Source organism: Arachis hypogaea, chromosome 8 (genome assembly GCF_003086295.3).
Source record: "Arachis hypogaea cultivar Tifrunner chromosome 8, arahy.Tifrunner.gnm2.J5K5, whole genome shotgun sequence".
Lineage (NCBI taxonomy): Eukaryota > Viridiplantae > Streptophyta > Magnoliopsida > Fabales > Fabaceae > Arachis > Arachis hypogaea.
In genome coordinates this window covers 41,026,171-41,098,259 of record NC_092043.1, presented here as the reverse complement: position 1 = coordinate 41,098,259, position 72,089 = coordinate 41,026,171, and the positions used below count along the sequence as shown (strand labels likewise).

General features: G+C 29.6%; 3 protein-coding genes and 1 long non-coding RNA gene across 6 annotated transcripts in view; 1 reads left to right on the top strand and 3 right to left on the bottom strand.

The window, feature by feature from the left end:
* The window catches only part of LOC112707496 (uncharacterized), a 7,559-nt gene extending 5,853 nt beyond the window's left edge, over positions 1-1,706 (bottom strand). The window contains exons 1-3 of the long non-coding RNA XR_011864858.1: positions 455-1,706; positions 297-351; positions 54-209 (exon numbers count right to left, since the gene is read on the bottom strand). This is a non-coding gene — a long non-coding RNA (uncharacterized lncRNA). The remainder of the gene's footprint in view (positions 1-53; positions 210-296; positions 352-454) is intronic.
* A 2,507-nt stretch (positions 1,707-4,213) lies between these two features.
* Positions 4,214-11,813, top strand: LOC112707495 (cationic amino acid transporter 2, vacuolar). Its single transcript, XM_025759243.2, has 14 exons — positions 4,214-4,741; positions 5,127-5,328; positions 5,975-6,059; positions 6,514-6,654; positions 6,836-6,954; positions 7,043-7,139; positions 7,259-7,431; positions 7,534-7,600; positions 8,898-9,056; positions 9,425-9,692; positions 9,806-9,911; positions 10,091-10,203; positions 10,478-10,553; positions 11,354-11,813. Exons 1-14 carry the CDS (start codon positions 4,582-4,584, stop codon positions 11,511-11,513), a joined length of 1,926 nt encoding a protein of 641 aa, XP_025615028.1. The 5' UTR covers positions 4,214-4,581; the 3' UTR covers positions 11,514-11,813.
* Positions 11,814-14,246: 2,433 nt separating this feature from the next.
* Positions 14,247-28,881, bottom strand: LOC112707493 (protein DETOXIFICATION 43). Of its 3 annotated transcripts, XM_072201314.1 has the most exons (13): positions 28,780-28,865; positions 26,791-27,092; positions 25,947-26,068; positions 24,630-24,896; positions 18,445-18,617; positions 18,229-18,364; positions 17,992-18,088; positions 17,433-17,533; positions 17,161-17,324; positions 16,905-17,093; positions 16,724-16,819; positions 16,403-16,524; positions 14,247-14,721 (listed from the first exon to the last, which is right to left on the bottom strand). In XM_072201314.1, the coding sequence occupies exons 2-13, from the start codon at positions 26,799-26,801 to the stop codon at positions 14,676-14,678; spliced, it is 1,524 nt and encodes a 507-aa protein (XP_072057415.1). In that variant the 5' UTR covers positions 26,802-27,092; positions 28,780-28,865; the 3' UTR covers positions 14,247-14,675. The 3 variants fall into 3 exon arrangements, with proteins under 3 accessions (XP_072057415.1, XP_025615026.1, XP_025615027.1); XM_025759241.3 differs by lacking the exon at positions 26,791-27,092 and having other exon boundaries at positions 28,780-28,881; XM_025759242.3 differs by lacking the exon at positions 26,791-27,092 and having other exon boundaries at positions 18,445-18,614; positions 28,780-28,881.
* A 9,085-nt stretch (positions 28,882-37,966) lies between these two features.
* On the bottom strand, positions 37,967-57,403 carry LOC112707492 (protein DETOXIFICATION 43). Its single transcript, XM_025759240.3, has 13 exons — positions 57,202-57,403; positions 44,304-44,500; positions 44,084-44,205; positions 43,352-43,693; positions 42,674-42,882; positions 40,762-40,897; positions 40,501-40,597; positions 40,304-40,404; positions 39,838-40,001; positions 39,565-39,753; positions 39,388-39,483; positions 39,182-39,303; positions 37,967-38,364 (listed from the first exon to the last, which is right to left on the bottom strand). The coding sequence occupies exons 2-13, from the start codon at positions 44,384-44,386 to the stop codon at positions 38,316-38,318; spliced, it is 1,710 nt and encodes a 569-aa protein (XP_025615025.1). The 5' UTR covers positions 44,387-44,500; positions 57,202-57,403; the 3' UTR covers positions 37,967-38,315.
* Positions 57,404-72,089: the final 14,686 nt, after the last annotated feature.

Sequence of the window (72,089 nt, the reverse complement as noted above, 5' to 3'; positions counted from 1 at the left end):
GCCTAAGATTTCATAAAACATTATATATTATATTCGTGAAACCTAAATCATACCTTGGCCGATTTTCTACTCAACTCGGAACACTTCTAATTTCACTTTTTCTCAAGCTCCTAAGACCTCAACACCTCACCAATATATCTTTCAGCAATAGCTCTACTTCCAAGCTTTCCAAAACCTCAATCAAGCTTCAATATTCATATATACCTTGCCTAACACACATAATATGTACCCATACATACAAACTCAATATCTATTCACAACGACTCAAGTAATTGACTTAGAGTTGAGAATCTTACCATACTCAAGAATAAAAAAGGCAAGACTAAGCTTTTCCTTCAAGCTAATTGGATCCTATAACATCAAAGAACTCAAAATCTCAACACTTTCACCAAATAATTTCGAAATCAAGGATTGGAAAGACAAGCAAGAAAATGTGACTTATCTCTTATACAACCTTGTGGGATTTGTAGAGTTCGACGCCGTGATCACGTGGCCGCAAACGGTGCGACGATCGGAGCTCCGGATAAAAAGTTACAAGGATTTGAAGATTAAGCTTGATTTTTTTTTTGAATAGTGTTCTTCTCTTCCATGGCTGAGCTTCAGCGTGTTTTGCTGAAGGAGAGAGGAGAGATGGTTGTTTTAAGTGTGTTTAGGCTGAGTTGGGTTGGACCGTGGACTCATTTTGGATCCGGTTCAACCAACTTGACCTGTTTGGCCGAATTTTGGGTCAAATTTTTTAAAATTAGTGTCAAAATTCTCGTTTTAATTTTCTCTATTATATTAAATCATAAAATCTCATTTTCTAAATTTCTAGATTAAATCTTAATTTATGAGTTAATTATATATTAATTAACCGGGTTTTACAATAGTAGTCCTGAAGCATTTTTCGTTCATCAGAACCTTGAAACGACGTTGTTTTGAACAAAAAAGAAAAAAGAAAAAAGAAAAAAGAAGGGCCTAGAAAACGTCATCGTTTTATATTTAAAAAAAAAACAACAATCTCTTTCTTCTTCTTCTTCAACTCTGTTTCTTCTTCTTCTTCTTCTTCAATAGATCACAAAAATAAAAACCAACAATACAAAATATCACAAAAAAATAGTATTAATCAGAAAAGATCAATCAACTTAAATAGCAAGTATCAATCAACCTAAACAGCAACGAGCAAAAAAATAACAACAATAAAAAAAGAATAATTAAAGAACAAAAAATAACTAAAATTAACCATTGTTGTTATATTAAAACAGGATCAGCAGCAACAATCACCCAAAACATTAAAGAACAATGATTGAATAACTAAAAAAATTAAAGAAAAAAATCAGCCTGGCTAAGAGAGAACCGTGCCAGAGGAGAGAAGAGGGAGGCCGAGCGGAGATGGAGGCTGGCGAGCGGCGGCGACCACGAAACAGAGGCCGGCGAGAAGCGGCGGCAATGAAGGTTGAGGAGAGAGCTCTATTGAGTGTGAGAGTATGGTTGAAAAGGGGGAAGGCATCATATTAGAAAGGAGAAGGAAAACGAAAATGATTTCAGGTTGAGGAAGCAGAAGAGAAAAAAAAAGGGCTTTAATTTGGGGAAGCATAAAGGGAAGAAAAAGGGTTGAAGGAGAGAAAGAGAGCGGGTTGGGGATGGAGAAGGGAAAGGGAAAGGTTGGGGGAGGGAAAGGGGTTGGGGATGGGAATGGGGAAGGGAACAGATTGGGGGGATGAGGAGGTGTGTATGCTACGCTTTTTTTTTCTTTTTTTTTTTAATTGGGGGATTTTTTTTGTTTTAAAACGACGTCGTTTCAAAGTTTCGATAAACGGAAAATACTTGAAAAACTATTATAAGTTTTGGAGAACAATTTTAGAAATAAATTTGAGTAATTATTAATTTTAGAAATCACTTTAAGACTCGAGTGTAAGTTCAAGAATTATTTTGAGATTTATCTCATTTTTTTATATCTAAGATATAATGTATTTGAGATGTGTGTTTAAGTTGGTTTAGGACACTATTGTTTACATATATGTTAATACACTTCGAATTACATATTCTCGTTAATATTATATTTAAATAAAAAAAATTCTAAATTATTGCATGCTATATTGCTATGTGAAGTGCCTATTATTTGTAGATGTATACTATGATGTTTATATATATTTGCCTAACTTACTAAAAAAATAAAAATTAATATTTAAATTAAAAAATATAAAAATAAATAATTTTTTAATATTTAAAACTTACTAAAAAAACAACTTTTATAATTTCGACACCTCGACAATTTCGATACCAAAATTAAAGGCACGGAAGAATTGGCTTTATTTGTATTGACGTTCATGCTTTCATCAGTATTTTTAAGTGGTCCCGTGGAATCTCGTGCGTAATTGCACTTTTTGGAATTTTGCATGTTCTTGCAATTTTTCACTCCCAACGGGATAGGGAAAATAAAGAATTTAGAAATCTCTCCACCACAAGATTCGGAATACAAGTGTCCCACCGTCTCCTTTTTAATTTCTTGTAAATCACCACTTTGTAGATCCTTTGATTCCTTTCACCCCTCTACGGATCAAGAACTGTTAAATCACCATTATGTTAGTATATATAATATATAATATTATTGTCCTGCAACAAAATTCAAAGATCCTATTCAAGTGCCGTAGCCACCGTTCCAAGCCAAGAATCATATGCTATACTAATCATTATTTATGGGCAGCCTCTGCAAACTGTTCCAAGCTAGATATTTTCTTTTCATTTCCTTTTAAATTTTGTATATATTTAATAGATTGAAAATATTAAAAGCTCATTGTTCAGTAAAAACACTTTTTTTTTTTTAAATAATCTCTTACCAAGTATTTTTAGGGTATAAGGTGTATATGGGAGTTATGACTTATGAGCCAAAGGAAATGAAAGACTTTAGAAAAGAGAAGACAACGTGAAGATATGACTTAAAGAAGGTTGGTTTGATAAAATTTTTTAATTTTTTAAAATAGTATATTAAAATTAGTTTTCTAAAAATAATTTTAAAATTATAATACTTATATTTGATAACTAAATTAAAAATAAATTTTAATAAATAAAATAATAATAATTATATTTAAAAAAATAATTTTCAAAATTTAGATAAATTAAAAGAAATATAAATTTAAAAGTAAATAATTTTTAAAATGGAGTGTTTTTAATTTTTAAAACATAAATACTCTAAAAGATTTTACTAAACTAAATTTTATTTAAAAAAAAGGTGAACATCCAAATTAGTTTATAAAAAATTTTAGATCAAATATATTTCATTCTTGATGAATTTACTAAGATATAATACTCTTTTGTAGTTCTAATTTCATTTTTTAGATAATCTTTACGAATTATAAGTCAATTTCTGCAGAATACGGTAAAATAGACACCTATAAAAAAAATATTTTGACGCTCAAATCAGCATCACAATAATATAAAGAGAATAGTAAATTTAAAAAAAAAAGTAGCATTTTTTTTTTTCTTTCTAGTTTTGACCTTTGTTGTTAACCTATTTTCCCTTATATATTGAACTGAATAATGATACTTTTTTTTTGTAGTAAGTTTGGTTGTCCAATTTACATGACCTAATTTCGCTCCTGATATTTTGCTACTTACTATTCTGTATATTCGTTAAACTTTACCTTAATTTTGAATAAGTCCATTTTTGCATTATTTGTGTTTTAATTGAGTATAGTGCGGTTGATAACTTCATGGTCGAGTTTTAGGGGAGAGTGGCCGAGGTATAATGTCCCGTTCAAGGGCAAAATTTTTGTTCTTGAGTAGTTTTTCGGTCACCTTCACTTAAGATTTTAGTGCATGTTAAACAAATATGTATCTAAATAGTTTTAGAAAAAAATTAGAGCACTAATAAAATTTATTATTTTTTACTAACAGTTAGTCAGTAATATTTAAAAGTATCGACTAAAAATATGTTATTAGATTGTTAGACTAAAAAAATTAGACTAATAACTTAAAATATTGTATAAAATAATAAATTTTATTAGTCTTTAAATATTTTTCAAAATTTTATTATAAAATAATTAGTTCTAAAAAATATTGTTACTAAAAAATATCTGTCTGATCGGAATAATTCTCCAAAACTTATAATGAATAAAAGTTTATTAAGGAACGAAAATGTTTAATTTAAAAATCTTTGTTGATTAATTTGAATCCTTATAAAAATTCTGTGGGATCATTTTATATATATATATAAAAAACTGAAAGGCCACGAGTCGACCGGGACCTATATAACGACATGGCAAATGGGTTTAAGGATGGGAAGAGAGAGAGAGAGAGAGGAGCATACGCGTAAGTGCATAACCATCACCATCCACTAAAGAAGGAAGGGGGGAAGGGAGAATTTCTCGTTCTCTCTCTCTCTCCCTCTCTCTCTCTCTCTCTCTCTCTCAATACATCGTTCTTCCCCTTTTCCTTATAACGCCACATTTTATCTCTCTGTTCAGTTCTCAGTGTACCAGCTTGGCTGCTTCACCCAACAAATAACAATAACAAAACCTTTTTTACCAAAAAAAGAAAAGGAAAGAAAATTCTGCTGCTTGAAAAGAAACCCGAAAAGAAAAAAATAGAGTTGAGTAAGTGATGGGGATTTTGATTGATTCACAAGAGGGTGGTAATAGGAATGGAGGTCAATGTTCAAAGATGTTCTTCAATAGGAAGAAGAAGGTGGATTCTGCACGCAAGAACACCTCTGAGCCTCAACTTGCTAAGGAGCTATCTGTTCCTCAACTCTTGGCAATTGGTAATTCAACATTTCCATTTTTTTCAAAATTTAATTTAATTTAAGTTGTTCCACCCTCCCCCATCCAATTTGAGTGAGGTTCCCCACTTGTTTGATCTTCAATTTTTGAAAGAAACAAAAATGAACCCTTGGAACTGAATTTATGTCTCTAATGAAAACTCAGAAACTTGGCAAAATGAAACTAGAAGTTAGGGTAATTACAATGTAACAAACTATAGACTACAATAGGTATACGTGCAGAATAATTTGGAGGTTTGTTGGAGTCAGTTAAAGGAGGTTTGGACTTAGTTACGGATGGTTATAGTGGTTGCCACGGGTTTTGAACATTAGGATCTATAATTGAACTATACTGTAACATTGTTTTATTTATTTATTTTGGGTTTAGGTGTTGGTGCAACAATTGGTGCTGGTGTATATGTTCTGGTTGGAACAGTTGCTCGTGAGCTTTCCGGTTCTTCTCTGGCAATTTCTTTCCTGGTAGCTGGATTCGCGGCTGCTCTTTCGGCTTTTTGCTATGCGGAGCTAGCTAGTCGTTGTCCTTCTGCTGGGAGTGCCTATCACTACACATACATATGTGTTGGGGAAGGGTAACAACATTTCTTTTGATTCTACATATTTATTTCTCTTGTTATTAGCTTGAAAACCTTTTTAATCTAGTCCTTGCTTTGCTTTCCATGGAACTTCTAGTTATGAAATGATATTGACTCAGCTTATCACAAATAGAGATTGAAGTGCTTCTGTTACTTGATTCTTTATTTTGTTATTCCCTTTTTTTCCCGTTTCCCTTAATAGTTATGATGTCAGGGTGATATTGATTCTGGAGTTTTGGAATAGCGTCTGTCTTTATAATCCTGTGTGAAAGAGAAAAGGTGGGCCGGGGGGAGGGTTTGAAATTTTTGTCTTTTATTAAAACTTCTTTTTGAATTGGAGGTCTATGCCAGTTTACTGTAATAGGTCTTTTATTGAAAAAAAGAAAAAAATTATTTTAACTGAGAGAAAGTTGGAGTAGACGGGGACTTAAGAAGACTCTGAAGGAGCTGATAAGAAGAGATTTAAGCATAAATAGCTTGAGTCTAGACATGATTCATGACAAGGCACAATGGTGTTCGATTCATCATTCATGTAGCCAACTCACCTGACTGGACAAAGCTTGGTTGTTGTTGTTGTTGTATGCAATTGAGACTTGATGTGCTTTGATGAATAATTGAATAGAAAATATTGTATTCTTTGCAGAGTTGCTTGGTTGATTGGCTGGGCCTTGATATTAGAATATACAATTGGTGGAGCTGCTGTTGCTCGGGGCATAACACCCAATTTGGTATGATGTTCGTTAAACTTTTCTATTTTGGTTCTGTTTTCAGAGAAAAGTTAGGGTTGGGGGGAGGGGGTAGCATTTCTTAGGGTTGATTCACCTCTCCTTCAATCTTTCCGCTCTTTCTTTTTCAATATGTTTTTTAGTGGTTTTTCTTGTTCAATCATTTATTACTCATTTTATTTGAAATTAATTTTTTTTATTGTTAGTAATTCAGTGAACAAAACAATTTTGTTGGTGTTTGGCTCTAAAATAATCTTATTTTTCCGTGTCCCATTTTCTTTTCTGAAATTCAGAATTCCGTTGGATCTTGGATGATCTCCTTGTATATGTTATGCATGTGATTATGTAATGTAATAAGTAATGAGAGTAAAAGATTATTTGTTTCAAATGTGAGTAAGATTATATATTTATCTTATGCTACTCAATTATTGATAGAAAATAATATTTCTTTGGTTAGGCTGCTCTTTTTGGAGGTGAAGACAATCTACCCATCTTTTTATCGCGTCAGCATATTGCTGGGATCGATATTGTTGTGGACCCATGTGCAGCAATTATGATATTTGTTATTACTGCACTCCTGTGTGTTGGGATTAAAGAGGTACTTTTCTTTTTGAATCTTCTTCTCTAATAAGTTTTTTGAAATTTCCCGACTTTAGGTTCATGCAACTTGTTGCATGTTTCCCTTGTGCGAATCCGACTGTTATTGTGCTTTATTAAATCCATTCAGACGTCCAAATATGTTTTAAGATCCTTTTTATTTGAATGGTTAAAAAATGCAGAGTATAATGGTTCAAAGTATTGTCACATCAGTGAACATGTGTGCTTTGATGTTTGTCATAATTGCTGGTGGTTACCTAGGATGCAAATCTGGATGGCCTGGATATGAAGTTCCTACAGGGTACTATACATCTTTATTCTGCACTATCATTTGTATGTTTGTTCTGTTCTCGTTACTGAATACTTGTCTCTTGCTCTTTCTTTAATAGATCTTTTCCATTCGGGGTAGATGGAATGCTTGCTGGTTCTGCAACTGTCTTTTTTGCTTATATAGGTTTTGATGCAGTTGCCAGCACTGCCGAAGAGGTATAGATGATGATGTGATGCACCCCTTTTTTTTCTCCTCGCCTATAAATACGATCCTCAACTTTGTACATAATTGAGGAAATTATTACTTGTTAATGATGTCTTGCTTTGATTAACAGGTGAAAAATCCTCAACGTGATCTGCCACTGGGTATTGGTGGTTCATTGTTTCTATGTTGTGGATTGTATATGATGGTCTCGATTGTTATTGTCGGTTTAGTACCTTATTATGCTATTGATCCTGATACCCCAATATCCTCTGCATTTGCTAGCCATGGAATGCAATGGGCAGCGTAAGTGAATAATTAAGTTACCTACAGTGTGTTGGATTCCTCATAAAATTTAGGCAGCCTAATAAATGAAGTGGTTATCTTTTTTCATAATTGTTTTTGCAGTTATATTATAAATGCTGGGGCTTTTACAGCTCTATGTGCATCATTGATGGGTGGGATATTGCCCCAGGTAAATCTACTGGAATCTCTATTTCTCTATTTATTTATGCATTAGAATCTGAAATTCTTTAGTTTATTCTTTCCCCAATGATTGTGCAATTTCGCTTGCTATATTGCATGGTTATAGGGGTTCATGCCTTGGATGCATGTTCCGGGTAAAGTTTATCATTTTCTAAGCGGTTGAAGATGCATATCAACCATTGAATGTGAATATTAAATTATTCATTCACGTCATCTATAACATTGGTCCTTGGGTATTGAATGCAATATAATCTGTGTTGAACAGTTACAAAATTCTACATCTAATGATACATTGTGCAATTATACATTATTATCTTGTAATGAAATGAGTTTTAGAGGGAGAATTAAATGATAGTTGTAAACATGTAATTAGAATGAAGTAGGTGTTAATTTGGGATTCTTGCAAGTTTTATAGGCAAAAAGTGCCATTAAGATGCTAGGACAACTTTTAACACCTTAAGGTTAGAGATATCAAAATGTGCACACCTTAGTAAAGAGTTATGAACTAGTTTGCATAAATTTAATGTTTAAATTAACAACTGCATATAAATAACTAAAGTTAAGAAGAGAAGTAAATTAGGACTATAATTGATAATATGTTGAGGCTAGATGTATGGAAGCCTTGATAACTTCTACCATTTATCTCAAATATTCAGTCCAATAAGAATTTACTCAATTTGTTCAAGTGGTAGAGTTGCATTATGGATTTGCTTTCCTTCCATTTTCTTTGTTTTGGGATGTAGAGTGTTGTTGGTCACTTTGTTTTCCCCGTTTTTACTATTTTAGAGGTAACTGATCGGTGCTTGAGTGCTGTGGCACTTTTTCCCACTGTAAAAACCTAGCTTTTTGATAAGCTAATCTTGTAAAACATAAAAGACTCTCACCCGAAGAACCTCTACTTAATAAAATAAAAATAAAGTCAAAAGATGCTTGCCCCAACCAAGAGGTAGTGCGCCTTAACTCATAACAAGTATTTGGAGGCCTTTCTTAATCCAGCCAATAGCCTACTGCATGCCCTTTGGTGCCTTTAACCTATAATGGATTCTTATAGTCTGGCGGTAATTCCATTACCCTGATATCATCAATCTTCTATGCTTGAATTTATGCAGAAGTGTAGTCTACTGAATTCATTTATATATTAGGTGTATTTATTTTCATGCTAGCTTCGGCTTTATTCTATGATGATTGCTAGATGTAGGTATCAGTCTTTACCCTGCTTTTATCATAGTCTTGTTTCCAGGAAAACTACTTAATTATTTAGATATGCTTTGTTTAATGCTTCTCAGCCAAGAATCTTGATGGCTATGGCAAGGGATGGGCTGCTACCACCATTTTTTTCGGACATAAATAAGCACAGTCAAGTTCCTGTTAAGAGCACAATTGCTACTGGCCTTATTGCTGCAATTTTGGCATTTTCCATGGAAGTCTCTCAATTGGCAGGGATGGTATGTCTACTTTCACAACAGTCATGTCCATTATTGGATCATATGCTAGGAAATTATTAAAAAAAAATCTCAATCTGAAAACTTATGCTGTTGTGGTATACAGAATTGATTTTTTTGTTCCATATATTATTTGATGTCGAACACAATTTGACTAGAAGAATGAAAACCATTCAATGAAGCCATTATCTTCCATTTTAATCCAGACAACCTTTCTTCAATTTGTTCTTTTCTTTAATAAAAAAAAAAATTTGGTGCAGTTTTTATTGCTTGTGTGGAATTGTCTAATACCACCATTAATTATTGTATGTAAAGGGATATTAGTTCTTTGTACGGTTGTACTAAACTATATTTGGCTTGTTTTCTTGCAGGTTAGTGTGGGCACACTTCTTGCATTCACCATGGTGGCAATATCGGTGTTGATACTAAGATATATCCCTCCAGATGAGGTTCCTTTGCGCCCTTTTCTCCAACAACCAATTGATTCAGGGACAGGTGGATACATTTGGAGCTGCTTGGAGACAGGTTGGAAAGATAAGGAGGCAGTTGGTACTTCTGGGAACCGAAAACCTTTACTTGTGAAAGAGGATGTATCAATTGAGTATCCCCTTATTCCTAAGCAACTTGCCATTGGCAACTGTGAGTTATGCTTTTCTTCTCTATTATCAATGTCTCTCTCATACATAATGCAAATTTTGCTGCTCAAGATTTGTAATCAATGTTGTTTTTGCCCTTATTCTTTTTGGGTGCAGATTTACACGAGGGTAATAGACGAAAGGTTGTTGGGTGGGTCATAACATTAACATGCGTAGGTATACTTGTCCTCACATATGCTGCTTCGGACTTAACCCTTCTCAGGTTGGTTTACTGGCAGATTTTTAATTCAAATTTCAAGTTTAGAAATCAAAATAGCTTAGCAGCTAATTTTCTGAAATTTTGATGCTAATTGAAGTTTGTATGCATTTGGATTGTGTGGACTTGTCCTCAATATTTCTTGATGTTCTCACTTCTCAGCATTCTGTGTTTGCTTTTACCAGTTCGGTTCGCTTTGGATTGTGTGGGGTTGGTGGCTCTCTTCTTTTGTCTGGTTTAGTCTTTCTAACCTGCATAGATCAAGATGTTGCAAGACACAACTTTGGACACACTGGAGGTATGGCTCAACATTATAATCTTATGATAATAATGTTATGCAGTTATTGTGAGCATGTGTCTTTATCGAATGTGACTAGTTTTCACGCTATTTACTATAACATTAGAAAATTGCAAATTATGAATAGAATAGATTGTCTGTGGTTACTCTAGTATGGATAACACCATGCTTTATGCCGATATTTTTATATAAAGTTAATTTGTATTGTCCTCCTACTCCCATATCTCCTTTTAGGTTTGGGTATAAAAGATCACTTCTTTTAATCTATTTTCAGGTTTCATTTGCCCACTGGTGCCACTGCTTCCCATAGTTTGCATTCTCATCAATTCTTATCTACTTGTTAATCTTGGGTAAGTATTCGTCAATTCTAATAGGATTTCCCGTTAGCGGCTTTTGAATGACTAGAAATCCAGATTTTCAAGAAAATCTACATTGTTTTCATATTGGTAATGCAGAAAAATCCGACTAGGGGTGTCTGTGGCGATCGTCAACTTTTTCCTCTGATATGCCACTATTTCTAAAAATTTTTACCAAAAGGCCACATTTTTCAAATTATTTACTCATGCAATTGTTTTGCCACCATGGAAGGCACTTGCTATTGGATGCGCTTCCTGTTTAGTGTTCTCTACGGTGGAAGACACGTTCCACTTTGGTGTCTCCTAGTCAGCACAAAAAAAAAAAAGATACAAAGTGTCACTGTGGCAAAATGATGGCTTCTGAATAAATAGTTTGAAAAAAATGTCATTTTTGTAAAAAGTTTTAGAAATAGTGGCATAACTTTAGAGAGTAGCATATTGAAAAAAAAAACCTCACTGTTGTCATCGCTGTTGACTTATTATTTTTATTAGTATTACATTATTGGGTAATCATTTATGTGCTTAAAAAAAGAAATGTAAATTCTTCGATTATTCTGCATGCTGAAAATTTCATTATAGCATGCTAGTAATTTGAAAAGTGGCAATATTTATTAAGTAGGATTTTAATTGCCGCACTCATGTTTAACAATACATCAACTGTGCTCTGTCATTCCTTGTTTTAATAACGAAAGTGTGCTTCTACTGAATCTGAAGTAAAAACTAAGTAGCAGATGGACAAACAAATAAGTCATGGTCCATTATTTTGATTCATGGTCGGTGTTTGTTTCTTCCAGATCTGACACATGGGCACGTGTGTCAATATGGCTCGCAATAGGGCTAGTTGTTTATGTATTCTATGGCAGAACGCACAGCTCCCTCAAAGATGCAGTTTATGTCCCAGCAACGCAAGTGGATGATACTTATCACGATCACACCACCACGTGTCTTGCTTAATAATCCATGTGAAGCTTACTAGAAGCCAAATTGTATAGAAAATGTATAGAAAATGTATCTCAAGATTAATAGATCAGGTCATGGTTTTTTTTGGGTCATATTTTAGGTCATGGTTGGTTTGTTTCTTGTAAAATACCAACATTGGGTTGCTCATTATGATAGGCAAACGTATTTTCATGATTTCATCCCGATATAAAGTTGTTGGGATAGATCCTTAGTAACTACTATTCTAGTAATCTTTTGCCTTGCATGGGGTAATTCCGTAATTTAAATTTCAAAAATGTTATTTGCACACAAAAATCAGGTATTGTGTATTTGTGTATAAATATGTATAGTTTAATTTATTTTTAATGTATATTTTATATTTTAATATATATTCTATTTTGGTGGCCGATTCTAATGTAAATTTAGTATAGTTGTTTAAAGTTTTGGTATTTACTATGGTTGCTTAGCCTAGTAAAAATGTGTAATATGTGTACATTTATAATTGGTTCTTGTGTATATTTTAGAAAGATCAAATTGACTCCTATTTTACTTATATTTATTTCCAAATAAATTCAAACTTGCCCATTTTCCTTGTTCTGTTTTTTGAGTTGTTTCATATAATCGTAATTAGCATCATCAGGCAACTAGAAATCACATGTTGTGACTTAAGTTTTAAAGGGTTAGCTTATTACTTAAAAGGTCTGTAGACTGTAAGTTGGCTATTTTGCTAATACTTTCGTCTAGTTCACATACCAAACGTGTTAAATACTTCCATAAAAAATCTGTATTATAATAAAAGGTGTTTTGTACAGCATGCTAAAATTTTAGGTCATTTCAATACCATTTGTGGTGCAAAAAATTGTTAAAAGATTTGAACTCAATCACTCCAGTGAAGTCCTCAGGGAAATAACAAGACTATTCTCAGTTCTAAATATTGTAAATATTATAGATCACAATGAATAAAAATTTTGTACCACAACTTACAATGTAACGATAAATTGTTAGATCACAATGAATAAATATGGTTAAAAATTATTATGAGGTCTCTAACTGTTTTTAAGATTCCTAACTGTTGAGAGCAGGATTTTAAATTGGCTCAACAGAACCATGGGTTTTTAAACATACATTAATTTTGATACCTTGACAGTGTAAAACGTTACGTATGCATAGATATTAATTTTAATATATCGACAGTGTAACACAATCGTTCAATCAGATTCATTTTTTGGATGATCATTCATACTATCAACATAAAAAAAGTAATTATTTTTTCTAATATAGTGTTAAATAATTAGATGCACGTATAAAACTACTTTACACTAATAGTGCATTAAAATTAAATTTCATATATATATATATATCAAACCTTATATATAATTGTCTGAATAAAAATATAAAGGCTTATATAATATTGTTGAAGTTTGTGAGTATCGATTATGAATCAAGAGATATTGGAGGTTTGATGAATATGGTTCTTGAATGAAGAACATAAGAAGCAGATAATGAACTTGAACACCAAGAGAGATGAGAAAGAATGAGAAGACAAGTGTATTGATTACAAATTATCACATACATTCTCCTATTTACCTACTACCTTCACTGGCTAATAGATTACGTCTCACTAACTACATTCTAACCACTTGAATGGTATACAACAGACTATCTTCTTCCTTCAGATACAAGTCACTGTTGTTCTGCTATGTGCTATCTCTCTTTTCTCTATAACTTCTTCATGCTAACATGCTTCCTTATGAAGTGCAAATCCAGCTCGAAATGTGCTGACCTACTGCGAAGAACTGGATTTTCTGCAAGTAAGCAATCTGGTTGGTTGTCGTAATAGATAGTTGTTGGTGGAGTGCGTAGAGGGAGAAGATTTTGGATCCATACCAACTTTGCGTGAGCTGTTGCAAGTGCCCTATACTTTGCCTATTTCTTATTACTTTTCCATGCTCCCAAATTTGATCCAAGATACACACAATATCCTGTAATATATTGCAATGCCCCTGCAATGGACCTATAGAATTTAGGGTCATCAAATGGTTCAACATCATTTATATGTAGTTTTGTAGAAGAAACCATTGGTGTTGGAACAGGATTTTCCTGCAATATATCCGTTTTAGTTAATAGGTTTGTAACATGTTTTTTCTGGGTTTAATTACTCTATTGGTCCCTATAGTTTTGCAAAATTTTCAATTAGATTCTTATACTTTTTTTTCCTTTTAATTGGTCCCTGCACCAAATATCTTTTTCAATTAGGTCCCTCTTAATAGTAATTGGCTTAATTTTATAGGGATCCAACTAAAAAAAAATTGGTGCAAAGACCTAAATAAAAGGAAAAAAAAGTGTAGGCACCCAATTGAAAAAAAATTGGTGCAAGGACCCAATTAAAAGGAAAAAAAAAGTATAAAGACCTAATTGAAAATTTTGCAAAACTATAGAGACCAACAGAATAATTAAACCTTTTTCCTGTGTAGGCTAATCAAAATGTAATACTCATAGGCTAATAAAAAAATGAATGAGTCAGTTGTTCTTCTTATGATAAGAATAGAATGAGCTAGCTGAGATGGAGAAGTATTCAAATATGCACCATATCATTCTTAGTTGAGGTGGAAAAGTTAGTATTCATCTTATCACCAAACAACAATTTATAAGGAAAATTTCTTTCATAAAATACAACATGCCTCCTTAAATACACTTTTCCATTTGAAGAGAGACACTTATATCCCTTATCCAAGAAAAAAGATACAATTTTTGAGCTCTGTAATCCAGTTTGTGTTTATTAAATGGATTAAGAAAGGGACAGCATGCACATTCAAACACCTTAAAGGTTTTCAGAACACAAGTGTATTGATTTACAAATTATCACATAATACAACTGACTAACGCTTTCTTGAGATACAAGTCATTGCTCTTCTGCTATCTCTCTTTTCTCTGTTTCTGCACTTCCCTTTACAAATATAAACCACCATTATATATATTTTTTGTGATAATTCTTTACTAATCAAATAAAATGACGTTAAACTTGAATGATTCAATATAAATTAAATACACACATAATTAAGATTATCTGAGTAAAGTAATAAGTGATCAAATCTTGAAACAAGAACCAAAATGATCCTGTAAGGTGAAACAGTGATACAGAGCATACACCAAATGAAATTTGCAATGCATATAACATCAGTGGAGTCTAAGAAAACGCCAAGGTCCTGTTCCTGTTCCCATCCTGCATATATGTATTTTAACACTTGTAAACACTGGAAAATAGCATCATAAATTTTTTTTTCTTCAAAATACTCATAAGTATTAATAATTTGAAATTCTTTTCCAAGTTCAACTTTAATTTCAAATTTTTCTTGAGCAATCAAGAAGAGTATTAATAATTTTTACAATATTTTATTAGTTCATCTATTGTTAACGAGTTCATATGTGAGCCAATCTCAATTTATATGAGCGAGCTTGATTGTTAATGAAATTTGTAAATAGATAATAAGTATAAATGTGTAGATAATTGTCTCCAATATAATAATTTATTTGCCTCCACATTTAAAAAAAAATAATGTATAAGAAACATATATGTTATTAGATATTAATACAATAATAAAAATTATTGTATTATATAATTTAAAACAAATAATATTAATAACTAATAATAATATAATTATTTAATTACCTAAAGTCAAGCTTAACTTTTTAAAATAAATGAGATTATTAGTATTTAATATTTTTTTATAATATATATCATTTTTTTATTTTTTTATTGTTTTGTTTAATTTTATTTTATTTATACATTTTAATATTATTTTCGTCGAAAAAGCTTTTACTATAATATTATAAAATGTCAACTTTACAATTAAATATCAAAAAATTATTTGAATATTTTTTAATAGAAAAAAAGATATTATTTTATTTAAACCTACATATAAAGAGAATTATAGTTGTTTGATTTAAATTTTTATTTATTTTATAAATTTTTTGTTCCTCTCACATAATTTTAGCAAAAATTCAAACACTAAAATAAAAAATAATAAAAATTTTAAATTAGTTCATTCGAGTTATACTCTTTATAGATTTTTTAGCTATTGAGTTATTATTTTTTTTGTATCATATAAAAAATAATCAATAAAAATATGATTTTTATGGATATTAGATACTTGACCAGTCGTTAGTAGTAACAATAAATGTATTACTCATATAATATTATCAAAACATTGAAATAAAAAATATTTTTAAATTAATATACTTTTAAATGTGTTAATTACATTTATTTATTAAAAATTTGACTTAACTAATATATTCCAAAATTTAAATATCTAAATATAAATATTAATATTTTTTATTATTTTACTATATTATTTTGACCTCACTTCTAAAATGATCTAATTGAATGAAAGATTACTAATCTTACTATTAGAATCATGTGGTAATGATATGAAATATTATGTGTCAAGCACTATTTTGGTTGGACACCCAAAAAAAGGCACTATTTTGGTCTTTTATTTTTTGTTACGTATTATAAATAGATTTTTTTACTTTTTTTAATTTTTTTGGGTTTTAGTTTACTAGGCATAAAAACTTATGTATTCGTCGATTGAGAGACAACGACTAATGTCTAACCCCATCTGAGTTTATCTTTAGGTAGGGTGGCCTAAATCTTGTTGCATATATATACATGTGACACCCCTAATAATCAAACTTGTGATATAACATTTAAGTAACCAAAGCAATAACCACTTGATGTGATAGGTTTAGTACTTGATAACATTTATAGTTTCTGATCTGTTCTATATTAGTGCTTGAATTTTCTTTTGAAAGAACTAAAAGTATTATATGATGTTTCATGCTTAATTGAATTGATGAAGGCAGTGTGCATATACATAGATTGCCTAACATGGGGAAGATTTTACCTCCAAAAACCAGCAAACATGCGAAGACTCATGAAGATGGTAAGAGCAATCCAAATTCCCACGAAACCTTTGCTCTTTGAGAGAATAAGTAATGAAGCAACAGTTGCAAATCCCACCATGACCTAAACAAAGACAATGGCAAAATAATTGTTTGGATGTACATATATTAATCACGCATAATAAATGTATTATTAAAATATTTAAATGATAAATATATTAAACCAAAATATTTTACTATAGTCTATAGTGATAGATATTATGAATCAAAATAAAGTAGTATGAAAATGGTAAAACAAAAAGAAAGGCAAGTGAACTTATTACCAAGGAGTATGCAGAATAAGCAAAATCAGAAGCACCATAGTTCACACCATCAAATACAAAGGCCAATGAATTGATTGGTTGTGTAGCAGCAACAAACTGGTAGTGTTGTTTGCAATTAGACACAATAACATGGGATAGTTTTCATAAGAAAATATAGTTTAATTTTGATAATATATATTACCGGAAGGCCTATTCTGATTATGTGCAAAACAGGGATAGTTTTGGAGAAAAGTCCAGCTCCAAAGTACATTCCAATGCCGACAAGAAGAGAGAGAGCAACTCCCAAAACAAACCCCATTTGTAGTGTCCTTGCTGCAGCAGCAATTACTTTCTCATAGTCTTTCTCAGCAAAGGAACATGCTAGAATTGCCTGTATTATCTAGTTAGTCATTAATACTCATTTATTAAAAGAAAAAGAAGATAATTAATTATATGACCTGTACGGCAACAGCTAAACCGTCAGCAATAAGGGAAGAAGTGAGCCACACTTGGAGGCAAGTTTGGAATGCCGCCATTGGAATTGCCCCTAATCTTGCTGCCAATGACGATGCCAACGTCGCACAGAACGATGCCGCTATTACTTTCGCCAATAACATCCCTCCTATCATCATTTAAACATACATTTTTACTCCATCCATCATTGCAATTTGCAAGTAACATTATTTAATAAAAAGGACTAGGTTAGTAATTGTATGTTCACCACCCCTACCATTTTTCAGAAACCTCAAGATCTGCAAATTCTTAAAGCCTGGTGGTAGAAGTACCATTTTTCTGATTAATATCATCCATAGAATCAATGCCATGAAGAACCTAAAACAGCCACCATTTATGAAAAGTTCACAAGTTATTGTACGAACAATAATAAACTTGATTAGTTTTATTTTATTTTTTTAATGAACTTTATTAGAATATTACTATATATGTGTTCTATTATTCATTTTTATCGTTCAATTTCTCTGTTTGAAATTATATATTAATTTATATGCTTAATATATTAAAAATACTATAAATATCAATTCTTTAATTTTATATGGATTATTTTTAAAATAAGGATCTCACATTACTTTTTCTCTGTCTAAGAAAATGAAATAATCCTCTACTATATATTTAAGATAATTAATTTTTTGGGAGCACATAATTTTTATAAATATTAAGCAATAAAATTAAAGAAAAAATTAGTAAAATTGTTTTCAAATATTTGTTTTTATTTTTTTCTCTAGTCAAATTATTAATAATTATTAAATAGAAGAAAATAATATATAACTCACTGGGAGACGACATGTGAAATGGCTGCACCGGTGAGACCCAAATTGCAATGAAAAATGAGTAGTGGGTCTAAACTGATATTCAATGCATATCCGAAAACTGAACCAAATGAAATGAAAATAAACATAAATAAAATATAAATATATAATAATTAATTTGATAATTGATTTAAAAATGAAACATTACTTCTTGAAACCAAAATATGCTTGATTACATTACAAAGCTTCATTTCAACTTACGAATGACATATAAAGGAGTTTTTGTGTCCTTGAAACCTCGAAAGATTCCTTGCATGGCTAGTGAGAGAAGCATTGCAGGTGCACCTAACGATCTCAATCTCAAGTACTTTACGGCAGGGTCTAACATAGGAGAACCCTACACATATTAAAGTACATGGAATTATTATTAAACAATAATTAATAATTAATCATTAATAATTAATAATTAATACTCACATGTTTGAGACCCATTGCGCCTAATAGGGGTTTGTCTGCAAATATAAGAACTGCAGCTTGAATGATGCCAAGGATTGTGGCAAACAGCAGTGATGTTGATGCTGAACCAAGTTGTAGCTTCTTTCTTTCAACCCTTTTCAACATATTTTTCTCACATATATTTCTATATTCTTCTGATCAAAGGAATTTAATTAGCACTCATGAAAACTTCTCATACTAGCTAGCATGATGAACATATATACAAAACTGAAATTTAATTATGGTGTTTATGGTTATGATAGTTATTGTGATTATATAATTTTTTAAAATAAAAGTAATATTTTTTTTATTTAACAACAATTTTTAATTTAAAATAAAAATAAAAAATAGTATTAAGATATAAATAATATATTTTAATATTAGAAAGGAGAGCAAAATTATTTGACAAAGACTAACACTAACTGCTAGTTCTAACAGAATTCTAGTTTGTCAGTCAGTTAAAGATGCTTTGTTTAATGAGTCTTTACTAGAACAGTTGGTTACAGTAAGCTTATATGTAGTTGCTACTCAGCATTATAAATATACTATTCTTCTGATAATCAATAATATTTTTGTTCAATTACCTCTATTGCAAGTTACCACTCTTTCTCTCAAAATTCTGTTTCTCTACTTTATTTGGTTTGTGTATAGCTATAGTCTTTCTTGTTAGTTCCTTTATAGTATCTAGAGCCTACATCTCTGCTTCTTCTTCATGATGGAGATTACCCTCTCAGATTCTATAAAGAAATCATTCTCCCCAATCGCAGAAAAACTCAATGAAGAAAACTACTCCACATGTAGATACATTATTGCAATTCTCACTATCGAAAATCTTGGTCTTAAAAGTCATCTAGATCTCTCAAAAATTCTTGAGCAATTCACATCTGATGCTACCAGGAAAACTGTTACAGAAATAGAAGAATTCAAGAACTAGTGCCAAAGGGATCGAGCACTCACCACATGGCTTGTTGATTCCAAGACCAATTGAATAAAAAACAAAAGTCATTCACCTCTCTAGATTTCATGAAGTTTGGGAAAGGATTGATGACTATTTTCAAGTTGTTTCCTCTGCAAGTATACAAAGTCTCAAAAGTCAATTAAGATCTTGCAAGAAGACTAGTTCAGCTGCTAAGTTTTTGTCCAAGATTTGCAAAATTGTGGATTCATTATTTTCTGTAGGATATGAAGTATTTGAGGATGATCATCTTCAAGCCATCATTGAAGAACTTAATGAAGAATATGCAGTTTACATCTCTTCTGTGACAGCAAAAAAGGGACCCTTTAGAATTGTAGAGGTTGAAGCTTTCTTGCTTTCTTATGAAGAAATGCTAGAGCACTTCAAGAAGTCAGAATCTGGTATGCCTATAGCTCATTATATGTAGAATTCTTCACTAAATTTTGATTTCAACCGTAGCAATACTTATAGACGAGGACGTGGAAGAAACATAAGAGGACGTGGAAGATTAACAACAACAATAATTCAAGATTGCAATGTCAACTTTGTGGGAGGTTAGGCCATGTGGTGTGGAACTGTTAATCTTTCAACCTAAATTCTGGTAATAATTCTTCAGCAATACAAACCCCATATATGAATGCTCAACCTCCACCACCTCCAGCCAATTTTCATCATTCAACTGCCTATCTAACTTCCCCATCTTCATTCGTCAGTGAAGCCTCATGGCTTGCAGATTCTGGTGCAAGCCATCACCTAACACCAGATCCATCAAACCCGCTTACTTCATCGACAAGTAATACTGATTTAGATCAAGTCTTTGTATGTAATGGTACAAGTATTGCTATTAAGAACTCTGGATCCTCTATTCTATATGATAAATATTGTAGTGTCACTTTTATATTATAGAATTTACTGCATGTTCCCCAAATAACACAAAATCTGTTAAGTGTATCAAGGTTTGCTGCTAAAAATGGAGTTTATTTTGAATTCTGGCCTAACTATTATTTCATTTGTGACCAGGCTACCAAGGATTATCTCCTATAATTTGTTGATAGTTTTTCCAAATTTAATCTAATTTTCTTACTTCAGAATAGGTCTCAAACACTATTAGCCTTTCAAAATTATAAGTTGATGGAAAAATAATCTGGCCAATGCATTAAAGCTATACAAACTAATAATGGAGGTGTGTTTCTACGGCTTTTTCTAAGTTTCTTGCTTCAGAAGGCATTCAGCATAGAAAAATCCTGCTCTTACACACACTATTAACAAGGTAGTGTAAAAGAAAACACAAACATATTACTGAAATGGATCTATCCCTTTTAGCAACAGTCTCTCTCCCTATGAAATTCTGGGAGGATGTCTTATAACCTCAGTTTATATAATCAATAGACTTCCAACAAGTATTGTTCATAATAAAAGTCCATATGAGGTTTTATTTCATCAACAACCATGATGATGAGTTTGGAAAACTCTAAATTAATATGATGATGATCGAATATTATTAATATTATTTAAGAAATTATTAATTTGATTTCAGCTTCAAATTAATTGATTAATAATTTCTATTTTTGTATGCAGAATTTTTGTCATTGGGATTAAGCAACAAAAAAACCCAATATAATGATAATATTTAACTTTGTCCAAATTTGCTATATAATATGAGGCTGAATTATTTTATTAACATAAATTGGGCCAAGAAAGTTTGGTGCAGCCCAATATCATTGTGATTAAAAGACCAACATTATGGTCCAAACTAAAAGAAGGAAGAAAACAAATGCTCCATGCTTCCCATGGACACCAACTCACTCTATGGTTAGAATTCAAATTTTGAATTAAATGGATTTAATGAATGCCTTGATATATGAAAAGAGAAAATCTGATTTGATGGCATTTAATAAGTTATGCACGTTACAAGGCAAAAGCATAAGAAGTGGATTTTAATTCATTTTAATTGATTTTAATCAATATCACTCATTACTTCCATAGCTTTTTTTTTTACTACTCTCTCTTCTCTCTCTTTGTACTCGGTCACCTCATTGTGAGAGAAGAAGATGATAAAAGCAAGTAACTAGAAAAAGGAAGCAGAGGCTAGGCATAGGTAATGTAAACACAACTCATTTTTATTTTCTTCCTTAATTACATTGCAAGCTTTTCTCTGTTCTCTCTCCTCTCTCTTTCGGTCTTGTCTAGTAGGAAAGGAGAGATGAAGTAAGCTATCAGAGAAGCTAGTTACAAAGAAGAGGCCATTGTGATGATGGCATCAAGAAAAAGAAAATCTGAGGTATAGAGTGGCTAAGATCTTTACCACAAAAGATAAGATGTGGTGAAGTAATCTCAAGTTTTCCATAACCAAAAATGGTGGAGATCCATTCGGTCAGAGGAAGAAGATCCTTGGAGGGATGACTTGTCTCAGCTTTTGATCAACCACCACAGGAGGTAGCTACTGTAACTACGTGGGGGAAGAGGCAGAAGTTAGAGCAGAAGAAACTGTCATCATCAAGGACTCATCAAGGGCCAGGAATCCTTCTTGGAGTGCAAGTCAAGATGGAAGGTCCAGATTGATAAAGATTGGTGACAAGGAAAGACACAGAGGTAATTGCATGTTGGGTTTTACATTCGGTTTCCTCTCCTCTCTCTCTGGCCGAACCGGTTTTTGCATGAAGAAGAAGAAGTTAGCTCGGTTCAACAGTTTCAACCTTGGAGGCTTCCCCTTCTATAAATAAGGGAGAACAACCAAGGATTGAAGTAAGGAGTGAGAGCACACGTTCGGATTCCCATAGCTCTTGGAGCTGTTTATTCTTCTCCTTCATGGCTTTCATTGAATATTTCTTTTTCTCAATAAGTCTATCTGTGTTGCATTGGTAAAAGCCAAAATGTGAGATTTTGTAAAAAAAAGTCAATGAGTGGAAAAAGGCAAAGAGTTAAAAAAAAGCCATTATTATCTCAGAAATTCTTTGTATGTATTTCTGTTTTGTTATCATGATCCTGAGGGGATCCCCTTGCAAGTTGGGTTAGTACTTTGCGGTTGAAAGCTAGATTGAGGTCTAGTCAAGTTCAGAATTGGGGATAGATTCTTGACTTGTCCTGGATAGGAAGGGTAGTTCTTAGGGAGAATTGGTGTCTGTAATCTGCTTGATTATAGTGAAATTCCATCATTGTTGTGATGAAGACTGGATGTAGGCTGCATTGCACTTAGCAGCTGAACTAGGATACTTTTGGGTGTGATTTTCTCTTTCTACTCTATTCAAATTCTGATTCTGTTCGTAGGAGACAAAATTAAAAAATATCTCCTCATTGGTTACGAGACAAAAAGAAAAAGTCTATTGACTAATGACGAGACAAAAAGCAGAAATATCTGCTGAAACGTTTTAAAACGGCAGCAAGATTTATTCACCAAAAAGGGGATAAGATTCAACCCCTTTTTTCTTAGCCACTGATAACCATCAAACCAGATTTTAATCTCTTTAAAGTGTTTGAATGTGCACACTTTCCTTTTTTAAGACCTTATAGGAGTGCCACTACTATACCTTCTAATACACAATCAAAACAAGAAACTCTTCATCATCATCAGCACACAGAAACTCCTAACCCTATAAGTGGCATGGAGATATGCCTCCCCCCATCACACCATTAAACACACGCTCTATGATTACAAGAGCCAAATCTAGCCACATCAAATCAAAAGCATTAGTGATTCAAACTCCTGACCTTATCAACAACATACCATCAAATGTCAAATAAGCACTCAACTATTCACACTAAAAAAAGACAATGAATATTAAGATGCAAGTACTGAATAGATGTGGAATATGGACTCTCACAAAAGCACCAGTAAATGATACAATTATAGGGAGTAAATGGGTGTTTGCCATCAAAAGAAATCAAAAAGGTGAGATTCTGAGATATAAAGCAAGGCTAGTTGGCAAGGAATTTCATCAAAAAGAGGGAGTACACTATGAACAAATCTACTCTACAGTGATCAGATCAACCACAGTAAAAGTGATTCTCACCATTGCTATACCCTTAGGTTGGCCATTAAGACAATTCGACTTCTACAATGCCTTTTTGAATGAAAAATTTGAAGAGAATCTCTATAAGCTTCAAGCAAAAAGATATGAGTGCTCCAATAAAACTCTTGTTTGTAAACTTAATAAAGCCATATATGGCTTGAAACAAGTTCCTCGAGCTTGGTTCAAGACACTGGCAACAACACTATACAAGTTTGGATTTAAAAATACTAAATCAAATGTATCATTATTTGTAAGACATACTTAAACTAATATTACCTATCTCTTATTGTATGTACATGATATTATAGTTACAGAAAATGATTCCAAAGTCATTGAAATTTTAATATCACAGTTGAACAACTTTTTTCTAAAAGATCTTGGCAGATTTAGTTACTTTCTGGGATTGGAGAAAGCATATCTTCTACATAGGGAGTTGATGATTTCACAAGCCAAATATGCTAGAGAAATATGGAAAGGAGAACTCTAAACCATTACCAACACCTATGTCCTCAGATTCTAAACTTTACTTGAGCGATTTTGAACTATTTGAGAATACTACTAAATATAAATCTATACAACAACTTTAGTTTGAAGGGGTATTGAGGAAGGAGAGCAAAATTGCTTGACAATGACTATCAGTAATGGCTAGTTCTAACAGAATTTTAATTTGTTAGTTATAGTTAGTTAAAGATGCTTTTCTTGACGAATCTTTATTAGAAGAGTTGGTTAGAGTAAGCTTATATATAGTTGCTACTTAGCATTGTAAATTACTACTCTTTCGATAATCAACAACATTTTTGTCCAATTACTTCTGCTGTAAATTACCACTTTTTCTCTCAAGACTCTAATTTTTTTATTATACACAATTTACATTTTTTGATTTGTGTTTAGCTATAGTTGTTTTTGTTAGTCCCATTATTTAAGAGTTGTTAAAACCTTTTAGTCATTGTAATTATACATAACGTAGATTCCACAATACATATATATTTCAATGATGTAAGTGTTTAATGTAATGTATGTATATCTTATTTTATATTAATTTAAATTTTTAGAGAAGTAATTTCATCACAATAGTATTGATTGAAAACAAATTTAGTGTAAGTTTTTCTTTTTCTTTTACTATTGGCTGTTTTTAAAAATCTATTAAAAGAAGCTCTCACAATCTGAGTTGTAAGAAAAAGGAGAAAGGTATCAGAATGCACCGTTTCCATTATTGGTCTCTTCAGTCAAAGCACCATCCGGTGTTGGCATGGGAGTCTTCATTGTTCCATCTTGTGTACGATCACACACTTGCATATTTTTGGTGACTAATTCATAGGTGAGTTTGGACTCATTTTGATTGGTTTTCTGAATAGTATCTTCCTCTGCCACGAAGGAAGTTGTAATGCTCACGAGAGGGACCACTGTAATCTTTGAAGATAGGTTGAACAATGCAATCGCAACTCCAGCAGCACCTTGATCCACCGCCCCTAATCATTTTTTCACACATATAATCGAATATGATTCATACACAATCAAATTTCATAATAATGTAATGGTATGAAACATATTTTTTTTGTGATTTTTTTTAAAATATCCTTAGCGTTTAATTTTATTTAACTTTGTTGCTAATTTTTTTATTTTTGTCAAAATTACTCTTAGACGCATGAGCTTCATTTAAAATGGAAAAAAATTGGGAATATCAAAAATAATTTTGACAAAAATCGAAAACGTTAAGGACAAAATTAAATAAATAAAAAAATATTAGAAATAAAATTAAATGTTAAAAATATTTTTTAAAAAATTACAAATATTAGAAAAAAATATATTTATCCTAATATGATAAAACAATTTTTACATTTTAATCGAATACAAATAAAAGTAGAAAATAACTACTAACTAAATTTTTTGTCAATACAAATTTTGACTTTACTTATAAAAATCGACTATTCTACAATAATAAACTTAAAGACTACTAATAACTAATTTGAGTTACTATCTTGAGTAGGTTGAGCTAGTAAAAGAGTAGTGCTGACTCAGCAGGAAGTAGTTAATTAGAATTCTGTTATGTTAGTTAAAGTTTGTTAGAGAATTCTGTCACGTGTGTTAAAAGACAAGTTGTGCTTAGCTCAGTATCACAATCAAACAATAACATAATAATCTCATTTTCTCTCGCAATTCATCGTATCATAATCTTCCTAATTCTCTAGCTTCTCTCAACTCACTGATACCTCTAAGGCTTTAACTAAAAATGGTTAAGGTGTCGTCAAGAAACAATTATTCATTGGCTGACTATACCATATAAAGATCGATGATCAAACTATTAAGGGAATTATTATATTATAAGAGGAATATAATGTTATGTTCACTATCTTTGTATATATTGTTTTTATACACTTTTTATTCTTAGTATTAAAAATAATTAATAAAAAATGAAAAAAGATAAAATATTTTTTTTATATCATATGTCAAAAGTATATAATAAAAGAAAATGGTGCAAATTAAATATGATTTGTGTTATTATAAAGAAAGTGAGATACCTAAGTGGCCAATGAAAGCCGTGTCTATGAGAGAGGCAACGGGATCGGCAGCAACAGCTAATGCAGCTGGTATTGCAATCTTTAGTATCTCCTTCGCCAGCGAATCATTCTTAAAAACAAGTCTACATGCACAAAAGAGTTTCGGAGAAATAAGAATATGAAAAATATATAATATATATAAGACTTAAGAGCAATATTATTATTAAAGTTATAAAAATATTTCATGAAAATCTAAAACTATTAAAGTATTTGCATATATATATATATATATATATATATATATATATATATATATATATTTATATATTTTTCTAATAAAATAATTAGTCATTAGAATAATCAAATACTTTTATTAAACATCAAATATATATTTTTATATGGTAACTGATTTTTTTTAAGGTGTTTATTTCGATACGATTATAAATTTATATATATCAATACGTTTAAAATATGAACAAATAACAATAAGCTATGTGAAATTTATTTTCCATATTAAGTATCAGATTTTTTAAAATATATATACATATATATATATATATATCACTAATTTTATTAAAATACTCTTATAATTTAATAAAAATAAAAATTATTTTTTATTTAACTTTTTAAAAGACTTAAATATCCTTTTTATATGTTAGACAAAAATTACTGTTTTAGATTAATCAAATTGTTTAATTTTATCATTTCAAAATTTAAATAATCTAAAAAACAAAAATAAAAACACATTTAACAAAATTATTTGTCTCTCCAAAAACCCTAATTAATTATTTATACCAAAAAATTAAACAAATTTAAAAAAGACTAAAAAAAATCACTTTGTTCTTTAGTTTGTTGGGTTTTTCACCTAACTTTCATATCTTTGAATTCTCTTCTCTGTGTCTGTATCTCCCTCTCTTCTCTTCAATCTCGCCTCTTCTCCCTGGTAAAAAAGACAAAGCTTTTTCCATGGCGCCCTGCCAAGGTCACTGCAGCTTTCGTGCACGCCTCACCCAACCGAGAAGAACGTCGTCGCGTTAGAGAGCGTTGCCATCTTATGCGTTCCAGAGAGCGTTGCCGTCTTCTTAGTTTCAGAGAATGTCGCCGTCTTCCTTGTTTTTCATCACCGTCGTCAGCTTTTTCCTTCCGATAATATCCTCTTCGTGATTTCTGTGATTTTAATTATCATAGCATTGTTATGATTTTTGTAATTAATATAATTTGATTTGATTTCTATAATTTTATATTAGTTGTTGTTAATTTTAACAAAATGAAAAACTTAAACATCAATTTGAGGAATTGTTACTGGAACTTTTGGAATTGCTATTTTACTTGAAATTGGGGCCTCATTAGGAAAGTATTAATGGATTGTATATTAGCTTCTATTCCAGTAATTTTAATAGTAACTGAATATTTATTTTACTTTCTTAAAAAAAATCATATTTTTTAATTTATAGATATAATGAAAAGAAACTTTGATTAAAAAAAAAAGGATTAGATAGTTTAAAAAACTTCTACAATCAATTTCTTTCTTTTTAAATCAAAATTTCTTTTCAACACATCTGTTAATTAAAAACATGATTTTTTTTTTCTTTTCAAGAAAGTAAAATAAGCTCATTCAAATATTTAGTTACCATTGAAATAATTAGAATAGGAGCCAATACACAATTCATTAATACTTTTTTTTTAATGAGGTTCCAATTTCAGACAAAATAGCAACTTCAGAAGTTCCAGCAACAATCTCTCAAATTGATGCTTAAGTTTTATATTTTGTCAAAATTAACAACTAATATAAAATCACAGAAATCAAACTAAATTACATTAATTACAAAAATTACAATGTTATAATAATTAAAATCATAGAAATTATAGAGAGGATGTTACTGAAAGAAAAAAGTTGACGATGGTGATGAAGAACAAGAAAGACAACGAGAAATATGGTGACACTCTCTAGAACCAGGAAGACAGCGACACTCTCTGGAACGCACAAGATGGCGACGCTCACTGACGCGACGACGTTCTCTGAGCCGACGTGGTGACTTCATCTGAAGGACTTGAAGGGGGGAGAAGCATTCTACGAGGAGAAGGAGATTGAAGAGAAGAGAGGGAGATACATACACATAAAAGAGAATTAAGCGATATAAAAGTTGGGTGAGAAACCCAGCAAACCAAAGAACAAAATAATTTTTTTTAGTATTTTTTAGATTTTTTTTTTTGGTTTGAAAGATCAATTAGGGTTTATAGAGAAATAAATAATTTTGTTAAATATGCTTTTGTTTTTGTTTTTTAGATTATTTAAATTTTAAAACGGTAAAATTAAAGAATTCAATTAATCTAAAACATTAATTTGTCTAACATATAAAAAATGGTATTTATTAAGTCTTTTAAAAAATTAAATAAAAAATAATTTTTATTTTTATTAAATTATAAGGATATGTTAGTAAAATTAGTGATATATATATATATATATATATATATATATATATATATTAAAAAATATGATGCTAACGTAGAAAATAAATTCCACATAATTTATTGTTATTTATTCATATTTTAAACGTATGAGTACATATGAATTTATTATTGTACCAAAACAAACATTTTTTTTTAATATCTATATATGTAGGATAGTTGTAGAATTATTTCGTCAAATAAACATTAACATATGTGTTGCATCGTTATATATAGAAGGTAGACAAAATAATACACAACGTTATATGCCACAAAATCAGTATCATAATGGCAATTATATTGTAACTGTTATACATACTTCTATTATGTGATTCCTGCATAACATACAATGCAATCACAACAGTAATATAAAGCCATGAAAACATGTTTGGTAAAGTTTAGATACCTCGCATCTTTGAAGAAAACGAAGACGGGCATTTTCCATTTGCTCCTGTAAGAATTCAAACGGCCACTCTCCTCCATGTTCATATTATAAACAATCTTGGTATGAGAGAAGGGGGGGGGGGGGGTTATATATATATACAAGTATTATGTGACCCCCTTCAACATTGAAAGATCACCATGATGTACCATCAAAAAAGGAAATAAATAAATAAATAAAGCATAGATAACAACGACTTAGATATAGACTGATGTGATTATTGTAGTGATTACGGAAACTCAGAAGCCATATATCCTGTATATATATATATATATATAGAGATATTAGAGTAATATTTCAAATTGTTATCTAATAATTATTTTATCAGCAGAAAAAATTAGTCTATATTATAATATTTGATAAACTAGTTTTTAATATTTTGACATAATAGACAATTAATTTTTAATAATAAGGACAAATTAGTCATAATATTTTATCTTTTAAAAATGACAAATAATTACTTCTTAGTTATTTTTAAAAAATTAATAAATTTGGAATATTAAATTTTATTAAATTATAAAAAATAAAAAAATAATTTTTGTAATAATTTAAAAGATCAGAAATTAATTTATAATTTTTTGTTATTAGAATCCAATCCAAAACAAAACTTGTTATATATTAATTCAGCATTTTTATTTATTTGTTATTATATTATATTACAGGAGCATGCAGACACTTCAGGCATTGAAAGATCACCAAGGCTCTGGAAAAGTCGAATTCAAAGTGAAATTGTTATTTTAAGAAGTATATATTACCCGCTTCACATCACAAAATTTAAGATATTAAATTTGCAAGCTGTAGCTACAACTAATAATGAGCATTAGAAGTTTACAAAATAAATTAAATTTACAATAATTGTATTAGACTTACACAGAAATGGATTCTTTAAATTTTTTTAACACTTGAGAAAATAAAATGTAATCTCTCACTATTAATTTTATAAGTAAGACAAAAAATAAATTAAATATAAAAAAAAACAATAAAGGATTAAATTAAACGATTGACATTATCCAATTTTTTTCTACTGAAGAGGATCCACTGCTGAGTGTACTGGTGTATAAAGTCAACCAAAATAAAGTTAATATGTTTGTTAAAAATAATAAAAAAATTTGAAGGATTAGCAATTTTAACAGAAGTCTAAAATTGATCAAAATTTGTAGTCAGTAGTCTCATATTTGTAGTATAAACCATACTTTTAGTAATAATTTTTAAATATTGTTAATTAATTTTTTGATAAAAATAATAAATTGTATTGATTTTGTAGTATTGTTGAATAAAAAAAATGTTATTTTTGTTATTTCCATAAAAAAGCCATAGGAAGAAAGAGAAGGAAACGAAATATAATTAACCGTCAAAGGGGTTGATGGGGTTCTCATAGAAGCTAGCTCCTTAGGATTTGAAGGATATAGGACTTGATTAGTTCTTTTCAAACTTTGTTGTTTTCACATATTCTAGATAGTAACTAATCACTAAAATAAACCATTCTTTTAGTGAGTATAGATTGATTAGAGTTCCAAAAGAAGAATTGAAGTTCTTAAGCTAGTATGTCGGATTAATTGGTCTTTAAACTAGACGGTAAAATTTTATTGAGATATTTTTCATAACGGTCTGACTTACATCCGTGGGTGACATTGAAGATTTCCTTCCCCCACCTTCTAATTTTTTAGGCTTGGTTTTCACTCAATTTATTTTTGGGCTTTGAAGTTCATGGATCATAGTTGTGGATTTGTCCTATAACAAGATCGAGCACCTTAACCAACTTAACTTGGTCAAATAGTCAATTCACTAAAAAAAAAACAAAAAAATAGTTAATTCACTCGTTCGTTTAAATAATTATTGGGATTCGAATCTCGTCTTATATATGCAGTAATTTATTGGCCAACAAAAATTCTTAAATAGAGCTCAAATCCATAATATATTAGTCATTGACCTGTTGGACTAAAAAAATACCATAAACGACTAAAAAAAAAACGAGATCAGACAACTCACCACTATCTAATTTTTCCCAAATTATTTACCACTATCTAATTTTTCCCAAATTATTTGGTATGTTTTTTCTACCAGGATATCGAGTTTCTAGGATGAAAGGGTTAAATGGCCTAGTCACTTTTTTCTTTTAAGATAATGATCTAAGGGAATATTCCCGTGATGACACATTTTCACTGTAACACCCTCACTATTAGAATGTTACGCTTTCGACTGTGCCATTCTAATAGCTCGAACATTACAACGACTCTAAATATATTCAATACTAAGATAGAAGTCTGTTTGAAACTTAAAATCGTATAGCCTTCCAAAAGATTTTTAGTTGAAAACATAAATGCATACTTACAAACCATATATAGCACCAACAAAGAATATATATACATATATAATATTGACTTACAAACATTACATAATACAAATCTTATCCCTCTTACAGAATGTGTAAAGATAAAGGCGAGAAAAAATTATAATATCTAAAACAATACAATACATCATAAAAACAAAAACGAAAATAAACTCTTCGAGACTTCTTCGTCCATATCCAGAAAAAGAAACACCTGTAGGGGAGTGAGAACATCGTTCTCACTAGTTCTCACTATAGGGTTACAGAATTGCTATAATAAGATACGTAAATAAATCTGTTTTTAGAGTACAGTGACCGTTGTTCGCCTTATGTATCGTTTCAAAAACCAAAGGTTTATATTAAAAAATCCGAAGTCCTTTTTAAAAGAGAAATCCGTTTATTCTTCAAAACCCAAAACCTTTTGTATCAAATATTAAAAGTTTTTCTAGATAGTATGAATGACCATGCTGTTTCAAGTATAGGTTCATTAAGTTTAATACTGAACCAGTTTGATTTTTCACACTTTACTAAACCAAAAACTCATACCAATCACGGCCTCTAGCCTATCACATAATTAATCACGGCCTCAGGCCCAAACAACTCAAACAACATCCAATTCACCACAATCCAACCAATTTCAGTTACAAAAACAAGTAGAGAGATTCAAACACAAACAAAGCAGTTACATCAAGTATAGCAATTAGCAGTTAAACATAATTATTCACATAGGCAAACCAATTACAATATGCACACCCAAACAATGTCACATAGATGCATATGATGAATGTTTATCCTATTGGCTCGTGATATCACTTGTCGGTTCAAAATACCAACCCGATACATCTCCGGGATGTTGCCTTTCTACCACGACATGGGATATAGTGCCCTGCTCACTCTGGTAGTAGAAAGGTTGTGTGAGTGGGAGACTGCCACAGCCCTCACATCTCAACGTAGGCGGGAGACTGCCTCGACCCCTATGCTAGCACCGCTACCTCGACAAGCGGGAGACTGCCACTGCCCTTGCCAAAGGCACATAGCAATTTTCCAAATCAATGCATGTCGCGTGAGCGGGAGACTGCCACAGCCCTCACATCCGAACGTAGGCGGGAGACTGCCACAGCCCCTATGACGGTGAACAATATATTTTACAACCACATACTCAAACTCATCATCAGTTTCTAATTTCTCAAATCAATTTTCTTTAAAATAAAAACCCATTCTTTTTGGTAACAATCTCCGAAAACGTCAACAACTTCAAAGTCAAACCAAATTGGAAATCTCTTTGAAAACACTCAAAAATCATTCACTTTTAAAAGCAGTCATGTAACTATTTTAAATTAGGGGTTATAAATTAACCATCGCGACAAAGTTTCAAGATTTTAAGGGGAACCCACCAAATTTCAATTTCTTAAATTCATCATAAATCCGCAAAAATCATTGCTTCCTACATTCAGTCAACCAAATATGGTTTCTAAATCAAATCAAAACCAAAGTCAATCTCAGTTTCATTCTTAAAACCAATTCTTGAACTTTTTCTAAAACGTCGCAAACGAAGTTATTCAATCAACGTCCAATTTTCTTTAAAATCACTAAAGGCTCCTCTAAACGAAATCCTTAAGTCCAACTAAAAACATAAGCCCTTTTTATATTTAAAATCGATATTAGAACATAATACTTTTCTTCGGTGATTTAAAATCGTAAAGTAATTCTTTTCTAATTAAATTGATATCTATTTATAACAATTCTAAAATATCAAATAAGCTTTTTAGAAAAACCCCTACCTCGATTTGTTGAAATTATAACCCAAACGCGCCAACAGAACCTTTTCTCTCAACCCGAAATCAACGGCAACCGCAATATCAGTAACGTAAAAGCGACATGTAACCACTAGAACTTGACCCTACGTTACCAAACCTCAGATTCATTAACCAAACACAACAGAATACTAACGCAAGGATTTTTGAAATATAATTACTTACTGAAATAACAAAACGAAGCAGTCGCGACTTCGAATCGACCCGGCAGTAGCTCCGACAATCATCTCAAGTGACAGCAGCGAGCAAAAACCCTGGTGATGGCGACTGTAACAATCACGCAGCATCAACAATTTTTTCGAAATCCAAAAAAATAGAAACCAAACTTAAATACCAGCAGAGTTTCCCGATGATGGCAGTGGGTTCTCGGGCAGCAAAGCCAGCGTGGAGCTCCAGCGATGGCGGATGGGCAGAATAGCGGTGATAAGGACTAGCTCAGCCTCGGACTTCTTTCCCTCTCCTTCGCGCACTGCTCCTCTCGTGTCGGGCTCCCCTTTCCGTGACTCCAACGGCGGCAGCGGCGGTTAGGCGGCGCAACTTCCTCTTCTCCCTTGCGAACTCATCTCCCCTTCTCTCTTCCTTGCGCGACGACCGGCGACAAAGCTGGCAGCATAGACATGATGGAAAGACAAGCTTGGCGGCAGAGCGTGGCGCAATGGCGGCGCGAGCTGGTCGGTGGTGGCGAGGCAGAAACTCTTCCCTCCTTCCACTGGTGGTGACGCTCTTCCTCTTGGATCTCCTTCTCCCTTGGAAGGTTGTAGAAGGCTTAGAGAAGGGGGTTGAATATATGACCTTCTTTTACTTTAATGAAATAAGATTTTAATTACTGACTTTCACTCTGAATCTGTTTGAACTGTGCAGCAGAAACTTTATAAGACAATTTCGTTTTGTCTCATAAATATCAGAAAATAGAACTCAGAGAAAGAGAAGAAGAATGACACCAGCATGTATCCTAGTTCAGTTGCCTTGTGCAATGTAACTTACATCTAGTCTCCACTACAACAGTGGTGAAATTTTCACTATAATTAAAGTATTACATACACCGGTTTCACAAGATTGACACAATCCTTTCCCTCTCAAGTTCTATCCTAACTTAACTTGGTTATGCTAATACCTAACTCTCCACCCTAAGTGCTAACCCAACTTAGAAAGGGGTACCTCACAGGTACAAGACACGAGACATTTGAAACAACCAAAAGAAATCTGAAATCTCTCTAGGTTTTTCAATCAAGTGTATCACTGGACTTTTTGTCACCCTTTGGCTTTTTCTTGAGCTCTCTCTCTTTCAGTCTTTTACCACTCAAGAAATTACAGAAAGATATACATTAAAATGAAATTACAATCTGTAAAACATGAAGGAGATTGATGCTTCAACAGCCTCTGTTGCTATTAGATGAATCGGATTGTGCTTACACTGATTAAGTTCTTCACATTGGCAGAATACTTCTTTCTCTCTAGAAAACACTATCCAACATGTTGAACTTTTCACAGATTAGTTACTTAGAACAAAAAACTCAAAACTCTGGGTCTCTCTCTTTGTCTTCAGAAAGATGAAGATTTTTCTTTTGTATCTCCTTCCATGTTGCTGAGTTGCTCTCTTCCAAGTCAACTCCTCGAGCTGTATGCTTCATCAACTTACCATTTCACCATTTTTAATTAATTCCTAAATTAGAAATTTTGAATCTGAGCCTTTTTGCTAGACCGAAGGCCTTAGATAAGCAGTGAAAAAGTTGTTTAATGGTAAACCCAGATCTGAATCCTTGAGCTACAACTTTGTCCCCAAGAAACAATTTTGGCCGTTGATTCACAGAAGTGATTATTAGAAATTACTTTCTCTAATTATCTCAAATTGGCGTAGCAGAGAGTTAGAGAAGAAGTGAACAAAGTAAATTGCAATCCAATGGAAATAATCACCTTTAGCTTCTGACTTAGCTTGAAATAGTTTGATTTGAGTGATTAGACCTCTGCCTTTTAGCTTAATATTTCTCTATCTTTCTTCTTTGATGAAATGAGCAAGGAACGAATCTATCTCTCTCTTTTCTCTAAGTCTGACCGAAGGAAAAAGTGAACGTTGGCTTTGGAGTGTACTAACTTGGAGGGATTAGCTTGGGTGAGCAACTCGGGCTTGGGTTGGTTTCTCTCTATTCAGCCCAAGTGATTTCTTTGTTCAATTACTTTGGGCTTTATGTTTTAGAGCCCACCTAGTTACTGGTTTGATTTTTCATCCTATTGGGCTACTGCATCATTATTTCATTAGCATGCAATACTAATCAAACACAATCAAAACTAATTGGTTGTTTAACCCAATAAAATAATATTTGTCATCATCAATTAAGTTAGTTAATTTCTTAACTCAACAATCTCTCTCTTGATGACAAACATAATTGTAACATTGATCAAAGAAATTAAATTTGAATAAAGTTAAAGAACTTTTCTTTGAGTGATGTTACTTGTTTTTGTGTTGCTCCCCCTTTCTTTTTCAAGAATTGCTCCCCCTTGATTGGTGCTCTTCTCTTCTTTTCTGTTTGCATATTCTTATAGAGAGCAATAATATACTATGTACAATATATTGTCTATGGATGAAGCAATTAGTAAGATTTTCAAACAATTTTAACATCTCATGAAATGGAACCAAGGAATTGTACCAAAATAGCCAAATATCCAGTCCAAAACAAACTTGAACAGAACAGAGTAGCAGGAATAACAATAGCAAAAATAGAATAACACGGGTGCATAAAAAACAAGCAAGCTACTACTACTCTCCTTTTTGTCATCAAGAAGGACAGAGGAAATGCAATGAATATCAAACCTGCAACAAATGGTTAATGCAAAGTCCAAACATATAAAGAAGTAAAATTAAAAGTGGCAGTTGTTAAACAGGTTACAGTCATCCGAGACAAAATAAAAATAAGTCCAAAAATAAATAACAAGAGTTTTTATGAGACAAAAGTAAACAGAAGACTGCAGTATGATGAGATTATTTCAAGCATCAACAATGTATTCGAAGGAGTTTCTAATCATACTTTTAAAAGTTTGCGAGCGTTATCATTGGCTTTAGTTATTCTTCTCCTACGATCTCATACTTCTTTGACCCAGCTTAATCTTGTTTCAAACTGCTGCACTGTTTTCTTCTTATTGTTCCTGTTGAATTTCTTTAATTCGAGATCCTTTCTTAAACTTCTGATTTGAATTTCGTCCCAACATTCTTCATTTCTTGTATAATCTTGTTTACTTGTGATCTCAACAGTTATTCAAATCCTTGTGTGTGTTGTCCTTATCACTTATCCTTCTTTTCTAAGGTCTTGTATCCTTCTGAGTAAATTCGAGATTTGTTTTAATGTCACGTATGACCTTTAGGTATAGCAAGTGATATATTAGTTCTTTAGAACGCGTTTTGCGGACGCAAAATGTGAAGCTTGCGAGTGCGGATGATAGTGTCTAACTGCTTAACTGTCTTTAACTGCTATCTATACCTGTGTTTACCTTGTCTATTTTTCCTGTGTTTGTTCTGGTGTGGTACTTTTGAGATTGAATCTTGGAACTAAATTGATGATAGTGTTGGTTGATTGCGTGATTGGTTTCTAATTGAGATTTAGTAAAGTATGAAATATCAAGCTGGTTCAGCACAGGTTTAATGAACCTATGTTTGGAATAGGTTGGTTGTTCATATTGTTAGAAAACTTTTAAGATTCTTTTATAAGAAAAGTGAGTTTTGAATTTCTGGATACTGAACTGATTTCTTTTAAAAAGGTTTTGAAATTTTTTAGTGGTTCAACTGTCGGTTTTTAAACGATTCATAAGACATCGATAATCACTGAGTTTGAAAATAGATTTTTCTTTAAATATCTTCTTATGACAATTCTGAAACTCCGCGGTGAGACCGTGTGGTTAGGTTCTCACCCCTACAGCTTTATCTTTTCAGGAGACGGATGACGAGGCTCACGAAGAGTTTTATTGCGTTTTGCTTATTCGATGTTGTTGTTTTAATTATTATTATTTATTTATCCTCGCCATCAATATTATATTTTGTAAGAGGGATAGGAATGGTATGTTTTGTAAGTATATTATATTCATAAAATACTTATGTAAGAACTTTTGTATGTATGTATATGTTTGTTTATTTTCAGATAAAAAGTATTTCCGTTTTTATTAAAAAAAAAACAGCGATACGATTTCGAGTCAAAGGCTTCTATTTTATTATTAAGTATATGAAATCGTCATAATATTTCTTGTTATTAGAGTGGTATGGCTAGAAGTGTGATATTCTAATAGTGAGAGTGTTACATAAAACATAATCAGAATAAATTTTATCCTGAAACCAAGGGGTTCACTTGTTAGGGATAATTAGAGTCGGCACACTCCTAATGTATTAAACCCTATAAGCGTGAGCAGAAGCACACCAAAATTGATGTAAAGTATCACCAATAAATACAGTGAACAAAATTGTAGAAATTATAATTTTGTACAGGTGAATATTAATCATATAGGTAAATAGTATTATATAGTAAATAGTATCTGCATAATGAACAATAAAATACATACTGTGTGTGTCAGCAATAAAATAACATCCCCAGTTTAACGTGAAAAATCCAAAATTTCATTTGATGGCATTAACTCATGCACTAGGAAGCCCCTTTTATAGGTCAAATTTTGTATTGTAGAACCAGTTTTACATAGTTGTATTTGTGCCAATTTTTTTTTGTGCCAACTCTTTGATTTTACAAAGCCATCAACTTTGACTAAGGTGATAAAATGAAAAGCACTAACCATCCAACCCTTTAATTTATCTCACTTTGTGCTATATTAAAATATTTAAAGTCTTACCACTCTTGAAATTTTACCAGAAGAAAGAAACTAATAAAATAATTAGAGATAGAGAAAGAAATTGAGTTCAAAATTATTGAAAAGCCATTTATTCTTATTATTATTATTATTATTATTATTATTATTATTATTATTATTATTATTATTATTATTATTATTATTATTATTATTTCTCACATGTATATATATATAAGCACTCAGGAGTATACATATAACTGGCAATAGGATTAAGAATCTCCTACATACCAGAAAATCACAAAGACTATAGCTAGGGTACATCTCAGTATGTAAGGAAAAAATACAAGAGAGACAAAATGAAAATGAAAACAAAGAACTAACACATGTAAACAGGGCACTACAAGAAGCATATAAGATTATAATCATAAGAGAATTGAGAAATGAGAAGGATTCATGTCCTAAAAATATAAAAAAGAAGGAGACACTCAATCCTAAAGGATGAACATACATTGATACAAAACATGAGCTGAATAACACAGTTTGGAATTTATTTCCTATGTTACCTAGACGAGTTATTAGTAATTGCCTCTCAGAAAACGCCAAGGCCCTGTTCCGGTTCCCATCCTGCATATAGCATTTGACATATTGGTAAACAAAATTTGGAACATGGAATCATAAAATCTTGAAAGCAAAATTTGGCTTTTCTGGGAATGAGTTTGATTATTGTTTTTAAAATAGAAATGAGAAAGTATAGAGAATAAACTTTTAATTAGTAAATATTAGTTAATTATAGAATTTGTGTATAATTTAAAATTTAGGATTTATGATCTAAAATTTAAGATAAAATAAAATAATTAAAATAATTATTTAATACTGGAGATCACTTCGATAAAGACATTAAAAATGTTTTTTTTAAAAACATTTACATGTGTCATGATATTATTAGACATCTTTATTAAACCGGTTAATGATTTATTTTTTTAATAAACTAGAACAAAATCAGTTTATTATAGCAACAATAATAAACCCAATTATCCGCATTATAATTATTAGACCCGATTTGATCCGATCGATTTACATAATCTAAACCGAATCATATTTAAATTTGTTGATTAAAAGACAAAGATATCTCTGATTTTTATTAAAAAAAAAACCTATGATCTAGTGGGTTATGTAAATTGGTCGGTTTGACTAGATCTGATAACAATTAGGTTTATTATTATTATTATTATTATTATTAAAAAAATTAGTTTTATTCTAATTTATTAAAAAATTTAAAAATAACCAATTTATTAATACGTCCAATAATAATATGATACATAAGTGTCTAAAAAGACGTTTTACACGTCTTTATGAAAACATCCTCCTTTAATATTAGCCGAAAGAAATTGGTTTCGTAGCGTTACTCTTTTATTAATTAGTAAGGAAAATAGTTTGTTACCTCCAAATACCGGCAAACATGCGAAGACCCATGTATATTGCCAATGCAATCCAGATGCCAACAAAACCATTGGCCCTAGAGAGGAGGAACAATGTGGCAATACTTGCTAGTGAAACCAAAACCTGAAAAACACAGAATATTATGTTTAGATAGAGATCTAACACCCTATAAATAAAGGCATTTCATTATGTGAACTCATAACTTACTAAGGAGTATGCAGAATAAGCAAAATCGGAAGCACCATAGTTCACACCATCAAATACAAAAGCTAATGAATTGATTGGTTGTGTGGCAGCAACAAACTGTTGGGGTAATAATATAATGAAATTAGCCACAAAATCATATAACGAAGCATTACCAAATCCATTGATAAATGTATGTACCGGGATGCCAACTCTGATGAGATGGATAACAAGAAGACTTTTGGAAAAGACACCAGCTCCAAAGTACAATCCAACCCCAACAACAAGAGAGAGGGCCACTCCTAAAATAAAACTCATTTGAAGTGTTCTTGTTGCAGCAGCAGTTACTTTCTCGAAATTTTTCTCAGCAAAGCCACATGCTAGAATTGCCTGTCACCCCCCAACCAAACTTATTATTAGATACTCCTTTCAATTTTCTCTAAGTTTCTATAATAAGTAAATAATTGGCAGTACCTGTACAGCAACAGCTAAACCATCAGCTAGAAGGGAAGATGTCAACCAAACCTGAAGACAAGTTTGGAATGCAGCCATTGGAATTGGGCCTAATCTTGCTGCCAATGATGCAGCCAATGTCACACAGAATGTCACTGCTATTACTCTTGCCAACAGTAGACCTCCTATAATAATTCAATCAACATGAGCTAATAAATAAATAACAATTTTCTAGTTTGATATGTACGTCACTTAAATATATTCAATTACTATTTTTATGTAAAATTAATTCTTAAAAATTGTTAAATAACAATTTAATCTAACTTATTAAATTATCTAATAATTCTCAATAATTAATTTCACAGAAAAACAACAGCATGCGAGTCTCGACATTTTTCTAAAATATGATACCGTTTGAAGATTAAAGGACCATTAATTTTATTTTTTTTAAGTAAAGGAGAAAAAAGAGTGAGATTTGTTCCCATACCATTTTTGAGAAACCTAAAAATCTGGAGATCCTTCATGCTTGGAGGCATAAGGTGCACTTTTCTCATTAATATCATCAAGAGAGCAAATGCCATTATGTACCTAAAAGGATGATCAACATTATTTTCATAAGTTAAAGTTGTGCAAATAAATAACTAGTAAGTTTTTTCAAATTACAAAATCTTTAAGACTTCTTACTGGGAAAGGACATGTGAAATGGCTGCACCTCTGATCCCCAATTTGCAGTAAAATATTAGTACTGGATCCATCGCTATATTCAGTGCATATCCCGAAACTAAATTCAACAACAAAAGCTATATGTTAGTGAAATTAAATTTCATTATTAAATGAAAAGTAAAATATAATAACATGTTTAATTAGGCAGATCAGAGTCAATTTTATCTTGAAAAATAAACTAACTATTGTCTTAAAACAATATAATGGATCAATTGAACCTACGAATGACATATAACGGAGTTGTTGTGTCTTTGAAACCTCTGAAGATTCCTTGCATGGCCAAAGATAGAAGCACTGCTGGAGCACCTAAGGCTCTCAGTCTCAAGTACTTCATTGCATAGCCTAGCATAGGAGACCCCTGCATAAATTACAGATAATAAAGAGATTAATTAAATACATACTAGGAAGAACATTCACACCAACTAAGTGAAATATTTTTGGGTCTAATATGTGTTAGTCTTAATGATATTTAAAGACACTCGCTATATATTATGAAATATTTTATATTTTGAATAATTTCACTGGAGTATTTTTAGAGTTTTAAATTTGACGTATACATTATGTGAAATGGTTCCAAATTTCATTTTATGTTGAAAAATATAAATGAAAAGAAATCGGTCTCACATTAGAAAAAGGATTTTATTTTTCTGAAAACCAATTAAATTTTGTCATTTTTGTACAAAATTTAAAATGAATTAAAATTAAATATTGGAGCAATAAATTTTATATTTAATCTTAAATTATTATTTATGACATATAATTCCATAAATACTAATGTGATATCTGATATGACCCAAAATAAAATTAAACTAAAACCGATGAGCATTGGAGATGCTTTTACATTCATATATAATTACTTAGATTTTTTCTATTAATTAGAAGATTCTCAAATTAAACCCAAATTATTAAGACCACCAATCATATAAAAACGGCAAAAATAATTTTTTCTAAAATTGTTTATTTGGACAAAGTTAAAAAGGATATTCTAAAAAATATAGATTAATAATAAAAGCGTAAATTATAAATAAAATTGAATCAACAAATAAATTAAAAGATATAAAAAATAATTAAATTATCCAAATTAATAGACCAACAATTAGTAATTCTAACTAATATTAATTTAAAAGTCTTAAATCAATATAAAATAATTTTTTTCCAAAATCTCAATTTTACAATAAATTTATTCAAGGAATTTAAAAATAAAATAATAATTATTAGACTAAAAATAGAACAATTAACAATAAGAATTAGTAGATTAAAATATAGATCTTAAACAATCAGAAAAAAATAAATTATAAATAAAAATTCAACTCTTAAAAAATTATTAAATTTACAAAATAAAAAATATCAAAATGATGATGAAATAAAAAAGATAATTAATAAAAAGATAAACAATCTTTGAATAATTTTTTTGTTAAAAATTTAAATTTTAAACAAACTAAAAGATTGGTATCAAAGTTAAAGGAACGCTTTCAAAAAATATAGTAATATTTTTTAATAAAGATAATGCTTTTAATTTATGTCAAATATAAAAAATTTATGATAATTTATTTAATGGACAAGATCCAATATTTTTATTTAAAGATGTTTTAAACGTTTTGTCAGAATTTCTGCCAATTATTAAATATATGGTATTAATAAAATTTAAAAATATCAACAAAAGAATATAAGTATAAATTTGCTAGTAGTTTAAAATTTAGACTTAATTTGATAAAAATTTTTAAAAAGGTGTTTGTGTTTTTTAAAAGTCTAAACTTTTTGTTTTGTATTTGATAGATAAAAAAGATTACGTGTTTATACTTGCAATTTTTAAAAGATAAAAATACTTTTGAAAGTACTTAAAATAAAACTTTTTAAAGATAATTTATGTCTATTAAAATTCAAAAGTCTAATATAACTTCATATATTATAATTAATTCATTTTTAAATTTAATTCTTTCATTAATATTTATTTCAATATTTTTAAATTTTAAAAATTATTTTACTAAATATATTTGTTATTGATTGTATTTATTAAAAATTATTTTTAATTTAATTTACTATTTAAAAAAATCTTTTAAAAGCTTCAAGAAAACAAGTCAAATGCGTTGACTAATTGCACGTATCGAATAATTAAAAGATGGAAGACACTTACAGATTTGACTCCCATAGCACCTAATAAAGGTTTGGCTGCAAATACAAGAGTTGCAGCTTGAAGGAGTCCAAGAACTGTTCCAAAAAGTAGTGCTGTTGATGCTGAAGCAATGTGTCTTTTCTTTCTTCCACTTTTTGAAACACTCTTGCTTTTCTTACTTCTACCATCGCTAACCGAGGTAGACTTCCTTGCATTTGTAGTATTGTTATCTGGAAATTCAAAACGTTAGTGATTATCACTGCTATTTATACATAAAATATAGGTTGTAGAAAAAATTAAAAATATTTTTAAATAAATTCGCAAACATTAAGGACAAGCTGCGTTCTTTATCCGTAAAGTATAAGAATACAAATACATAGTATACAAATAGCATTTTTATAAATTTTTTAGTATAGCAAGTAATAAGGTTGGTGAATCCAGTAAAGCTGCAGAGAAGATTCTAGAAGAAGCTGACTCAGCTAGAAGTAGTTAAGGCAGTTAGACAGTTATAACTCTTTCTTTCTCTCTCTTATCTGTTGAGTCGGTTAGGAGGATAGTGCAATAATAGGTGTGATAGAAATGTGTATGAATGTCACACCTCTGCTCTCTCTCTTTCTCATCTCTTTCTTCTTTTATCTATATATGTTCATAGAAATTTGAAATTCCGAAATATAAAGAAGGGGGGAGTAAAGAAAGTACCATCTCCATTATTATTTGTGACATTTTCTAAAGTGCAACCATCCCCATTATTTTCCAAGTTCTTAGGAACTGAATTCAAGCCAGCATCACCACTTGGAACCTCGTCGGGATTCTCATTGGGGGCACCTTTTTCTATGTCATCCTCATCATCATCAGGCATGATTTCATTGGACTTGGCCTTGATGGTATCCATGGCTGCTGCTTTGTTGTTATTGATTTTCTCAATGGTGTCTTCCTCAGCCACAAAGGAAGTTGTGATACTAACCAAAGGGAAAATGGTGATCCTTGAAGCTTGGTTGAACAAAGCTATAGAAACTCCTGCTGCAGCAAGTTCCACCGGTCCTACAAATAACAAACAAGCAATGGAAATACCTTTTCTTAATAATTACACATATTCATTTTATGGGAGATTAATGATAGTATATTAGAGAATAAAGTGTGTTTGTGTTTCTGTAAAAAAGGAATAAAGTATGAATGCAAGTTGTGCAGAGAATACAAAATGAAAAGATACTAACTCAAAAATCTTAAAGACAGTAAGTTAATGTGTTTCTCATTTTATAAATTCTTTATTTTTTTTATTTTCTTCAATGTAAGACTAATTTCATACACTACTCCATACACTTGCAACATTAACAAGTTCAAAGTTCAAATCATGAACCGGCATTGATATCATCGAAACTAAAGTCGCATCAAAAGGTGTTGTAATATTTTAAGGTATATATGGGTAGATACCTAAGTGGCCAATGAATGCTGTGTCTATGAGAGAAGCAATGGGATCAGCAGCAACAGCAAGTGCAGAGGGAAATGCAATCCCCAGAATCTCCTTTGCAAGAGAATCCATCTTGAAAATAAGCCTACACTCCCATCAATGCAATAATTCAGATCCATCATAATGTATTAATTAGTGAAGTAATAAAGAAAATCAAAGCTTATAAGATATACAAGTACATACCTTGCATCTTTGAAGAAAACTGAGAGAGGAAGTTTCCACTTATTGTTTGAAGTAACAATGGCATTGCTATTATTATCGTCCATATAATGTGTCTCTTGTTCCTAGAATCTTAATGAGATATAATTCAGAAAAGTGGATGCTTCAGATTCCTGCTAATAGAGAAGATTGCTTCAAATCGATCTCTCTCTAGCTACTATCTGCCAAAATTTTGTGTTGGAGGTGATTCAGTATTTATTTCATACCAAACAAAATAGAGAACAATAATAATAAGCATGTTATGATATTTAATAATAAAATATTACATATACCATGCAGGAAACAGAAGCTTTTTACTAATTTAACAGTGATGAAGGATCTATTTATAGAGCAACTATTTGAGTGAAGTGTCAAGTACCCAAGATTACTTTGAGTGGTCAAAAAGTAACAGAGAAATATTTAAGGACAAAATAATAAAATATTATGTCATTTTCATTTATATTTGTTTACCATAATGCCTTCCTCAGATATGTATATCTCCCCAGATAGATGTGTCTACATGTTATAATAATTTGTAACACATCCCATAATAGTTGGTTCAATAGCTTATTTAATTCCTTTGTCTCTTATGCAAGAAAAATAAAACATGGGTCTACAGATGTAATTTTCACAAGAATATATATATATATATATATATATATATATATGTAGTAGATATATATTAAGATCAGTTACTAATATAAAATATTTTTTTTTAATAAATTAAAAATATACGATAATGCTAAAAAATCTAAACTAATTTTATTTAATATTTATTTATTGTAGAATATATTAAATAAAATAAAAAATAGTAAATTTTGACATTTTTTATTAATATTTTTTTTTTATCAAACACTTTTGAAAATACGTTTGTATATAATATATATGACTGATTTTAGTAGTTAATTTCAGTGTATAAATAATATTTTTTATATTCATATTAATATTAACAACTATATTAAATGTATACTAAAATTAACAACTAAAATTAGTTATTAGTATAAAATACATATTGAAATATAAAAATACACATTAAAAATAAATTAAATTGTACATATATTTATATAGAAATATACGGTGACTGATAAAGTAGCTGATTTTAGTATAAAAATAATATTTTATATATAAATATATATTAGAGATATAATCATAATGCGTCTCCTCATATCAATTAATTTTTAAAAAAATAATATTTTGACATGATATATATTAAAGCTTTTATAGTTAACAGGTTTAGAGTTCGATTCTTATTAATTATTTTTTAAAAGATGAAAAGAAGTAGTTCGAGGCAAATTAAAAAAAAATTATATGCAAAAAAATTCATATAAATCCAAGATAGATTTTTGCGTGAAAAAACATACTAAAAATATAAATATTTATATATTTTTTCTATTAGATTAAAATTTTCAGATATATATATATATATATATATATATATAAAATTTAGAACAATTTACGACAATCACAATGTCAAAAAAGATGGGTAGGCAAACATAAAAGATGGGACAAATATTGGTGATGCAAGAACCGTCCCCAGTAGTGTGTGTCCCTGATAGCTTCACTAATTACCCACAAAACCCATTTCAATTACTGCCAAACCAAGATGGCGTAGTATTAATTAATAAATATTAATTATTTGATTTTCTTGAAATTCGGCATCTAAATGAGGAAGCTTCTTTGATTTTCCATATGTGAAAGCACATAATAAACTTCGTTCCCTTCAGTTACTGTTCACTAATTACACAGTACACACATTATAATCACCGACGTACGTTTTGTGTACATTTATTTTCTGTATTCAACAATGTATTGACAACAAATCAAAAGACAAATTTTAGGCTTAACTTCTCGATATGCATGGTTGGTTCAACTAGTCAACTAATTAAGTTCTGAAACTATATTATTATAACTGACTTAGATTAATTAATTCATTCTAAAAATTTAATTTTAAGAAAAGAGTAATGATAGTTAGTAACCAACTTTTTTTCTCAACATTAATTAACTTTTTTAAAATATGTTAAATTTTAAATTCTAAATTATAAATTCTATTTAAATTTTAAATTATAAAATTAATTATTTAATATTGATTAAATAAAAATTAGTTTCTATACTTTCTCTTTTTTAAAAAAATATATGTCACACTCATAAATAAATACTATAAAAATCATAATTTATAACAGGCTGGAAGTTATAACAAAAATAATAAAATATATGTGATCCCCATTAGCGTGGAGAAGAGATGCTACTTAGAAACATCTCACAACATGACGAGAAGAAATAATAACAATAATTAGTTAGGAGTTCTTATATGTGATAGATTTTGGCCATGATTCTTATTTATTGTTTGATTTTTTTTTTTTACCTTGGGGGAAACCAAGTTGGCTCCTTAGTCCTTACTTTGAATATTACACTGGGGAAATTTAATCTTCGTACATCATAAATAATAATAAAAAGTAAGGAGTAGTAGTGCTTTTTTTTTCTATACGATTTTTTTATTAATTTTATGCTAAATTTTTTTTTTTGATAGTCAATAAAAATCGAATTATAAATTTTTAAATTATAACAATTTTGAGTAAACATTACGAATAAAGTATTTTATTGGCTAAATATTAGTAAAAAATATAAATTTTGATAATAATGTAACATTATTTTTTTTAATATATTAAATACATTTTTATTAAATTAAACATTCATTTTCTCAAAATCTGCATTGCAAAGTGAACACGTGTCACAACAAGATTATAGCAATTAGCAAGAGAAACTCAGATGCAAAATACGAATATGATACGTTAGTGTGACCTAAATAAACTAATGAATTAACTTATATTCTACGTAAAGAAGAGAAAAGAATGAAATAAACATACACAAAATATTGATGGAACACTATTATACAATGACATAAGTATTAATTAAGTTATATAAATAAATTACACATCAAAGCATATAAAAATGGTGAGTAATTCGTTTGTTTGGATTTTATATTCTAATATTTCTAAATTCTAAGAATAACCTACCTTTAAACATTAAGGCAATGAAAGAGAAGTTTATATCAACATATAGTCATTTAACCCCCTAATAGTTGAGCGTCCCATGATACCACAGAAAAGCCAAACTACTCTTACCACTGAATTGATGCATTGAATTAATTTTTGAGGAGTGTTAGGGGCAGTTATTTTTGTAATTTGTAGTTATTAAATAATTATTAATGATGATTTTAATAGTATAAAATTTTATTTAATGGTATAAAATTATTCACTTTTATTTTATTAATTATATACTAACTAAATTTTTTTTATGACTATATATTGACTAAAATTTAATAAAATTGTTGGCTCTTGAACTTTTTTTTTTTATTTTTTATACTTCTGGTATTATCACGTTATTATCTTGCCCAACGGCATCGATATTCAAAAACATAATTAAAATACATTTAAGATATTATGAACAAAATTAAAACTCCTCACCTTTAATAACCTAGTATATCGTTCGCATTAATTAAGCCACTGACTTCGGATCGTTCAAGAAAAAAGGAGATCCGAGATAAGATCAGAGAGTTCTATTAGCATTCATGCATGAGTGATGATGTACCATGATTAAGATTAGACTAACGTGCATATTTAGTATACATGTATCAAACTAACGAAAACGAACCTTTACTAGTGTTCATCGAATAATCGACTACTTATCAGAATGAGATTCATTCGCGTATATACATATATATTTCTTACGTTGAATCTTGCGAATTCATTGCCTTCAGATGAAGATTAGCGATTAATTAAAGATCATCAGAGAATGTACTACATTCCCCATGTTATCATTTGTGACTAAAAACATATGTATGCATGTACGAATTATTATTATTATTATTATTATTATTATTATTATTTGTCATAAAATTACTTCTCTTAGAAATTTAAGTTAATAAAAAAATACATAAATAATTATATTTCTAATATATTTACTCAAATAAAATCCTGTTTTAGGTTTGTTTAACTTTTTTGTATAGATATTTTTTTATTTGTTTTATATTTTTTTCTTTTAAAAGATAATAAAGATTATTGAAACTTAGATCTATTATAAAAATTCTGATATCATATCACAAAATTATTTTTTTTAAAATTTAAATTAATAAAAAATACATAAATAGTTATATCTTTAATATTATTATTACCATGCATCATCATCATCATCATCATATTTTAGGCAATTTTATTTGAGTATTTGAAATTCTATTGGAGAACATACATAAAAAATATTAAAAATTTAATTTTTAGTTACTCAATATTAGTTAATTTTTTTATTTTAAAATTTTTTATTTTTAGAAGATTTAAACTTTATAATTTAAAATTTAAGGTTAAGAATGTATAATTTAGGATTTATAATTTAAGATAAATAAAATAATTTTAAACAATTTACTGATGTTAGCTGAAAAAAAAATGACTCACTAACATTATTTGTATTTAAAATTCGAGCTCAAAACCATTAGTAAAGGAAGGAACATATCCTCTGTCACTACTCTATTGATCATTTGTTTCTAACCAGCTATTCAGCGAGTCACCAAAAGTCCATAACAAGTGTTGGATGGCTCATGGCTGAAATCTTTAACTATTTATGTGTTTTTATTTGATATATATTAAATTTTTGAGGAGAGAAAATTTATCACAAAATATAATGGAAGTCACATCTAAACAATCCTATATATTATCACCTATTATTTAAGAGTAATTAGCTTCATCTATGGTTGTGTGTCCAGTAAAATTCTTTTATTTATTTTGAAATTTAAAGTTTAGATTGATGTTTCACGTATGTCTTTAACGGAGTTTTAAGTTGAGCATAGGCTAAGCATAGCAGATAAATAAGCTGTTACTTATCACACAAGCTAGAAATTCTGTTTTGGTGTTAAAACTGATTTACCAGAATTCAGTTAAGACAGTTAGTTCTATACCATGCAGCAATGCAAGTTGTAATGATCCTATAACTAACTCATGGTATCTAAGGTATGCGTGTAACACTGTGTGTCAGTTGATTGATGAATTTACACAATTAACCATCAACACTCATCAATCTTCATCTATCATTTTGTGAACAGAGTAATTAAGAGAAAGAAAACAGAATCTTAATCTTGTGATATAACTATCTATTTATGTTAGTGTCTCAGCCTCATATAACTAATTATAACAGACTCACACCAAATTAACTAATTCTGTAATGACTTTGTTAGATAGACAATAGTTTTTGTGAATATTAGACTCTAAAATTGGTCCAATAAAGTAAAAACACACTACCCTCCCAAATCACTCATATAAATCTTAATGTTAGGATAACCATCCGGATACCTAATGAAATGAACATCTGATATATCCATTGTTCACATTGTTTAGTATTTTCATTGTCTACCTGTACTTTTCTCTTTTTTATAATTAATTTTAATTTATATGTTATTTTACACTTCTTTCCGTTTCACATCTAGAACTTAAGCTTGCTCAAATTCTATCAGTCTTCTATCCACTTATCCATAAATTATTATTATTTGGACCCGTTTAAATTAACAGGTTAAATATTCAAACCCAATCTTGTATAAACACTTTATAAACTTCTAAGCTTAAAGTTCGATTCATTTAATGGATGTTTGTCGAATAAAATGAATTGACCCTGATTTCTACTTTGTAGTTTTTTTTTTTTTTTACTTTTAATCTCGTTTTAATATAAAAAATGAATTGACTCGTATTTTTTTTCTATTGTTTTAGGAAAAAACAAGTGGTTCTTTTTTCGTTCAAAAAAATGTAAATAGTAATTTTGGTGAAAAAAGTCCTTTATTTTTTTGTCAATTGAAGAGGTTTTGCCCAAAACATCCTAAATGATTTTTATATTTTGGATTGGTGGTTAGGTTACTATTTTTTTCATTACTTTTTTGGCTACACAATCATTTATAAAAAAAAAGTGGATACTTGATTAACAAGAAAGGGAATAATTGAAAATTAGGACATTATACATCAACAATAGTCCTATCTACAAAGATAGGCTTGACAGCACTACTTACACACAACCATGTATTCAACTCGCTTAGCGAAGGAAAGAGGTTCAAACTGAGGTTTCTTTTTTGCTCAAGTTTTGAACCACCAAACCAGGCATGAATGTTGTTAAATATATAAAAAGAATATTTAATTAATATTATACTTGTGAAATACTAGAAACTTAGATGCATGTTGTTCATATTTTAAAATAAATTTATTAGGTCTTTTTAACGAATTGGGTAGAATAGACAAATTATTAAAATAGATAAAGAGTTATTTTGTAGATAACAGTTCTGATAAAAAATTTTAAACCTATAAATATAATAAAATAAAATTTTTAAAAAAATTTATACATAAAAATAAAATTTAAACAAAACTTGAATTTTATTTTATCTTACTCATTATCACTATTCACTCCTATGCCCAAGAAAACCAAAGAAAATAATGTGAAATGTGAATGGAAAGAAAGAGAGTAGTGTCCATGACACTTCACTCATAGAAAGTAAGGAAAAAGAAAAGAAAAGCAAAATACATGCAAGTAGAATAGAAAAGGAGAAGGAGGTGGATAGCGTGTTTACGTGCATCATCACTTCATCACAGCAATCACAAGTATTCAAATCTTAATTCTCCTTCTTTTTTCCACAGTACAATTTCTGTTTCATGTATACATCATCTTTACAAAACATTATTCCATAAACGTTAAAATCAAATAATACCATTATAAGTTTTCTTTAAAAAAAAAAAAAACAGTTTTTTCCTTCTTTTCAATGTAATATATATATATTAAAATTAAACAATATCAGTGTAACTGTGTAAGTTTAAAAAGAAGTTCACTTTTTTATAATGTTTTTCCGGGGGTTCAGACCACAAAAAATTGCAATAGAATTTTCTTAATCTTTCTTTCTCCTATTAAATAATTTATCTAATATTTCAAAAATCAAAGACTAATTTATTAATTTCTTTTTATTTCAAATAAGTTAATTTGTCCAAAATAAAAATTTTTTAGGAATTAATTTAGAATATTAATTTATTATTATTATCATCATTATCAAGCCCTTTGATTGGTGTCTTATATTGGCACGCCCTATGATGGCACCATGACTTTGGCATATTTAGATTTTGTAGCTACGTTACGTTGTGTTATGAATAAGACGGGAGGAGTTTGTTGAGTGTGAGAGAGGAGATTCTCTGTGTGATGGCTCATAGTTTGCTGAGATGGGAGGCGGAAGTCACGGGTTTAGCATATTTAAAAAAGGAGACCACTCTCCTAAAGACATTAAATATGTCTTTTTCTTTTTTCTTTAAAAATGTTAACATTTTTATTAAGTTAGTTAATAATTTATTTTTTAATAAATCAAAATAAAATCAGTTTATTATAACAACAATAATAAATCTAATTGTCTGTATTATAATTATTAGATTAATTTGATCCGTATACAATCTAACTCGAATATTTTTAAATTTTTTGATAAAAAAATAAATATATTCCTAATTTTTTATTTTACAGACATTTAAATCTCTAAAGATTTAAAAATACAACTAAATTTTTAAAAAAATTAGATTTATTATTATTGTTATAAGAAAATCAATTTTATTCTAATTTATTAAAAAATAAAAAAATAATCAATTTATTAATACGTTTAATAATAATATAATACATAAGTGTCTTTACAAAAAATATTTTACACATCTTTACGAGAACATCTCATTTCAAAAAAAGCGTTATTCCTGTGTATTTTTTCTCTCTCCTATTCCAAAAAGTTTTAGAAACTGAAGGTCAACAAGAAAATATAAAGTAATCAATTTATGCTTCTAACATGGTTAGAAGAATCCAGCTCGTGATTAAGCCAGTTAGAATACTGTCGATCCTTAGTTTAATTGTTGGATCACTCATTAATAATTATATAAAATTGATTTTATTATTTTCATGATAATTGTTTTTTTATTTTATTTTTATATTAAATTAAGTATTATTTTTAGATTTCAATAATTTATTAATTTATTTATGTCTATTGTATACTTCAAGTATAACATAAATATAAAGTAACTGTTTCCAATTTTTTTAGTAAGAACAATTATTTAGGCTTCTTTTTTATTTAAAAACAAAATAATTTGAATTTTTTTAATTTGAAAAACACACGAATATATTAAAATATAATTTTAATTTTAATTAATAAAACGTAATTATTTACATTTTTTGAAGAGTAAACTATCATTTTTATTCATAAAAATTATAAATACTGACAAATCTATCTATAAACAAATTATAATTGTACCCATAAAACATAAATTCTGTATAACAACATTATCTAAACACTGAAAAATTATCTAAAAATTTTAAATTATCTTTCTCTCCATCACTACTACCATCATCCCTTATCTCTTTCTCTAAATCTTTAACATCAATCTATCCCCTTTTTCACCAACTACTAATTCATCACTCTCATCTTCATTGGTGTTGCCAATCTCAACCACCACTCACTACTCACAGACAGTTTTAAAGTACTATTACCGCATCATCGCTTCTTTCTCTTTATCACCACCATCATCGCATTATCTCGTCTTCTTTTAATAATCTCCAACAAATCCATCCTCTACCTCATCCTCAAGATGGAGAACCGCCACAACCTCGGTCTCAGTCGACATCAACTCCAGCATCGAAGCGTCAAGATCCAGGTATAAACCGTAGATTTGGTGAGTGAGGACTTCGGTAAAGTAGGTGGCTACTTTGCGCATGGCTCCAACCTGAGACACCGACAAAAATTCGATCTGCTTTCTGAGCGCCTCCACAAGAGACATGTTGTTTTGGTGGACTGCCTCCGCACACGCTATGAATGTGTGGATGAGTCAGATCTCATTCTCCTACGAATCAACCATGATGAGTGGCTGAGTAGAAGAGGATGAGGCATTTTGGCGGGCAAGGGTTTCAAGCACTTGATAGGGAATTGGCAATGGCGACGGTGACAGTGTATATTGTCTTGCCTACGATGGACTTGAGGTCATAGTTGGAGAAGGAGCTATCCTCAAAGGCCTTATCCACAAAAGTTGTGATGATGGAGGATTCAGTTTGGGGGAGGAAGGCGATGGAGGAAGGGGTGGTGACGATGACAACGGCGGCGGAGGCAGAAAAACTGACCAAACGTGAGAGCCTCTTCGCCGTAGAGATTGTAGATTTGAAGCTTTTGAGGGACTCTAAAAACATTTAGAGCGAGAGAGAGAGAGAGAGAGAACAGGGGGAGGGGAGATGATGGTAGTAGTAGTCGAGAAAAAAGTAATTTAAAATTTTTAGGTGATTTTTTGATGTTTGGATAATTTTGTTATACGGAACTCATGTTTCATAAGTATAATTGTAATTTTCTTTTTTTTAATGGATAAATTTGTCAACGTTTAAAACTTTCTAGGATAATAATAGTAGTTTACTCTTTTTTAAATTCAGTCTGTACAAATATATAACTAGAAATAATTTATTCTTCTGACTTTTTTTTGTATCAATAAATATATAATTAAAAATTTTAATAAAATATAAAGACTTAATTACAAATTTTTAAAATATAAACATATTTATGAATTGGCTAAAAAATCACATAGGTATTCATATTAATTAAACCATAAATAAAATTTAAAAAATCATATTAATAAATTTATTTATAAATTTTTAAAATTTTAGCATATTTATAAATTTGCTAAAAAAAATTACATAGGTTTAGTCCTTGGTCATATTAAAAAAGGAAAAAAATTATTCATATAGCAAATACTTTTCATATCCATATTAAAATATAGTTATTATTAATTAATTATGTACTTAAATTATTTTTAAGTAATAAAATAAAGAGAACGTATATTTAGTTATTAAAAAATAGGATAAAATATATGTTTTTTTTAATTTGTTAAAAATTTTAAAAATATTCTTAAGTTTTATTTTGTTTTAATTTTGTTCCTAAAGTTTTTATTTACATTAAATATATTTTTGACATCTAAATTTTTAAAAAATTTAGAATTAATCTAATAATAATGCATGACAATTATATATCTGATTTGCTTCTGTTAAAGGTTATTTCTATGAAATTATTGTTGAATTGGTCCTAAATTTTTTTAAAAATTAACCGTTAAAACTATATTTTTTGGTGACTCGTTAGAAGTATATTTGATACAAACTGAAAATTTTTGGGACAAAATTAAAACAAAATAAAATTTAGAATAATTTTTAAAACTTTTAATATATTTTAAGGAAAAAATATATTTTACTCAAAAAAATATTAATGTCAAAATGGTATTTATTATAAAGAATGTAAACATTGTGGCATTGAAAAGAAAAAGAAAAAAAAAATTAAGATAAGAAGCCACAAATGTATGTAGTGCAAATCCAAATAACACTCCTTCGAGCCTCGAAGTGTAGTCTGTGGATTTTTTTTTTTTTTTTACATTCCTGAAAACCTATTTTGTGTAAAACGTTCAGAAATATATAAACATTATGTAAACCACATGTCATCGTTCAGCATTAATTATATATAGTGGATGACCACCATAATAAGCATTGTTTTAATTTAGATTTTTATTAAAAGCTTCCCCTCTTTAAATAAATAAATATTAATTTACTAAAAAAGTATTCAATATAATTTAACAATCATTTTAAATTATAATGGTTTTTGTTTCTTGTTCTTTTGTCTTTTGTTTTTTTTTTAAAGAAAAAAAAATATTAGAAATCAACAGAATTTATAATATGTAATCATCAATTAATTATTATCAATATTTTTCTATTTTTAATAATGTGAAATGATATCTAATAGTATAAAATTATTAATTTTTTTTAATAATTAAATACTGATCAAATTTCAATAAAAATATTAACTCCATGAATTTTCTCAAAAAAGAAAACCTTAACTCTATAATATACCGTGTGCGTACGTGGATTCTCATTTTCTTGACAAGGGTGATAATGGATGAAGGTTTTAACTTTTAATAATACTAAAGTTGAAATAAGACAAAATTTTGACTGCACAATACAGTATATAATAAAAAGTAATTATGAATAATAGCATATTCATAGATAATTACTAAGAAATCCAAGGATAAGATTACAATATATACCAAGTTACCGATGTCCATAGTTTGTTTGTACGCACTGAAATGAAAGAACGACAAATTGTAGTTCTGAGTACTAATATTAATACAGCATTTGTTGGCCACTGGGTCGCCACTATGAGCAATTAAAATCATTTCTTTTTTGCATGCTTGCATGCTTTTAATGATAGTGGAACATTTCTTAGTAAATTGAACTCACAAAGAATCTGGACACTACTAAATTAGTAAATTATTCTTCCAAATTTGAGTTGGTGTAATAGTTTATTTATTTATTTAAATAAATATTAAAATTTTAAATTTTGTTTATATATAAAAAAATTTTTTAGTTAATAATAAATTTTTAAATAAAATTTAATTCTATAATAAATTAGTTTTTAATTTTTTAATTTAAAAATACTGTAAAAAAAAAGGTTCGTGCGGTGTCGCTTTTTTAATAGATAATGTTTATCTTTACTTTTTATTTTCTCTTTCAAAATGCACGTACTTTCTTTTTGGTTAATGAGACGATAAGTTTATTACAATATATTGATGTAAAAGTAAATACAAGGTTTCGCCATCTATATATTGCTATGCCTATGAGTTTCTACTAAGTTTGGCAATTATACTCTAGTAATGTTAAGAAGGCGCTAATTAAAATTATCTTATTCAATTTAATATTTATAATTTAATATATATATTATGTTTAATATTATGTATTTATTTTAATAGTAATTAATAAATATAAAATAAAACAAATTTAAATTAATTTGAATTGATTTCAACTGTCTTCTAAATATCTTTTTGTATACCCGACTAATAAAGAAGAAAAAATCTTCGGAAGTTGAATAATCTAGTCTCTTTTCATATTTTAAGTCTATACTTTCCACTAATAATTGTATAAGTTATTGAACGCACGTACCATCAGTGGAAAAGATGGTAAAACATTACTCTTTGTATACGAGCGAATTGCATATTCGTTCCTACCAAACTTCTTACGCTTTTAATAATTAGAATCTATCATCTAGCAATTATTCATAGAAAAATTTAAAAAGTATGTTATAAAAGTTATCAATAATATTGTCATTAAGTGCGAACTGACGTAGTGAAAAACTTTAAATGATCTTATACAAAAAACAGTTGCAAAATGATCGGAAGACAAAACCTTTTATTTGTGAAATAGTTGTTGTGATTTCCGGAGTGTGATTTTCATGTTTATTTCTGGTGTTAATTAATTTAGCCCAACTAAGGAAGTTTTGAAAGGAAATAGAATATCACGAAAAGTTTATGAAACAGAGTAATTTCTAAATTCTAAATATCAATTTGAGCAAGCCAGGATCTAATCAAAGATGAACAACAAAGACAAAACAAATTAATTTTGTCAATCTTATTCCACGAAAACATAACAAACATATTATTATTAGAGACATATGAGAATGCGTTACAGATAAAACTATTTATGTATCTCTTTTTATCGGCTTAGGTTTTTAATTAAGAGGAATAATTTTATGATCCGTATAATTATGATTAAAAAAAGGAAGAGTAAGAAATTGGCCTTGCTATAATGTATCAAGATAAACTTAGTACATGCCCATCATGCAATATGATAATTTACTTATATAGATTTTAGAAAAATTATATAATATTTAATTTGTATATTTTACATATAGACATTATTTTATTGCTTTATTAAAATTCATACCTGTAAGATCTATCTGTAATAAGGGAAAATGGACTTGTCTATTCATGCACATACAGAATTATGAGAATTAGTGAGGTTACCAAACAAAGAGAAAGATTTAATAACATACCTTAAATGATGCTGCCTCTGTTTAGTTTGATCCTTGAGCTGTGTCTGGTAGTGAAGGCAAGTTGGTGATCAGAAACAAACTCAGTCAGCTCTTGAATTGATTGTTCTTTCTTGCTCACTCACTCACCCTCTCACAGTCACAGATAGGTTCACAGATCAGAGAGACTCTATCTCTTGCTTTTGCATGAAAAAACTAAGCTACAACTACTCCCCTTTTATAAGTACCCTTTTGTCCATTCAGCCCGCATATTTAAAGTATAATATTTTTTTAGGATGTGTTTGGAATACAATGAAATAAGAATGGATTTATTTCAAAATCAAATTCTTTATTTAGAATGGATAAAAAATATAAATTGGATTAATTTTAAATTTTATGATTTTATATTATAACTAACTGAAATCATTTCATTTTTTTTTTATAGAATTGAGTTGCAACTGAAATAATTTGACGTGTTAAAAGTACAAAAAATTATTTTTATTCTTTTTGTAGAGATTCGATGATGGCCCGACAGGAATTATTGGTGATTGAAAAAAAATTGTATGGTATTAATCAAATGACCATACACATCACTACACAAAAAAATGTTAACTACCATCAATTTTATTATTAGATTTAGTGTCGAACATTATCGTCGATTTTACTGATGTGCGGATTTTGCGACAGTTGCAATACTAAATTCGTCATTCAAGAAACATTATCGTTGGATTTATATTCTAATCCTAAACTGACTGTGACAAATGGTACAAAAATAAATTTATTTCGTGCACATTTTACTGTTCAATTTAAGGTTGATAGAATCCAACGATAAAATAAATCCTAAATTCAAATTTGCGAACCTTTTCCCCCCATTTTTGTAACATCATCAACATCACTTCTTTCCTATTTCTCTTTCTCTATTCTCGCCGTTAGCCCCACTATCCCCCAACATCATCAACATCACTTCTTTCCTATTTCTCTTTCTCTTTCTCTACTCTCGCCGTTAGCCTTACTATCCCCACAATTCCCTGCTGTTTCGCCGTTGCCGGGCACTTCCCATGGCTCCAACAATCGTCATTGTTGAGGAGTGTTCACCGGTAGCTTGTTTCTCTCTTGCGAGTTGCTGCTTCCATCATTTGCTGCCGTCGTCGCTTGCCACTGTCAATTGCAGCGCTAATCTTCCTCCTTCATCTAGGTATGTCTTTTTTCCTTTCTTCTTCCATTTTTTTTACATTGTTGGCATTTACTAAATCCTAACCCTACACTACCCCTGTGTCCACCGCTACTGCCACCATGTTGAAAAAAATCTTCCGCGCCGCCACTGTCTCAAAGTAAGAGAGTTATATAAAATTGTGATATATGATAAATTTATGGTACTTAGTTTAGAGTAATTAGTTTTATAATTAGTTTAGAGTAATTATATAATTTTTATTTCTAATTAACACATAGAATTTTAATTCTCATTTATAAAATATATATTGTGAAATTATGATATATGGTTAATTAGCTATGTTTAGAGTAATTAGAATATAAATTATATTAGGTTAAGATTTAACACAATTATGATTTAATTAAATTATATTGGGTTTGGATTTAAATTATGTTAAGTTGGTTAATTAAGTTAGATTATAACTAATTAGGATAATTAGTTAGATAAATTAGTTTAGGATTTATTTTAGGGTTGAAGTTAGACTAATTTAGACTTGAATTTATGTTAATTAAATTAACTTTACTATTAACTAAGATTTTTGGATTAGATTAATTAATTTATAAATATACTTAATTTTTTTTCTATATTTCACTAACTTTATCTTAGAATTTTTTGTTTGTTTGAACGTCGTGTAGTTTTAATCGTGGATTTGTTCGAGTTGATATATGCATGGGTTGTTCGTGCAATATTCAGGTTGATTTTCTATCTCTCTAAGCGTTCTATATTGTTTAAGTTTTATACTGGACTTACTTTTGGGATAGAGTTTTAGGACGAAGGTGGAAACATGTTATCTAGTAGTGTCTTCTCGAAACTCTTATTTGCTAAAAAATTCTGGAGTAATAAGAAATTGCACATTAAAATAGCTATGATTTGATGTTTTATTGAATGTGTGTTTATTTTAATTTATGCTTGCAACTATTTTTCTGTAAAAATTGATAAATTTTATTGGTGAAAGTATCTGAATTAAGGGGAAAGTCTACTGAATTTTTGTTAAAATGATTTAAAAACATGTTTGATTTGTGAGAAAATAAAAATTATATTCGGTAGATGATTCTAATTATAGAAGCAACTTTGCCGAAATAAGAATAAAAAATTTAATAAGTTATATTGTTGGTTGTATTCTAGGTTGTTTGCTGTAAAATAATTTCAAGTTACCATTTGTGGATGTATGATAGGGATAACAATCAACTGAGGGGGAAGGGGTTAAAACCTGAGTTCTTTTAGGGAGTTGATCAGTTTGTTGCATATATCTTCAACATGAAACCATTTAGGTCTCAAGGAGTATCTAAGTGTCCATGCTATAAGTGTCGACTAATTAAATGGTTACGATCTTCAGATATGATCCTTCACCTTTACCCTAATGGGTTCTAGGGTGATTATTGGGTATGGACTGAACTCGAAGAAGTTGATGAGAAGGAAATTAATCAGTCTGCACTGAATTCCAATAGGTATGAGGGTCAATCAAGGAGGGTTCAGGTGGTTAGAGAACTGAACATGGAAAAGGTGAATTGGGAGAGTAACCAAGAGAGATATAACGAGATGGTATTTGATGCAATCGATGCTAATGATATGAAAGATGTTGAACAAGAGACTAACTCAAAGGCAAAGAGATTTTATGATTTATTAGAATATATCGCACAACCGTTGTTTGAGGGGTGCGTTCACTCGAAATAGTTTGCCTGTGTTAGAATGATGAGTATTAAATCTAAGTCAAATCACACCCAAGAGTCTTTTGATAAGTGGGCTATCCTTTGTAATGAATTAGTACCAGTCCAGACTATTGGTGTCCCACGAAGCCATTATGAGGCAAAGAAGCTAACTTCAAAATTAGGTCTAAATTCGGTTAAAATCGATTGTTGTTTGAATAGTTGTATGCTATATTATAAGGGAGATGTATATCTCACTGCTTGTAAATTTTGTGATGTATCGAGGTATCAAGTATAGAGAGAACGGATTGGTAAATGGAGGTTAAAAAGTCCCAAACAATGATGCACTACTCACCCCTAATTCTTAGGCTAAAAAGATTTATGCATGGATGAGTTAGACTCGTCACATGAATTGGCATAATAATAACAACAAAAAAGATGGTTTTATGATGAACCCGTCACACAGAGAGGCTTGAAAGTACTTTGATGGGGTCTACTTTACATTTGCGAGCGAGCCTAGAAATGTTAGATTAGCTTTGTGGGGTCTACTTTACATCTGATGAAGTTTGCACCGAATTCTAATTTTAGTAACGCATACTCATGTAGGCCTGTTGTGGGGACTCCTCATAACCTACCTCTTGAAATGTACATGAAAGAGTCATACATATTCTTAACTTATGTCATACCTAGTCCAAGCAATCCAAAGGAAAAAATTGATGTCTTCTTCCAACTCTTGGTGGATGAATTAAATGAGTTGTGGATTGATGTGTAGAGACATATGATATTTCAACTAAAACAAATTTCTAAATACATGATACATTGATGTGAACCATCAACAACTTTTCTGTATACGACATGTTGTCGGGACAGTCCACTCAGAGCAGAATGTCGTGTCCCATTTATATAGAGGATACAAAGTCATTTTGGCTGAAGAATAAGAGTAAGAATTCGTAGTTCGATTGTCATTAAAAATTCCTTGAGTTTGATCACCCTTTTGGCGCAACAAGGACTCTTTAGGTCACCCGTCAGGTTGGGTGGTTTAGAAATGTGGCATCTAGTCAGTAGTATTCTTAGGATCGTCGATAATGAGGCAGGGTTGAGTCTTTTGGGATATAACAGAGAGCATACTAAAAAAATGTATTTGATAATATCATATACACAACAATGAACAATAAATGAACCAAGGATAACAATAAGGTTATGTTATACTTGGTGGATATTTGGAGGCGGCCAAATATGAACTTAAAAGAGACTTGACAACAATCGATGGGCTAAACTAAAGGTTGTATTTGCTCCAACGAAGGATGAGAGATAAAATATTTGTAGGTGGATAGGAGTTTGAGGTTTTCTGATGGTTATGCCTCTAAATTGGGTAGATGTGTAAACATATCATAGGATAATCTTACTAGGTTGAAGAGTCATGATTGTCATATATTTATGGAGTCATTGCTTTTTGTTGTATTTAGAGAACTTCCTACCAACATCTAGAAACCCTTCATAGAAATAAGTGAGTTTTTTAGGGAGTTATGTACTACAAAACTTAGGATTGATTATCTCACTATCATGGAGAAGAATATTTTCATCATACTTTGTAAGTTGGAGAGGATATTTCCTCCAAGATTTTTTGATGTGATGAAATGCCTAGCAATCCACATGCCATACGAAGCAAGAGTGTGTCGGCAGGTCCAATTTTGGATCCTTCAAGCGAACTATGAAGAACAGAACTCGAATCGAGGGTATAATATGTGAAGCATTCTTAACTAAAGAAACATTCGTATTTTGCTCCTTATATTTTGAGTCTTATATTGAGTCATGGAGAACAAGAGTTGGAAAGAACAATGAGAGGGGATAATCCTCGTCAAGTGCACCAACCTATCCAACTTTGTTTTGAAAGGAGTTACAATGGACGCGGGTAGTAAATATTAATTAGAGAAGAAGAAAATTGATGCCGCACATCTGCATGTGTTTCTTAACTACGACTAAATTTTACCCTATGTGACATGAGTTTTTCAAGTTTTCATCAATATTTCAATTAGTAAGATAACTTCTTCATCTAATTAAAACTTTAGTAATGTGGAATTTTTCTTATTTATGCTATTGCATCCTAGTTTATTCTAAGAAATAGATCCTGATATATCACTTAATGATTTTTCACATTAGTTCAAAGAATACGTCTGAGTGAATCTAATTGGCATAATAGAATGGAAACTTGTTGCACTTAGTTGGAACAAAATGAATAAGGACACAAGCTTCCTAATCTATAGTGTTAATGGATATAGGTTTCATTCTTTACAATAGTCAGTGAAAAAAAAAGATAACACGAGAGTCTAGTCCGTGGGAATGCAGGAAGTGGCCATTTTGATTAGTATCGTGTGTTGCACAAGGTGTGTGTTTAAATATAAATGGTATAATCCAAGTCCGTGACTAGGAACACAAAAGCACAAGGACTACAATATCACTGAAGTAAATGTGACCAGAAAATATAGATATTATGATCCTTTTATTCTACTTCAAAATACATGATAATTATACTATTTGCCATGTCCATGGTCATGCAAGTCTAGTTGGGTGGTTGTCCTTAAGACTAAGCCAAGAGGCAATGTCGAGTCTGATAGGACAGAGGATAAAGAATCTCACTAAATTAATGACCCAACTCTTTTGAAGATAGTGGTTGATACTGGTGATCCGATCACTCTTAGGTCAGTTGTTATGAATGATAACATCATTGACCTTAGGGTAGACAATGACATGCTACCAATTGATGGAGATAATGATCAAGAAAAAGAGGGGGTGGATGGAGAGTTGGAGATAAAGAAGAGAAAAACGAGTTCGATGATAAGGAAGTTATCTCGAAAAAGGAGAATGAACCAAAAGAAGAAGATGACGAATCCGAATATGGGTAACCTAAGTATAGTTTAACTACCTTATTATATGTTCAAATTTTAATTAGCTTATTATGTAATTACATTGCATGCTAGCAACATAACTATTTTTCATTCTTGTTTCAGGAAAACAAGACGACAGGCAGAGGTGGCCTGAGTTGGCCTCGTGGTAAGGGTAGAGGGAGGGTGACTACTGATACCCATGAAATTTCTTAGTCATTACTCTCTATTTTGACTACCCTTGGGACGTCATAGGAGCCGGGACAGGCACCGATACCACCACCTAGACCGTCGCTTCAATAGGATTGGGAGATGACGACGATGATGACTATCATGACCCATAGTGATCAGAATTTATTTTGCTTTGTTTTACAGTATTTTATTTCTTTAAATTTTTATTCTATACACTTGATATTTTACAATACATAGTTGACTATTTTTATTAAAATTACTACTTGATTTTTTTATTGTTTTATATTTGGTTCTAACAATTTAGCACATTAATTGCTTATTTTTGGAGAATTTAGAATTGTTGATGTTCTTATGTGTGAAGGGGTAATATATTTTTGTATTGTTAGGTATTTTTTTAAATGAATTAATTTTAATGTTGTTTTCAAAGTTAATCTAAATATGATCAAATCAATTTATAGTAAATTAATTCATAAATAAATTTTTTTTTGTGAATTATATATTACATGGTAATACGATGAGGACAACTATTGAGGTTTGGATGTATTTTATTTTTATTTTTGTTAATATTTTTTGTTGCTTTTTGGATTGTATTCAATATATTGTTTTGTTATTTGAGTATATTTTGGATGCTATATTATTATTATTATTATTATTATTATTATTATTATTATTATTATTATAACAAGTTTAAATTAAAAAATTAAAAAGAAATTCTTTTTTATTGATCTTGGCTGTAGATAATATTAATAAATAAAATTATTGATGCATAGGTTTTATCAATAATATGAAGTGTTGGTATTAGTAATTATTATTATAGACGATCATAAAGTGTCAATAAATTTCTAAAAAAAATTATTAGTTGAAATATATCCGATAAATATTTCAAAAAGGCTCTATAACCAAGCATTTTCACTAACCAAGTCCAATTAAGTTATTTTAACTTAAATAACATCTACGTGCCAGTAATCCTAACAAACTGCTTTTCTAACATTTTCTTCTTGCAGTTCTATTTTTTTCGTGATTTCATTGCTAATGTATCGCTCTTCTTCTTTGCGTTCTCATATTATTTCTCTTCTTCTTTGCGTTCTCAAATTTTTTAGTCTTCTTCTTTGTTTTCTCATATTTTTTGCTTTTCTTTTTTGTGTTATCATGTTTTATCGTTGGTTCATGTCTAAAATCAAACATTGATAGAAAATAATGTATGATGCAAGTTCGAGTGCGTTGAAGTGAGTTTGATGATGCAAATTCGGTTACGTTGAACCAGGGCGAGTTGGATGATTTTTTTCAATCGAATGTAGTCGACGATGTTTGATTGAGAGAATAACTGTAGTTATGAATATGATTAAGGATTTGAATTTGATTAAGAAAATCAGTGTTGATGGTTAAGAATTTGAATTTGATTGAAATCTACGAGTTTTGATAAGTTCATTTTTGTTATGGATTGATTTGTGAAGATCAGTGTTACTGATTTGGTGTTTTGTATAGATTTCTGTGTTAAATAGAATTAGTGATTGTGTGTTTAGTTTTATGTGATTTTCATTTATTAATAAGTTAATAAAATTCTTTATTTTTAAATGTGAATAATCTCGCTATTGTTTTGAGTTAATAGTGGTGTTGTATTGTCCATTTTTTTATGTTATTGCCAAAGGATTAAGGATTTCAATGTTTTTGAAATCTGGTTTTTATATTGTTTTGAATTTGATCGTGAAAATAAGTTTATATTTATGATATTTCGGTGTTTTCAAATATGAATAATGGTGTCGCTGTTGTTTTGAGTTAATAATAGTATTGTATTGACCAGTTTTTTGTGTTATTGTAATTTGATGTTGATGAGCAATTTGTGTCAGAAGTTGGGATGACTTTTAACACACTTGAAAGAGTTGAAAAAAATTACAAAAGTTATGCTAAAGTTGCAGGTTTTGCTACCAAAATATGGAATACAAATAGGAAGAAAAATAAAATAAAAAATCAATTAATTACATGTAACAGAAAAGAAAAATGAAAATTCAACATATCTCCTACTGAGAAGGCAAACTCACCAGCTGGATTAAATTGTCCTACAAGAATTTATATACATATATTGAAGGAGACTGGTATTTAGATTATTTCCAAGGTTGTTTTAAATTATTTACATGCATACTGTCCAAATGAAGCTGAGATTATTAAACAACATAGGCAGCTAAGCATGTTTGACCTTCGCACAATTCAGAATAACAATGAAGCTGATATTAGGCTAAGTAAGACATATCAATACTTTGTTGCAGCAGCATGAGGTCATCGTGAACTAAGATTTATTGAAAAAGATGTTAGAAATTACATTACAAGAGAAGTTCGTAATATTTTTGAACAAGATGATGCTAAAAAATTTGGGACATACTTATTTAGAATGAAAGATGAAGTTTCTTTATGGCCTAGAGAAGTGAGGTTTAAATCTATGTCCTTCTTTCAAACTTAACCAATTAAGCCTCAAACCAGAAAGAAAATTGTGCTTCTATTTTGACTGCGAGATTGATTATTCAGGAGACAATTTTGTCTCATAATGAATGAAATCAGAAATTGGGCAGGGAAGAGAAAATGACACAGCCATATATCTTGGTTCAGCTATCTTGTGCAATGTAGCTTACATCCAATCTTCACCACCAAAGTAGTAGAATTTTCACTATCTTTTTAAGTATTTACAAACATCAATTCCCAAATATTTAACATAATTCTATCAGGGACAAACCAAACTTCTACCCAAACTTGATTTAGCTAGGTTCACTTCCTAGACTCACAACACACTAAGTGCTCACCCAACTTAGCAAGGGATACCTCTTAGGTGCAATAATCAAAATAAAAATACAATCAAAAGATATATGATATAAATCTTGACTTTTTCTCTCCAAGTTACCTCTCTTTATCTTTTCTCTCAATGACTTTTTCTTAAAGCCTCACATATATGTCTTTTTTATTGAATCAAAACCAAGAAAGATAAAGCATAGAAACTGTATATTCAATGATAACTCGTGAAGGAGATGATGTAGAATAGCTCAAACTCTATAATCTTAACCCAGATTCTGAATTCTCAAATATTGCCTTTCATCTTGGTTGAATGCTCCCTTTAGTATTGTGCATTCTTTCAAAACTTTGGACTTTGAGTGGTAAGTGAGAAAGCTAAAAATCAAATTTATGGGTTTTCTCTCCTTCCTGAACTTTGGTTCTTTTGTCCTTTTGTATGAGGTAACCAAGCAAACAAAGTCGACATACTGAATATTAAGCCAGCTGAAGTCTTCTCCTTCTTTCCAAAAATTCAAACTAGAAAACTAGGGATTAAGATCAGAGTTAAGCAGCGCTGAAGAGAGATGAGCAGCAACAGTTTCATTGATGAGTTTTTCAATGTATTTTTTAAATCCAAACCATTAATCTTGTGCTTTGACTCCAAGTTTCAATATCAACTATTGATTCACAAAAGAAGAAAGTAGCCTCTATTTTCTTCTTGTTATCCAAAATGCATGTGCAGAAAAAAGATGGATTCAACAAGCAATTGACTTACATAATAATGGAAACCTTTTACCTTTTTTTATTATGCTTGATTTAAGCATTTTAATTTTGGCTCCATTGTGATTTGATATTACCTTCAAAATTTTACTTTTCTTTTTTCTTCTTTGATGTTTGATCGAAAAGATGAACCCCCTTTTTCTTCTCTGTGCTTTATCCGAAATGACAAAGCTCCACTAGTAACAAATATCTTTTCGCTTTATGAAGCTAATGTATGTACTGGGTTATAAGCTTGGTCTGAGTTGCTACACTTCAGATACTTGGTTTTATTGTTTGAGCTGCACAATTAATTGTTTAGGTCTACAATACTAATACATGAATCAAACACAAATTGAATTTCTAATCCAACCAAATATAATGCTTATCATCATAATTAATTTTATTATTTTCTAAACGCAACAAAAGAAAAGAATTAAAACTTCTTTTATGAGCTTGAACTTAAGGCTAGTGAGTCAATTAAAAATATTTTTGGGATGATGCACGAAACCAGGCTGCTTTTGAATATTTTGGCGATATTGTTTCACTTGATACCAGTTATAATACAAATAGGTACTGTGTTGTGTTAGTTTGGAATATTTTCGGTGTCAATTATAAACAATTGTTGTGTTATACATATCTAATTTTTGTTGTTGTGTTGTTGAGTTCAAGTATAATTTGATTTTTTGTTCTTTTATTAGTGTGATCACCATGGTCATTTTACACTTTTTGGAAGTGCTTTGATAATGAGGATATTTAATTCATTCAAATGGTGATTCATCAACATAGGCACTCATCAACATGAGACTCCAAATCCAAGCCTATGACATGAATCACACTGAATCTAACTTATAATGAAACTCGAAACTTGCAAATGATCACACCAGAAAACTCATCAACATGACTTAAATCATATAAAAAATAATATAATTACATAAAGACTCTAAAGCCAAGTCTATGACATGAATCACACTGAATGTAAATCAAAATGACACCGAAAATTGCAATTGATGACAACAGAAGACTTATCAACATAGCTTAAATCACATAAAAAATACTACAACTACATAGAGACTCCAAATCCAAGTCTATGACATGAATCACACTAAATCTAACTCATAACAAAACCCAAAACTTGCAAAATGATCACACCAGAAAACTCATCATGGCTTAAATCATATAAGAAATACTACAACTACATAGAGACTTCAAATCCAAGCCTATGACATAAATCACACTAAATATAAATCAAAATGAAACTAAAAATTGCAGTTTATGATAACAGAAGACTCATCAATATGGCTTAAATCACATAAAAAATACTACAACTATATAGAGACTCCAAATCGAAGCCTATGAGGTGAATCACACTAAATATAAATAAAAATGACACTGAAAATTGTAATTTATTGTAGGATTACCATGTGTCCATAACACGCAGCGGAAGAAAAGAAAGTAATCCTTAAAGATCTATTTTGTGCTTAAACTTTATTCCAATAATATAATATATAATAAATCAGATCTAAATACCTGTATGTACGCTAGTAAAAATCACTTTCTCCTTCGATGGTACGAAGGCGCTATGCGTATCCACACCGAGACCAACCTTTTGCTGTCAACTCTTTGACCAATGGATATCTGATCTAAATCGAGAACCTCTTTGCAACTCTTTGCACACCATAAAATTCTTCTCCAAGAATTAGGCTTACATACATTTATGTGTATAGAGGTAAAGGAATAAAACTCTTGTTATTCTCTCGTGACTTTCCTGTACTCTTGACGTACATATATATAGTATGAGATTTGTTACTGATTTTAAATTTGATTCTCAATTCAAATTTAAATCATATCTTAAAATTCCAAATCTGAATCATTCAAATTTTTATGAATTATATCATAACTCAATTTGAAAACAGAATCAGTTAGGATCTCATCCAAATTCAGAAATAGAATAACTAATTATTCTCAAATCTCATTTAATGTTCTCAATTATCATACTATTATTATATTCTTGGTGCTAGCAAAGAATATAATAATATTCCATTTGAATTAATATAATTATTTATTTGATCAAATCAAAATAATAATTAAATAATTCTATAGCAAAGGTTAGAACACTCGTTAGTGTGTGACTCCATAGGTTCAATACTAAGCGGGTAGTAAATTAGTCGTACTAAATTTACTAATCAAGGTTGGCATCTAGCAACACTCCTCAACGACCCGATAGTATGAAGTAATATATTTTTACTAAGAATCTCAGAAGAACAAAGTATAATTCCTTCCATCTTTCCAGCTCTTGGTTAACCCTTAGAGTATGGTTTAATTGTCAAACTCTAACTTATTACCATTATTATAATGAACTGTGAATGACCTAAGAAACTCATTTCTTCATTCATTCAATCCCCTTGGCCAAGGTTTTATTCATCTCATTCATTATAATCATAGAGCTCAAACTCATTACCGAGAGTTGACGGATTCCTTATTGACTGATCATTAATTCTACAAGTATTTAAATCATACCCAATATCCATTCAACTAGAACCCTAGGGTATTAGGTGTCCGGAATCAAAGTATAATAAATACGTTGTTAATTACTATGATAGTCGCAGGTCAAAGGAAATTCTATTACTATGTTCATATTGAGAATATCCTATTGACAAATATGCAGTAATTATAACCATTAGGAATTCTCAGAGTGAGCCAGTTCAATGGTCATATCCCTATATGCACCATATATATATATATATATATATATATATATATATATATATATATATATATATATATATATATATATTGATCTTTCTGGATTATTAATGTCCTTTTTAATAATCCTATGACCAAGAACAATTTAGATTAAATTATAAAAGATTTATCTCTCAATATTATGATAACTATCACAATGATAAATCTCTAAATTTAATCAAGGACCTTATTATATTAACATTTTAATATAATAATAATAACAAATTATTTGACACATGATTGATTGAATTGTGGTCATACTACTTATTCCCAACATTTATGACAATGAAGACTCATCAACATGACTTAAATCACATAAGAAACTCTACAACTATATAGAGAGACACCAAATCCAAGTCTATGACATAAATCACACTAAATATAAATTAAAATAATACTAAAATTACAAATGATCACACCAGAACACTCATCAGCATGACTTAAATCACATAAAAAATACTACGACTTTATAGTAGCAAAAATGCACGAGTTAGAATCAAGTTATCTTCAATAATGCTTCGTCTTTTCATCTTATAAAAATGCACAGTACAGAGAGCTTTGCTGAGAGCTTCATGTGTTTTCGTCTTTTCGTTCAGTTTAAAACCTAGCACAGAGAGCTTCGTAGAAAAAATTTTTGTTCGGTATTGTTGTTGATGATTCAACCTAGCACATAGAGCTTTGCAAAGAGATTTTTCGTTCGGTGTTGTTGTTGATGAATAAATCTAGTGTTGAAAGATCTTTGAGAGTGGTTTTCAGTTCAATGTTAAAATGAGGTTTTGAAATAGCTTTTTATGTCAAAGAGCGCGCAATGAAACATTGTGTGTGTTGGAGTGAGAGCGTGTTCGCACGCGCTAGATAATGAAATTGGTTTTTGTTGAATTTAGACTAACTTAATTAGATTTGACTATCAAAAAAATTTAGATATGTAGTATTTTTATAGATATTTATTAACAGTTTGGCCATTTTATCAACGTCTTGGTCGTTGATATTAATAAATTTTTTGATAATACTCTTAACAGTTTAAATATCAAATCTTTTATAATCCAAATGTCTAAAATGTTATTTTTGTTATAAAAAAATTCAGCATAAGATAAAATAAAATATTAAAATTCAAATCTTAATTAAACTCAAAAAAGAGATACTTTCTAACATGAAAACAGTGGCAGAGCTTGAAGAAGTTTTTTGGAGGAGGGCCAAAAATTTTAATAAAAAATTATATAATAATATATATTAAAATAAAATTTATAAATAGAATTATTTTATTTTTAAATTTATTATTAATATATAGGATTACATATGATTAAGATTAACAAAAAAATAATTCTAATTTTGATTAGTAAAATATTTTGTTTAGATTAATAAGTCAAATTGATTTTAAATAAAAAACTAATTAAAAAACAGTTTTTACATGAAAAAAAATTAATTTTTGTACATAAAAGTCTATTTTTATTTTGAAAACCAATTTTTTTAATCTAAAAACTGATTTTTTTAAAAATTGATTTTTGTTTAAATTATATAAAATCAATTATAATTTATAAATTATTTTTTAATATTTTAAAAGATCAATTTTACCTTTTTAAAAGTCTTAAGATTAATTATTTTTGTTATTATTTTTATTATAAATCAAATAATTTAATACAATAAAATAAAATCTTAAATTTTTAATAAAATAGAAATATTTAAAATTATTAATATAAATAGTATTAATACTATAATTGTATTAAATTTGTAAAATTGATTTAAAAATAAAATAATGCTATTTGTTATTGTCAAACAGAATAGGATAAAAAATTTAAAAAAACGGTAAAAATGAACATCAAATTTAGATATATAGATTAAAAATATATCAATTTAACCAAATAAACTAATTTTATTTTTTTTAAAATAAAACTACTAATATTTTTATAAAAATTTCGGGAGAGAGGCCATGGCCCATTGCCCACACAAAATTCCACCACTGCATGAAAAGACATATTACATGTATGACCATTTATGCATTTTTATTTAATAATTTAAAATTTTAAAATAAATACATAAATTAAATATTCTGGAATAGTCGTGGATCAAGCTCAAATATATCATGAACTTTACGAGGAAGAAACACAACATAGACACGTTACTTCTCAGATTTTTACTGTTTTATTATTAGAGGAAAAAACAATCAAAGGAGAATAAATAAATGGTTTAATTATTTTGTTTGATTTCTATAATTTTACTAAATTTTTAATTAGATTTTTATATTTTTTTTTAATTGAGTCTATGTATTACTTTAATTTTATAATTAAGTTCTTTTTAGTATAAAATATATTAGAATTGACTGAATATTCTTCACAAATTAAAGGTATTTATAAATAAAAACTTAATTAATTAAATAGTTGACTGCATATATTTTACTAAAAATATTATGTTAATTTAATATTTTTAACATGAAAATAATATAATTATAAAATTAAAAACAATATAAAAACCTAATTAAAAAAATATAAAGATCTAATTAAAATTTTGGTAAAATTATAAAAATTAATGGAGTAATTAAACCTAAATAAATCTAAGTAACTTTTTTGTTTAGTTTAAAATATTAAGGCATTAGTGGACCAAAAGGTATCTCTTCTGCGCACGAGAGATAAGTTATTTTGAGGTGATAAAGACAAATGAAAAAAAATATTTAATTTTAATAAATTAGAATAAAATATTATTTTAGTTTTTAATATTTAAATTAAATTT

What these genes read in the sequence shown, in the direction of transcription:
- LOC112707495 (XM_025759243.2), top strand. Translation starts at nt 4,582, where the DNA reads ATGGGGATTTTGATTGATTCACAAGAGGGTGGTAATAGGAATGGAGGT. An exon ending in TCCTCAACTCTTGGCAATTG is followed by an intron (nt 4,742 to 5,126) that starts GTAATTCAACAT and finishes TTTTGGGTTTAG; the next exon opens with GTGTTGGTGCAACAATTGGT. An exon ending in GGGGCATAACACCCAATTTG is followed by an intron (nt 6,060 to 6,513) that starts GTATGATGTTCG and finishes TTCTTTGGTTAG; the next exon opens with GCTGCTCTTTTTGGAGGTGA.
- LOC112707493 (XM_025759241.3), bottom strand. Translation starts at nt 28,862, where the DNA reads ATGAACATGGAGGAGAGTGGCCGTTTGAATTCTTACAGGAGCAAATGG. An exon ending in AACTCCTTTATATGTCATTC is followed by an intron (nt 18,089 to 18,228) that starts GTAAGTTGAAAT and finishes CATTTGGTTCAG; the next exon opens with TTTTCGGATATGCATTGAAT. An exon ending in ATGTTTGCTGGTTTTTGGAG is followed by an intron (nt 14,722 to 16,402) that starts GTAAAATCTTCC and finishes ACATATATGCAG; the next exon opens with GATGGGAACAGGAACAGGAC.
- LOC112707492 (XM_025759240.3), bottom strand. Translation starts at nt 44,386, where the DNA reads ATGGACGATAATAATAGCAATGCCATTGTTACTTCAAACAATAAGTGG. An exon ending in AACTCCGTTATATGTCATTC is followed by an intron (nt 40,598 to 40,761) that starts GTAGGTTCAATT and finishes TGTTGAATTTAG; the next exon opens with TTTCGGGATATGCACTGAAT. An exon ending in TCATCAGAGTTGGCATCCCG is followed by an intron (nt 39,484 to 39,564) that starts GTACATACATTT and finishes TTACCCCAACAG; the next exon opens with TTTGTTGCTGCCACACAACC.